This window comes from Papaver somniferum, unplaced genomic scaffold (genome assembly GCF_003573695.1).
Source record: "Papaver somniferum cultivar HN1 unplaced genomic scaffold, ASM357369v1 unplaced-scaffold_137, whole genome shotgun sequence".
NCBI classification, from domain to species: Eukaryota; Viridiplantae; Streptophyta; class Magnoliopsida; order Ranunculales; family Papaveraceae; genus Papaver; species Papaver somniferum.
The window spans coordinates 10,775,085-10,847,173 of NW_020622934.1; the positions used below are offsets into that span (position 1 = coordinate 10,775,085).

The 72,089-nt window shown below is 36.1% G+C and overlaps 2 long non-coding RNA genes and 3 other non-coding genes across 10 annotated transcripts; 1 reads left to right on the forward strand and 4 right to left on the reverse strand.

Moving 5' to 3' along the window:
* The first annotated feature begins 3,607 nt into the window (after positions 1-3,607).
* LOC113334350 lies at positions 3,608-5,807 on the forward strand. 3 transcript variants are annotated; one of them, XR_003352720.1, is made up of 4 exons: positions 3,608-4,381; positions 4,492-4,542; positions 4,709-4,790; positions 5,630-5,807. It is a non-coding gene; the product is annotated as an uncharacterized LOC113334350 (long non-coding RNA). The 3 variants fall into 3 exon arrangements; XR_003352719.1 differs by having other exon boundaries at positions 4,492-4,790; XR_003352721.1 differs by lacking the exon at positions 4,492-4,542.
* A 10,479-nt stretch (positions 5,808-16,286) lies between these two features.
* On the reverse strand, positions 16,287-24,932 carry LOC113335015. 4 transcript variants are annotated; one of them, XR_003353099.1, is made up of 8 exons: positions 24,817-24,932; positions 24,647-24,699; positions 20,583-20,657; positions 20,323-20,427; positions 18,418-18,652; positions 18,097-18,144; positions 17,454-17,559; positions 16,287-17,253 (listed from the first exon to the last, which is right to left on the reverse strand). It is a non-coding gene; the product is annotated as an uncharacterized LOC113335015 (long non-coding RNA). The 4 variants fall into 4 exon arrangements; XR_003353097.1 differs by having other exon boundaries at positions 16,287-17,559; XR_003353098.1 differs by lacking the exon at positions 20,323-20,427 and having other exon boundaries at positions 16,287-17,559.
* Positions 21,118-21,187, reverse strand: TRNAP-UGG. Its single transcript has one exon. It is a non-coding gene; the product is annotated as a tRNA-Pro (tRNA).
* Positions 23,156-23,227, reverse strand: TRNAP-UGG. The gene has a single exon. It is a non-coding gene; the product is annotated as a tRNA-Pro (tRNA).
* On the reverse strand, positions 23,838-23,909 carry TRNAP-UGG. The gene has a single exon. It is a non-coding gene; the product is annotated as a tRNA-Pro (tRNA).
* Positions 24,933-72,089: the final 47,157 nt, after the last annotated feature.

A 72,089-nucleotide genomic window follows, 5' to 3' on the forward strand; every position in this document is an offset into this window, starting at 1 on the left:
CACTATATAACTATAACTTGGCCTTCTTTTCTTTCTTCAGATTATATGGATAAATCTTTATTGTGAACCTACAACTACTTCTGTTTAGGTTCCTTACTTGTATTTGGTCGTGGGAACTAATTGTTTATGGGTTTAACAATTATAGATGAAAAAAGCATTATGTTAGTTTTTGGCAGTCTGTTGTTTCTTTGTATCTCCACTTCTTTTTTTTTTTTTTGCTAATAAATGGCACATAATTATACGAAGCCAGATTCTTACACCTTTAACATTATCATTTCCTATTTTAGATGTCAACGTCTGCTGTATATGTGAACTTAGCTGTACGCCTGCTGAATATTAACGGGTATATTATTATACACATGTTGATTGTTATAGTGTACATAGTTGTACACATGCTGAATATCATGTGTACATCGTTGTACACTTTTTTTTATTGTTATCGTGTACATATTTGTACACATTAACGATGTTTGATCTTCTTGCTTTTCTTTTTTTACTACAGAAAGGCATATATAGCTGGTGTTGTTGGAATCAATCATTTTTATATATGCGATAAAGAATACTTTTATAGCAATGCATGGTTTTGCAGAGTTACGCCGGTTCAGCTTGTCAAGGGAATCACCATCATTTTTAAATTTACATCCTTGTGTCTGGTTTAATGAGTTTGACTACATATTTGGATTATCAGTGTAAATTTTATCTGACTCTTTAATATGTTGAATTGCATATGGGAAACATAATTATACATATGGAGACTGTTAATATGTACATAGTTGTACACCTAATGGTTGTGAATGTGTACATGCTAAACTATGATTTTAAGTTCTTGACGGTATTGTACAATGAATTATTCAATAAAACTGAACGAGTGACAAACGATTTATGTAAAGAAGGAGCACCAAATTTCTAGTGTTATTTGATTAAAAAATAATGGCGACTTGGACGTCAAAGATGTTTTGTTGGAAAAAGGAAGAAAATATGATTGACAGAAATAACAACATGAAGGCTTACATTACAAAGATTTATAAATAAAAGATAATGACAGATCACATGGATGCCTGATGCCTCAATTAAAGCAGCCACATTCGGATTTTAGGTAATCTCCTCTCGTGAACATTTTTGCTTTATTATTGTTCAGCCTATCCAAGATGAAATTTTGGGTATGCAATTATCTCATTAGGGATTACGAGTAGTATATATAATGAACTACTAATAGTGGCATGTTTAACACGAATTTCATGAGATTTATGAATGCAGGTCCTGACACTGTTAAAATAAGTTATAGATGTATGAAAATGAAGGTCTAACTTCTCTGAAGTTGCTCATCCATAGAGTGCATTCAAGCCAATTTGAGTTCTGAATCAGGTTTTAGATCTGTATATTTACATTTTCTAAATTGTTCTCGAAACAAATTAAACTTTGAGTGGATGGATGAAGAGGTAGTAGTTTCAAATCATAGTTTTATTGCAAGTAAATTGCTATGCATTCTCTATTTTACAAAAATCTGTTGTTTTCATGTACGTTAGGGTAAGTTAATGGGAGAAACTCTAAACAGTACCCCTGTTGGAAAAATTCCACGAGCATGCACGCAACAGGACCTTGGGAGTGTTAATATTGTTCATGAGCCAGGTACTTTTTAATCTTCTTTTATTGTGCTGGTTCTTTTTTTCCAATAGTGTTTTCTTGACTTTCAGCTTTGGTATGTTTTTGCTTTACTTTTATCAGTTTTCTTGGTATTGTTACCATGAAAATATTATAGCCTGGAACTGTTAAGGCTTTGGAAATCCTAACAGTAACAATCACTTAATGCATTTTATATCGTCGGATGATCCTGACATACTAGTCATGTTTCCACAAATGTAATAAAAATTCTAGGAGTGCCAGTAGCATAGGCCAAAGGCTTAGGAGATAATCATGGAAATTGCGCGTTTCATAATAACTAAAAACAGTGTGCCATACTTACATTAGTAGTATTGGTCTCCACCTCCTATTAATCAGGCTAAATTAAACTTTGATTGTTAATGTGTACATAGTTGTACACTTGTTTATTGTTAATGTGTACTTAGTTGTACACCTGTTGATTGATCTTATGTACGTAATTGTACACCAACTGATTATTAATATGCACATATGTAGCTTGTTAATGTGTACATATTTGTACACCCGTTGGTTGTTCACGAGTATATTTTTGTACACCTGTTTAATATCAATGTGTACATAGTTGTACTCCTGTTGAAATGTATACATAATTTTACACCTGTATACTGTTAATGTGTACATAGTTGTACACATGATGATTATTAATAGTTTTTCTTGTTCAAGTTTAATTTCTCATAAAGTATCGGATTACGTTAATATCGGCATTCGGTAGTAACATGTTGCTTCAATTTCAGAAATAGGGAACCAGGTATGCTTTCAACTGTTAGGACATTTTAACTCATTTTTTTGCGTACACATGGTTTCTTAGTATATGAACAATAATTTGGTCTCTTATATGAACATAAATTACATTTAAAAAGGTGATTGAATTGTTACCGTATCTTGCTTTTTCGTAAGTTTAATTACACCTGTTTCATTTCATCTCCATGTATGTTTGAGCTTGCCTGATAGTAAAATGTTGTAGAACAATTATTCTCAGTTCTTGTTGGTTGTTCTTGCCTGGAAAAGGATTCACTCTTTAACCAACATGTGTAGATAGTTGTACACATGTTTATTATTAATGTGTACATAGTTGTGCACATGTTGATGCTGATCATAGTTTTTGAATTATGAAGCCCTTGACCTGACTTACATTTGAAAATATACAATGAGGGTGACTTACGGGATGACATAACCTGAATCTTGTTTTGTATATGTTTCTTTTCGATGGAATTCACAAAGAACATCTTGACGACATGTATGTGACTGCAGTTTTCCTTTACTATCTGGTTTTTTATTATATGTACAAAGTGGTGCATATTCTTTTGTATTAATATTCGTATTTGGTTGCAGACGCCCAGGTGGTGATAAAATCTACAATGTTTTCAACAATCCACTTCCTACAGCTCTGAAGAAATTGAATTTTAATAAGCAACTCGCGATGGAGGACGTACGGATGATAATTACTGCAGATGGCTACCAATCACATCTTATTCCCCAGAACATATATATCGATGTCTTATTGAATCTTGGTTAATTGCTATTAGAGGTCATGCATAGTAGTTGCTTAACATAGGCAGTGAGAATATAGGCAGTGAAAACACAGTTGTACACACTATTATAAATTAACATTTTTAAAAAATGAAAATTATATAGACATATGGGTATTCTTTTTGTAGATCTTAGAAAGAGCTTTCCGAATATGTAAAGTTTGTGAATTTTGGACGAGTGGTTCGAAAGATAAATTGTTTTTTAATAATTTATATATTATTTAAAATTGCTGACATCATCATGAATCACTCTGGACTAAATTGTAAATATTTGGACTAAACTGTAAATAATAAGGATTATTAGTGTACTTTCCCATATTTTGGACTAATTTGTACCCAGTTGACTCGAGTTGGACTAAACCGTACTTTTGAATTATCTTTGGACTAGATTATTCAACACTACCAAATTTACCCTCCCTACCAATTCTAATACTTCTTCATTTGTAAAAACGAAAATCGACAAACCAAATCTCACAACCACCATCTTCATCGTCGCCATCGCCTCCACTCCAGCACCACCTCTAATTTCTTCACCACCTCCACCAATCCCTCGACCATTTCCATACCTCCTCTTATACTTCCATCAAATCCACCACAAGCAGCAGCACCACCACCTCCTAAACGATCACTTATATCGATTTTTACCTGATTCAACCTCAAAACTCAAATCTAGTGATGAACCAACGAGTAATTAATCTCCGAAACCTAATCCCGGGCTTCAGAAACCTCAGATTTACTTCGATTTTGCAACTGGATTGTACATGATTGCATTTTCAAACCCTAATTTTGGATTCATTTTTCTTCAGGTCGATATTTCATTCATGTAATTGATTATCTTATGCTTCAATTCGTTATTTTTCACTTCCGTTGAATCCTTAAGTTGGTAATAAACTGTTTTGTTTACTTATCTTCATTATGGTGATGTGTGGTGGTGGGACAGTAGCATGTGTGGCGGTGGTGGGTGGATGGTGCTGTGTTTGTGGTAGTGGTAAATGGGTGAGTTGTTTCCATGTTTGATTTTAATTGGTGATGGAGAGGTGGAATGCAGTGGTAGTGGTAACTGGCAGAGTGGGAATACAAAGAGGAGGATATAAAGTTTGGTTGCAGTGGGAAAACAACTGTGATGATTAAATTATGCAGCTAAAGAGGGTAACTCAGAGAAGAGATAGGTCGCCAATATATAGAATATCCTTGTGAGTTGGTGTTTAGTAGTCTCATGCAATAGATGTAACTTGTCTTAATGATAAGAAATTGCTACATTTGATTTACTGAATTTGCGACTCACATTTGCCGTTTTATGTAGGTATCTAATTGTTTAAGGTTTCTAGTTTGGAGTTTTATCATTGGTTTCAAGGTTTCTACTTTGGAGTTTTATCACTTGTTTCGTACGAATTGATGGTGTTTATAGGTTGAGTTGTTAATTAAGTAGTGGCTAAATCGGCCTAGTCGTCATTTTGGTTGTGAATTTGTGCAATGGTATGGCATCTTACTTTTGTTATCTACTGCAAATTTTGAATTAGGAAGCTGATTATGGTTTATGAACGGTCAACGGTGGTTGTGGAGATTTCACCCTGCTGCGCAAAATGAAGGGTATACATTCTGGTAAGTCTTTACATATATGTTTTTAAAGTGTTGGAATAGTTTTCATTTAACTTGATAAGTCTTTACATATTAGTGTTCTTGATACGAATGGAACTTCTAATCAAGCAGATTTTACAGTAATCTTTTCTTTACCACACATATCTACTAGCTTATTAGTATATTAAATTACTTGAAATTGATGTTCCATTTAATTAATTCTCTGAAGCTAGAGTTCTTGAACATGTTACTGTCTTGTTTCAACAAATTGATGGTCGTCAAGTTAGTATAACACACTCGTCAAGTTTATTTGTTACTCTCTGTAACCTTTGTTTGTTTTTTTCTCTTATTTTTCATTTTTGGTTGTAATTATACTTTGTTTGTGTACTAGGATGGACTTCCAGCAGGTTTAATGGTAGTGGTAAGGTATATGAAGTTGGAGTTTATAAAAGTTGTTAGGATGGTTGTCTTAAATATTTCTACCTTGATGTTGAATTTTGTCATGATGTTCTAGGTGGCTGGGTTTATTGGTTGGGATCAACTTTGGTTGTTGGCACTAAATTTTGGGATCAATTTCGGTTGTTGACACTAGATTTTGGGATCAACTTCGGTTGTTGATGCTATATTATTTATTTTTGATGATTTTTTGATTTTTGTTTTGGGGTTCAATTTCGGTTGTTGACACTGGATTTTGGGATCAACTTCGGTTGTTGATGCCATACTATTTTTTTCTTTCTTATTTTATGATTTTTGGTTTGGGGATCAACGTCGGTTGTTGACATCAGATTTTGGGATCAACTTTGGTTGTTGACGTCATATTATTTTTTTCTTTCTTATTTTCTGTTTTTTTTTGATCAACTTAGGTTGTTGACACCACCGCCGGCGGGCGTTGATGGACTGGTGGTGGGTGGCGGCATTAGTGATAATGGTGGCTGGAGATGGTGGACCAGTGGTGGACAACGCCATTAGTGATAATGGTGGCGGGTGGTGGTGGCGGGCGGTGGTGGCTTGGTGGAAGGTGGTGGACTGACGTTGGTGGTGGTGGCGGTGGAAAACTGGTGGTGGACTGGTGGTGGTGGTGGTGGTGTGGTAGTGGAGTATTAGTGGTGGTGGCGGTTGGTAGGTGGTGGTCGTCGAGCAGTGGTTGTGAGGTGGTAGTTGAATGCTGGTGGTGCTAGTGGTGGGGGAATGGTGGTGGTGGAGGCGGCGACAGTAAAGTGGTAGATAAATTTTTTTTGTTGTATTTTGAAATAAAGAAATATATAGTATGAACGAGGGTATTAATGTAATCTATTTTTTAATGGATAAGGTTTTAAAATGATAGGGGTATATTTATTGTTGTATAAGGGTATATTTGTTGGGTGTCAAAACTAAGGGTATTTAATTAATATATACCCACCATTCAATATGAAAAATGTTTTTTTTTTTTTTTTGTAAGTTAAAATGCATAGAAGAAAACTAACTTTGGGAGTTAGAAACCCTTACATCTAAATGAGTAGAGACATCCAATGCTGGGCCGATAGAATCAACCCTAACATTTGATTTATCTACTTCCAAAGCTCTTAATATAATCTGGAATTTGCTTTCTCCATTTAAGGAAAGAGCTAAAGTGTTTGGTCATTAAGTCAGCTACAGTATTAGCTGATCGAGGTACAAAATGAAACCCAAAAAGTTATTACAGGACTTTAATTCATTGACAGCTTCATCTAAAATAGGAATGTTTTTCCATTCTAACAAGGATTCCTTTCCATTAAGGTAATAAAAAAGGTTCTTGCAATCCTAATGCTTCCGCTTCTTCAGGAGTAGCGGCTGTGAGAGCTCCAGCTCTTCCTTGTTCAAGTATTCCTGCATAATTTCTAAGAATTAAAGAGAAACCTGCTGGCAAGTTAGCTGATATCCATGCTGCATCTGTGTTTATTTTCAACTGGGATTTCTCAAGGGGGTGTCCAATTAATATTTTTGTTTCCATTCATCATCACTTGTGTCAGTAGGGGATGGTCTTTGTACCAAAATTCTAAGTGTCGTTTGATATCTGTACTTAATTGAGCATTGGTCTGATGTTTATTCTCAAACACTAAGTTACATCTCTCCTTCCATATGAACCAGGCTTTTGTCAAAGCAAGTTCCACAGGTATTATGGTATTCTGTTTACCTAACCATTCTTTACAGATGTCCAGAAAAGTTACATAACTATTGAACTGAAATTGAATTGGGTGGGGTTCTGAAGCCCATACCTCTTTGGCAAAGGGACAGAAGAATAACATATGTTCAATTGATTCTACATCATTACATTCTAAAGGGCAATTAGGATGAATGTCTTCCATAAATTTTGCTAGTTTCAGGCTGGTTGCCAAAGCATCCTGTAAGCATTTCCAAGCAAAGATCTTTATCCTTTGAGAAACTCTTAAGTTCCACAAAGAATCAGGCTGACCTACATTGTAGTGATTTTTTAGTTTTTTCAGTGAGTTTGTTGTACATTGACTTAACTGTAAATTTCCCTGTTTTTGTAAGTAGCCATCTAAGGGTATCAGATTTGCCTATTGCTATCCTAATATCTTTTATTTTGTTGGCAATAGACAAGGGAAATATAGTCAATGGTAAGGAGTAATTCCACTTTTTAGTAGAGGGATCTATCAGATCCTTCACAAGTGTTAGATTGGAGTTAGTGGTTGTTTTCAGGCTAGTAAGATTGAACTCTAGGTTTGGGATCCAGTTATCATCCCAAATATTTATGGAGTTTCCATCTCCTATTTCCCATATACTGTTTTGTTCCACTAGCAGAATTCCTTTGCTAATGCATTTCCAAATCCAGGAACTGGTATTAGGGATTTTTTCTTTGAAAACAGAGGATTTTCTAAAGTATCTGGGTTTCAACTGTGATACTTAAAGGGCTTTGGGTTCATTTAAGAGTCTTCATGCTAGCTTGACAATCATTGCTAAGTTGAATTTTCTGGCATTTCTAAATCCTAATCCTCCTTTATTTCTGGGTTTACATAGGCAAGAATAGGATATAGGGTAGTAGCCTTTGTAGTTTGTTTCCTTACCCCACCAAAAATCTCTTTGGAGAGCATCAATCTTATTTGTGATTTTCTTAGGCAGAATAAAACAACTCATTTGATAGCTAGCCATACTGGCTAGAGAAGCTTTGTTAAGCACCATTTTACTAGCTTGATTCAAAGTTTTTCCCATCCATCTTTGTATTTTTTGTTCCATCTTTTCCACAATGGAATCAAAGAGCTGGATTTTGACCCTACTTATGTTTAGGGGGGGGGGGGTTCCTAGGTAGGTATCTTTAGGGTCTATTTTCTTTATCTTAAGAAGTTTACATATCATGCTTAGGCTGCACTTTCCTACTAAAGAATACCCCATATTTATCAAAATTTATCAATTTTCCTGAAGCTATACTGAAGGATTCTATAAGTTTTAGAATGTTATGGCTTTCCCTAAGATCAGGCCTAATAAAAAGAAGACAATCATCAACAAAAAACAGGTGAGAAATAAGACTATTTTTTGGGGTAATTTTAACTCCATTAATTATTTTTTCTTCTTCTCCAGAGAGGAGAAGCCTGGAAAAAATTTCCATGCAAATGATGAATAGATAAGGAGAAAGTGGGTCTCCTTGTCTAAGGCCTCTTGTTGGTTTGAAAAAATCCCCAGGACTACCATTCAGTAGGACTGCAATACTAGATGTAGAAATGCATCGATAGATTAAGTTACAAAAGTTGGTGTCAAAACCAAAAGCTTTCATAGCTTTGATAAGGAAATGCCAGACCACTCTATCAAAAGCCTTGGACATATCTATTTGGATCCCCATTCCAACATGTTTCACCTTCTTCTTCTTGAAAGAGTGGATTATTTCTTGAGCTATAATTATATTGTCTGAAATTTGTCTTTTAGAGAGGAAAGCAGCTTGAAATGGGGAAATGAAGCTATTAACGAGGGGTTTGATTCTATTAGCTAGGATCTTTGTTATGATTTTGTATATTTTATTGTAAAGTCCTATGGGTTTAAATCCACTAGGGTCTTTAGGGTGTCACTTTTAGGGATAAGAAACAAAATTTTTTTGTTGAAATCAGGATGTAGGCAACCTGAGGAGAAGAAATGTTGAACAGTGGAAATAACTTGTACTCCTACTGTTTCCCAGTTTTGTCTAAAGAAACTAGCTAGAAAACCATCTGAACCTGGTGATTTATTTGGTTTGATTTGTTTCACAACTGACCAAATTTCATCTCCAGAAGGAATAGAGTTAAGAAGAACATTATCTCCAAGGGAAATACAGGGATGTATACTCTCAAAGAGATCAGTGTTAGACACTGCTAGAGGTGGAGGGGCAGTAAATATATTAGAAAAGTAGTCAGACAGAGTAACTTGAATTTCAGGTGTTTTGGAAGTTACTTCATTGTTGCTCTTTCTAATGCATTCAATGTTATTCCATTTCCTTCTTTTCATAGTTTTGGTATGAAAATATTTAGTGTTTCTTTCTCCTAGGTGAACTATATTATCTCTATATTGTTGTTTGGCTATTGCTTCTTGGGTTGCGTAAAGCTGTTCTAGGAGAGTAAGTTTTTCCTTAATCTTTTATTCCTTTTTATAAACATGCAAGGAGGTATTTAATGTTTCTATTTGTGCTAACACCTTTTTGATTTGCTTAGCAGGCAGACCAAAAATATTTCTCTTCCAATAGTCTAGGTTGTTCTGAAGGGTTGTGAGGTTTTGTGCTAAAGTTTCAGGAGGAGAAACTCTAATAACATGATTCCAGGATTCTTGAATTGTTTGTACACATGAGGATTCCTTATGTCATGTGCCATAATACTTGAAAGTATGAGTTACTTTGACAGCTAATATGTCCAGAGTTAGAGCAATTGGGCAGTGATCAGATCCAGCTGCCACTAAGTGTGTTACTTCATAGTTTGGAAATTGAGCACTCCACTCTGTATTGGTCACTGCTCTATCTAGTCTTTCTTGGATGTTTTCTATTCCAGTTCTATGATTATTCCAAGTATAGTCACATCCTTTGAATCCAATATCTAAAAGACAAGCATTGTTTAAAATGTCTTGAAAATAAGTACTTTCAGACTAGTTGAAAAATAATCCTCCACATTTGTCTTCTTGGATGAATATCATATTAAGGTCCCCTAGTAAGACCCAAGGCATTGGATTCTTATCTACTTGTTCTGCTATATCAATGAGAAAATCCCAAGCAATCTTTCTGTTGTTGGGATAATGGCTTCCATAGAAGCAAGTAAGAAGCCATTTCTTAGAAGCCGAGTTAGTTTGCACTAGAATATTAATCATATTTAAATTCCACTGCACTATTTCAAAGTAGAAACCATAAACCCATGCTAAGGCTAAACCCCCAGCTTGTCCTATTGGATTTATTATGTGAGTATTAGGGAAATCTTTTAGGATTTTCTTCACTAGATGTCTTTGATTTTTAGTTTCGGATAAGAACAAAATTTCAGGTTTTTCTCTAGAGATTAACTGATTAAGATGATTTTGTGTAAATGGATTGCCGCAACCTTGGACATTCCATGCTATAATTTTCATGTTTGGTTCTTAGACTGAGAAATGGCTGCTAATTCTACAATGTCAGAAGGCCTACAGTTCTTGTCAGTTAAATTCAACTAGTACAAAGTAAATCACATCAATAAGTAAACTAGGCAATTAAAAGAATTTATCAAGGCAGGCAAACTAATTAGAGAAATAATGAGCAACGGTAAGATAATTGAGTAGAACGGGGATTTAGGGGTACCTGGGATTCGACCTTTTGCGCTGATGGGGAGTCCAAATTAAAGGGTATTGGTACAATGTTATCTTCATCCTGCTTCTGCTCCTTCAAATTGAAGCCATATTGATCTAAGAGAAGAGGTTCATCCGAATTCGAAACCAAGATATGCAAACCCTCAGAAGAAGATGAGGAAAGGAATTCAGGGATAGCAATATTGAAAGCCGACTTAGGCTGGGTTCTAGGATATGCAATAGATGAATGAGATGAATGCATGACATGATTGGTAAGACTAACATATGATTCTTTAATTGAAATAGAGCCAGACCCCACAGATGCAGGAGAAGTTAGGTTTTCTTGAGCATCCTCGAAGGAAGAAGAATTGAACGATAATATTCTAATGACTAAACCAGGAGCCTGGATAGGACTAGCATGAATTGGAATGTTATGATCTTGTTCTTGGCTAGGAATCGGTTCCAACTCAAAAGGTTCCATATTGCTGATGACACGCCTAGTTTCCGAGTTGCCCAATTCGATCGATCTGGACTGAGAACCATGCAAGGGGATGAAATTTTCAGGGACATTGAAGGGGAAAGTACGTTTTCCTAAAATTGAGGACGATGCAAGAGGCATATATTCATCGTAAATCACTGGTCCTAGTACTTCGTAATCTCTATTGTCTTCCGATGAAGCTACAACTTGAGTTGCATGCATCGTATACTCCTCTCTAAACAACTCAGCAAGTGTTTCCCTATTACCAGGAATTTCCAAGAATTTTACAGATTCCATACTCCCATGGACATCTGTATTCTCAGTAAGGTTCCAAATTTGAATGCTAGTGTTATCTAACCAAAAAAGATTATCATCAGGAGAAGGAGAGTGTTGGGTGACATCATAAATGTATTCTAAGGGACTTTGTTGACGGATAGCGCAGTTGCTAGCCTTATGACCAAGACGAGAGAAGAAAGAACAGAACTTGGATGGGAGATTGTGATACGTGAAGATGAGTTCCCTTACTGGATAATTATCTACCTTAACTAGCAGCTTTAGGACTAAAGGCTTCTTAATGTTAACCCAAACTAACACTCTTGGTAAGCAATCAAAGCTTCCTATATCATTGCGCACTTGACTAACAACCCCTACTCTGCGTGTAATTAACCCTAGACATTCTCCTATCATGTGCTCATGTCTACAATGAGAAATGCTAGCCCACAGAGGAATTTCTTTAACTGCCTCTGTAGTTATTCTCATACCTGGAGTTGCAGTAGTTGCAGAGAGCACATTACCAAAAGGATACAAGGCCCATTCAATGCTATCCATTTCAGGTCTTCCGGTGCACGAAAAGTGATAATGAATAGGTTAGGATCAGTTTCCCTTATCTGAAAACCAATATTCAGTCCCCATAAATGACGAATAACTCCTCGAATATCTTCCACTAAATAGAACTCAGTCGAGAAGATTCTAGCCAAAATAATGTTCTCTTTAATCCCATAGTATCTCATTAATGCAGGAGTAACATGAAGGATACCAACATTAGTATAGTTGGCATATCTCTGAGCAACAAACAATCCACTAAGATGCTTGTATAAATCATAACTACTCATTATGAATGTAGGTGAGTTATGAATGCATGCACTAAAGAAGAAAAAAAGAGCAATCGAAAAGAGAAGGAAAAGAAGAATGTTCTGTTAAGCAGAACAACCCCATAATATAACAATGCAGTTTCTCAATTAATTAACCTTAAAAAAATCGAAAGATATTTTTTAGATAAAAAACCTCGTCCAATAGAAACTCGACAACCAAAAGGGTGTGAGTCAAAAAAGATAGCTAAAGAAAGCAATAAATGTCTAAGAAAGATAAAGGGAGCAGTCCAACAATGTCAGTGATAAGTCTATAAGCAAACTATCAGCCGCAGAAATTTAATGTTAATTACAGGAAGAGAAAAAGCAATGTCGCCAGCAACTAGGCAACAAAATTAATATTAGGCTAGGCTAATAAGATGAATCAGAAAATTAATGAGAAAGGATGGATGAATGAAACTAGACTGGAGGTGGTTAAACCAAAGACTCAAATCCATGATCGAAGATTAAATTCAAAGATATAGATGCTTTAATAATAATTCATGCAATACTGCCAACTTCAAGGACCAATAGACATGCAAAACTGACCATACATTAAACACTAGAAGATTAGACGTCTGAGAGGCTTAAGAAAACGTAAAGGTATTAAGAAAACATTAATGATGAAGGATTCCAAGAGATGAAACCTAGTATAAGAACCCAATTCTCGTACGGCCAAGAATAGAGAAACCAGGAAGGAGAGAAAATCAGAAAAAGGAGAAAGATCATGGCTTGTAATCACTTTAGGATTCCAATTGGTGTTCAAATCTCTTCCAATACGTTGCAATGAGGGCCAGCTTCATCAGATTCAATATTACCGTTGCACTGTATGCAATCGGGAAACATTTATGTATCCTGCTTAAGCAAAGAGGTTGTCTTTATGTAACCTGAGCCCGGAAAAAAAGCAAGATTGTGAGTACCAGCTATTAAGGATTTACACAGTAGACTTTCTACCGGTGTTCCAGTCACTGCTAACTATTTTCTGACTGAATATCCACCGGGAATGGACTATGCGTACGTCCATGAAAGGTCAGCTATTTATCAACAAGAGAGGGCTGGCGGAATAATAGAGATAGAGGACTCAGATGAAGAAGAATAGAAAGACCTAGAGAGAAAGAAGAGATCGAATGATTAGAACATCTCAGAAAGTTGTTGGTTGTTATTTTACTATGTTTGTTGCTATGTTTTAATACAGAATTAAGTCTAATTTATGAATGAATCCATCAATAGTTTCCTATTATTTGCAAGCTAGAATTCATTGAAGAGATAATTTAAATTACTAACAGAGAAGATTCTCAAGAAGGGAGAAAGCTAAGTAAATAACACTCAAATAAAGGTGAAAAAACTTGCATCATATCTAAGAAATTAAGCTTCTAACAAATCCAAAAGTATCCGTCAAAAATCTAAAGAGGGTTAGATATGAACAACTGTAAAATGAAAATGAATCGAATTCTGTATGCCAATGATGCATGATCCCTAATATATGATGCAGTATGCAAGATGAATGAATGCAGCAGATATTATGATTCCTATCCGGTAGGGTCGAGCTCTAAAGGAAGGGGAAAGATCAATCGAAGAAAGGAAGCGGGTGAAGATTCGAAACATTGTTTGTACCCCTTATTTGAACCCCATCTGGCATTGAGTCAAATCCCAGACATGGGAGATTATTCAAGCATCATCGGAGAATAAAGTAATGGAGAATTTTGAAGAACCGAGAGATGGCAGAAAATAGCCATTGAGAGGAGAGGAGAGGAGAGGAGAGAGGATGAGCCTGTGATGAAATGTTCGTAAATTAAAACCATATGAAAAATGTTTATATTATTGTAAATAATCTTCGATTATTTGGAAATTTAAGATAAATGGAGCAATCAAATCTTATTATTACCAAAATTTGTTATTATCCTATTAACAAACTCATATGCCTATCGAAACTTGGACTAACCCGAAGAACATAATTTGGGCGGACTTGGGCAGTACCTTCATGGGTACCACAGGTTCGATGGGAAATCTGGACAAGAGATTCTTAGCTCGGGTCTGCTTCGGTCAAGCCTTCTAACCCGCCCAACCAACCCAAGTCCCACTCCTACTCCTAGTTGAGATCTCCCTCAAGAGCAAAAAGACGTCTCCTAGTTAAGATCATGAAAATTCTATTCTGATGAGCAAGTGATTGGTACATAACATGGGACTTTGCGATGAGCAAGTGATTGGTACATAACATGGGACTTTGCGATTATTATGCAGTCCGAATGAGGCTGTACTATCCTACTAGTACAGAAATTGCACCCATAAGTTCTCCAGACTGGTTCTAGTCCACAACAACAAACACAAGATCAAAATGTAACATGGGACTTTGCGATTATTATGCAGTCCGAATGAGGCTGTACTATCCTACTAGTACAGAAATTGCACCCATAAGTTTTCCAGACTGGTTCTAGTCCACAACAACAAACACAAGATCAAAATGTAGGATATTAGTAAATGAATTCGGAAAAAAAAAAGTGTCTAGGATTCCCAACATATTAAACACCCAAGGGGAAAAAAAGAAGCTTGGGGCATTTCGAGAATCGAACTCGGGACCTCTCGCACCCAAAGCGAGAATCATACCACTGGACAAAATGCCTAGATGACATGATAAACAAAGCTGAAACAATATAAATGGAATTGGAGGCCATCCTGATAATACCCTGTATACCTGGTGAGTTACATGATAACAAGGTCTGTTTGTTTGTTTAAAATAGTGTTCCCAGTTTTTTATATAGTTATTCAAAGCCAAAGTAGCTGATTCTGCAGCTCAAGTGTACAAGAAAACAACACAGATCCATATACCTTAAGAACTGAAAATGATAAACTTGTGGCATTCACATCCTATAGATGAAAGTTCATGTCTTAGCTGATTAGTCATCTAAGGATCATCAGGGAAAACGCCATGGATCACATCCAACATCTTGTATCTGCAGAATTGTCCATAGCTGATAATTTGCTAAACTTCATCTACAACAGTTCATATGTACAGTGGACTCTTTGACGAGTTGAATGACCCTAAAATGGTAGACAAGCTCCAAAACTATTTTGGGATGAGACAAATCATGTTTTATTGTTAATGGCTGCCAAGGCTTAGGGCATTCCTGAAAACGAAATCGAGACATCTTAAACCCACAACGACAATCATACCACTAGATCAAATGGCCACCTGTTATACAGAATAGGATTCTATGCTATAATTAACACCAAATGTCAGCTGATCTTACCATACATAATTAAGTAGGCATTGTTGACGATACCCAAGTCAAGCAAACAATATGTCTAAGTTCGTTGTACTCTCAAGTGTATATAGTATTACACCTTAATATGTTACATTACATGATCATACATTACTACTAAGCAAACACCTCCAACTTTTTATAGGTCTTGCAAAACTATATGGTGAACTAAAAGATTTTGGGCTACAACGTTGGTCATGCATACCGCATGTCTGCATCACATGACCTACTATGCGGCTACAAATTTTAAAAACAGTTAGTAAACACGTAATGCATGTGAAGCTGCAACATGTCCATGGCTACATAGCCCGAACACACTTATTCATTTTACAACAGCCGAAATAAGAAAATCTAATCGCAATCTTGCAAATTCATTGTGACAATACTTACGTTAAGACTAGGAATCCAAGTTGTCTATATAATTTTATGCATGAATCTGAACCAGCTCTCTGATAATTCAAAATGGAATGGAACCAGCTCTCTGATAATTTAGCTAATACAGTGTCACCAGGGATAGAATTCCGTCATGGACTCCTCATAGCCGCTCACATTGTTAGCATCTTGAGAAGGGATACAATTCTGTTCTACTGTTCACAAAGTAGTTGATATTGAGAATGTGAACGATCTATGCCGTTGGCGGTCTTTCAGTTACAATGAAAATGCAGATGGTGTTAAAGGTGGTGCAAGAGTGACGATACCCAAGTCAAGCAAACAATATGTCTAAGTTCATTGTACTCTCAAGTGTATATAGTATTACACCTTAATATGTTTCATTACATGATCTTACATTACTACTAAGAAAAACATATCAACATGTCTGCAAACACCTCCAACTTTTGATAGGTCTTGCAAAACTATATGGTGAACTAAATGATTTTAAGCTATAATGTTAGTCATGTATACTGCATCACCTGACCTACTATGCAGCTACAAATTTGAAAAACAGTTAGTAAACACTTAATGCATGTGAAGCTGCAACATATCCATGGCTGCATAACCCGAACACACTTATTCATTTTACAACATCCAAATAAGAAAATCTAATCGCAATGTCACAAATTCATTTTGACAATACTTAAGACTAGGAATCCAATTTGTCTATATATTTTATGCATGAATCTGAACCAGCTCTCTGATAATTCAAAATGGAATGCACCCCAGCTTCTTCCGTTTTTGTTGTCCTACTAGGATATGACCCGTGCCGTAATAAGTGGATAGATGAACTTTCTATCACCGAAAAGAATAACTTAGATTTTATATTTTTTGTTGTTGACATACGGTGCTTGCTTAGAAGGGCATGCTCTTACAAAAGTAAAACCTACCCTACCAATAAGTTTCGAATTCTCTCTTTCTGCCCGGACATCAATTTTATCACGTCATCCAATTTTTATTCATTGGATGATTTGCATGTACCTCCACTGACATGAACAAACAAATCCAACAAACGGGAAATGTATTCCCTCGCTAACTTAAACAGTCATACTGGAGTTTGTGACTTAATCTAGAATAGCAACACTTTGTATGCATGTACTTTAGCCTTATTAACACGCATGGCTAGAATGAACTTGATGTCCTGAAACAAATTTTTTTAAGCCTCTTTTGGTTGAGCCCATCCAGCTAACCATCACATATGACCCTTAATGACAAATGAAAAAAATCCATCTCCATAACTCAACTAATAACCAACTTAATCATACCATAGTCCACATAGAAACCACAAAGTGAGTCTCAATCCGCGGAGAGCCAGCTTGATATTTCGTTTAGATCTCGATAAAAAGAAAATGATTTTTCCTCACCAAGCTTTGACTTAGATTTCTTAGCTTTGATCAGGAGAGAAGTGACAGTACAGATTGAAACTCGCATAAATTCACCTCCTTCTCTACCTGACATAATAGGATTAACATGATTTATCAACACACAACTCTTGAAAAGCCTCTGCGAGAAAAATTTTATACAGTTCTTCAAAACAGGAGAAACTCCAAAACGTTCTTCTTATTCATGTGATCATAAGATTGCATAGAGAGAAGGAAATCATCTCTTTGTAAACGGTTAAACATGGCACCCATGAATGAATATCCATCACCTGCGGAATGATGAACCTTGAACACAGTTGTCGCAGCTCAATTACTTGTAGGGTACTAAATTTTTTTAATTCATCCCATAATGGTGTACTCCTTTTCAGTTCCGACCTGCGAAATAATTTGCAGCTGTAAGTTGAGTTTTTCATTGGATTTCGGTACGTCATAAAAAAAAAGAAATAGAAATACAGGTAAAAGGTCTTCATTACGTGACAAAGCCATCCTCAGTTTATGGATGTGTTTAATGTAAAAATCTGTTCTCACAATGTTAAAGCTTAACTGTATGTATGTTATACTTTTTTTTCTTGCCAAAACAATATGGGAAATTTTACTACAGTTATTTCATCGAGCAAATTGTGGATGAATTAGTGGTACACTATATCATGAAAGCCCCATAATAACTTCTCTCTATCACTTCTATCTGATCTCAGAATATAAACTATATAGATCACAACAGAATCCATTAAATGAATCCCTTCCCTAAATTGCATGGGTTTGTTTGAGGATTTCAAGAAATCAATATCATTGGTGCTAATACGTTTGTAGCGTCCGATATCATTGGTGCATTAGCCCCCTAGCTACAAATTTCAGGGAGAGTTACCGAATCCACAAAAGAAAAAACAAACAAAGTATCAGCTGATATAATACCTTTCTATAATGTCCTGATTCAGTTAAGGCATGAATTTGATTTCCAGCCTGCAATACAATGATTTAAGGCAGGCGAAGAAAAATAAATTTGAAAAACAAAATGAGAAAATTATGATCATCGTAAAGCCGCACCTGTGACTTTCAACAACATCTCATTTTTTTTGTATTTTCATCCAATAGGTTCAGTCTTAATTTATTTAGCGATGACTATTACCCCCTGGTAGCAGTCAAATTTTTGTTATAATTTTTTTTGTTCTACTAACTATTCTTCTTTCATTATCTTCTTTAGTAAATTGAATTAAGCTAAAATAGCGCGCGTACCTCCTTTGCAAGATGATCCGTAATTGAGTTGATGTCCTCTTTTTGTGCTGCAGGCGAAGCTTGTAAAGAAATCTATCAGCTGCTTTAGATAATTCAATCAATATTGCAATGTATTCTCATCCAGTGTCCACTCCCTTTGATGATGTCAATCACATGTGATAGATCCCATGTGGTACAGAGAGTGAAGCTAAGCTCTCAACAATTGTTGGTGTCTTTGCTACTCGTTAGGGTGAACCTGCTCCGAGGAAAGCCACTGTAAAATCAGTGGATATGCACCCAATCCCAGTAGGAATATAAAAATGAGTAAAGGCAGTATCAAAATGAATAAAGTTAAGCTCCCATTGTGGTATAGCATGATCAATCAAGGGAAAATATAAGTTAATAAAGGAGGCATATCGTACCCTTACATATTACTTTCTATGAACACTATTTAGAGTTATGCCAATATCAAGTTCTGGTGGTCATATGCTTAGCCTATCTAATGGATTCGGTACTTGCTAATATCGAAGGAAAAAAGCATGTTAGTTTGAATTGATTATAAAATAGAATTTGGCCATGTAGCAGTTTAGTTTCCTATAAGCCTCTAATCCAAAAATTGTTTTACTTCAGATAACAGTTGCAAAACAACTAAACAAAAAAAAATCACTTGTAGTATCTTAATTAATTTTATGCAAATAACACTTAGATTTAAAGAGAAATCACTAAGTACACTGCAAACAGCCTGCTACTCTGACTTCCACTTTTATAAAATTTGGAAAATGAGTTTATGCCTAATCGCATAATGTCATTGTCATCCCTTCGCCTACCAAGACATCCCTTTGCACAATGTCATCCTTCGGCTTTTTATCATCCATCCCTTTGCTGTTTTCCTTTTTTTTTCTTCTAATTCTCTCTCATGTTTCTGCAAAATCTGATTCAGGCACATCCCTACCGAGACTCCTTCCATTAGTACCAAAATCCTTAACTTCCTCAGCAGTCAACAACTTTCTATAAAATCACAGTTACCAGTTCTAGCATCTAAGTTTGTCCTAGTTGCAATTGTACCAAGAACAGATTTGTCAAAAGCACGGGATCCAGCATTTTGGTTTTAGTACCAAGAACAGATTTTTTCAATTCTAGCATTTTATATTTCTTAGACTGCATTTTCATTACCAATCACAGTTTCCATTCTTTTGAAATTAGTACCAAGAATATTTCTTTACAACAACAAAATAGTTTAATCAAAAGCATGACGGAATCATAAAACAATCGAAATATAAAAAGTCCATTTCAATAATAAACCAACTGTTTGATCAAGGAAGATGTGAACTCATTAGAATTTATGCTAAATATAATTCTGGTAAGGCAAAAGTTCCTACTCTTAGCTGCAACTTTCTTTGGTTATCCATGTTGTTGGATTTCCTTCTATATGTGATGTAATATTAAAACAATTACTACTTTCGCTTAAAATTCCTAGCAAGAGTGGAATATCCAAAACAAAAGTTCTCGTTAATCGTATAGGAAAGCTTACTTTTCTCCTAAATCTTAAGAACAGTAACATACATGGTTGCCTTGATTCTGCTAGAATGTTAAATATAGCGGTACTGTAAACCTGTGCTACTTCAAGATCTTGATAACCTAATGCAGCACATAATACTTCTTAACTAAGTCGAGCTGCTAGCTAATTTTCCCTTTGGAGTATGCTAACTGGACCACAAAAGGATCACATGCTCTAAGGAACCACAGCCAAAGAAAGAGTCAATTGCTAACTCATATGCCTGTTAAGCCTATGAGCAGCCCTCAACTAAAGAGTGGATGAAGTTTCCTCAACAAAATATATATAATGTGCTAAGTGAGCTTGTAGAACCTAAAAAAACTCATATATATATACATTAACACTTGATTAGTGTGCCGCACGATTTTCACCTTTTTATCTTTGAACCCGTGAGAGGGACATGAAGATTGTCCACTTTTTTCTTCTTTTTTTAGTTTGGAGGAATAAAGATGAGCAATTTCAGTTCTGCAGTGAACCTGTTTAAGTGCCGGCAGTGTTTGTATGAACAACTTATGGTTAAGACTTGCAAAATTTAACAATGAAGAAAACAATGTGTATTCTGAAAAACACTTCATTATTGCACTCATAAACTAAGAAAATCAGACAATATTGGTGAGATAATTAGGTTTACCTTGAGCTACTATAGAAGCCCCCCCGATGAACAACATCAGTAGACAACTTGGATTGTACTTTAAGTGAATCCCATCTGCCAGAAACAATGTTATCGGTTTACCCTAACGAAATATCTCAAAAGATGAGCTTTGAATCCAAAATATAACACATTTCAATCAAAGATAGTTCCAATAAAAAATACCAATCAAATACAAAATCAAAGTAAAATTAATCCAGTCTAAGACAGTATTTACCTAATTTTCTTTGGAGAGCACGCTGAAGAAAGAAATGGAGAAACCTAGGAAGATAATAAACCATCTAGAGGTTTATATAGTCAGAACATTTCAAGGTAACGCAAGAAATTGATTATTGGGATGTGAATCGAAGGGATTGAATGTTGCAAATAATGGTTTTTGTAACTTGCTTTTTGTAACTTGCTATCTTAGGCAGCATCATTGTTGACTATTTAAAGCTTTCTGATACGAAAAATGCATCACTCAGATACTTGGCACCTTGTAGCAAGCACCGAGAATCGAACTCGGGACACCTTGTAGCAAGCACCGAGAATCGAACTCGGGACCTCTCGCACCCAAAGCGAGAATCATACCACTAGACCAAATGCCCAATTGATATATAAAACAGAACTAAGTTCTTATCACAAACTGAACAGGTAAACTTGATCATGCCTAAAATCACTGCTAACTGATAAGGCATTCCAACTAAATTCTTATATTGTAGGTATTCCCACACAGGGTAGATAGTGACAACATCGATAGTAATAATATCGATGATGACCTTGATACAGAGCTGCTAAAAATTTCTGGATAGTTTAAGGTAGACCTATAAAAATATTGTTGACCAGTTATTCATTTGTCCATGCCAATCGGAAAATGAGAAGCAACAGAACTATTCTTGGTTAGGTTAGGTGACTAAGATATCAGCATAAGAATTTCAGGTTTTAGGGACACTCCTAGAATCGAACCCGGGGCCTCTCGCACACAAGCAAAAATCATAGCACTAGGCCAAATGCCCTATTGGTATACAAACAGATGTAATTTACTATCATTAGAATTAGAAGTTAACCTAATCACAGCAAAAGTCATTGTAAAAGCTTAGTTGATAGGCAATCCCATAATGTCAATTTGTCTGTGTGAAACACACATAAAATACTTCTAGCAAACACCTAAAAATATAAACTAACAAGAACACTTCAGCAATCAGATATGCAGGACACTTGTGAATATTGTAAATCTTCAATTACAAATAACGCTCTATTTGTTCTAAGGCATTATTTGTAATTGCAGATTTGCAATATAAAACTATACACACTCCGAACAATATAACAAAATACAAATCTCATACTCTGCCTACTTCAAATCTCATACTCTCATACAGGTGAAAAAGGTTGGGGGTATTCTCGAACTTGGGACCCCTCGCACCCGAAGCGAGAATCGTACCGCTAGACACCACATCAATATCATCAGAATTAGAGCTTAGCCTGGCCACAGTTAGAGCCAATGAGTATCATCCAGCAATACTTGTTTTAAAATCAGTTTGCCCAAGTAGAAAATACATTCTTCAGATTTATAGGAAACCTAATGCTACAAAACCGAGGGCGCTAATGAATAGAGTAAAAAGATCCATCAAGAGAAAGTATGCCTCACATGCACAGTTCGGCACTTTGGCTTGCTATAATGATAAGTTCACTTAATATGAATTGATTGACTACAGCATTCAAAGACAGGATGAAAATAGCATCTTTTTTTGGAGTCAAATTCAAAAAGAAAATCACTGACCACTCTTGCACATTCTGTAGTCTACGGGCCAGATAAAAGAATTGGATTGGTTCTAAACTTCTAATTGATCGAAACCAGACCGCAGTATTTTCTGACCATCTTCATAGATGAAAAAGGTTACAGTTAATGCGAAAATCGAACTTGGGACTTCTTTCACCGAAAGCGAGAATCATACCACCGACCAAATGTCCAGTTGGTATACAATACAGACCTAATTCACTAAGATCAGAATTAAAGGTTAACCAGCTTGTACCATTAGCTGGGAAAATAAAATGTCACCAAGTTATCTTATCGAGAAAAGACCTAATTCACTAAGATCGGAATTAGAGGTTAACCAGCTTGTACCATTAGCCAGGCAAACAAAACGTCACCAAGTTATCTTATCGAGATCCCAAAAAGTATCTCATAGATAAAATATGTCATAGTTCTATGTCAAACATGGTTACCTGAAACTACAACGGTATGACGAATCGCACCTAGACAAACTAATATCACTGAATCGCAAAGACAGGAAAATAGATACCGAGTCCTGACTCCTAGTCTATGTAATCAAAATTAGTGTTGGTTTCACTGAGTTGTAACAACACAACCATGACATCAATTAACCAAGTAAGAATTTGCTTGTAGCACCTTTAACAGACGGGAAGACAAAATAATCAAAAGAGTAAGGGGCATTCTGAGAATTGTGTTGGTTTCACCGAGTTGTAACAACACAACCATGACATCAATTAACCAAGTAAGAATTTGCTTGTAGCACCTTTAACAGACGGGAAGACAAAATAATCAAAAGAGTAAGGGGGTATTCCGAGAATCGAACTCGGGACCTCTCGCACCCAAAGCGAGAATCATACCACTAGACCAAATGCCCGATTGGTAATGAATATACAACTAATATACTATCATTAGAATTAGACAACATCCTGACCAGACCAACAGTATTTAATTTGATACATACCAACTTATGATCAAGTAAAGAACGCAATCTTTATGTTCCTAGAAGGCTGATGTATTTAATTTGATACATACCAACTTATGATCAAGTAAAGAACGCAATCTTTATGTTCCTAGAAGGCTGATGATTGCTAACCAAGGTGTTGATAATTTAAAGCAAGGCAGCCTATCTTTCAGGAGGTCACATCAAATGTACAGTTCAACTTGTTACTCTAAATTAACTTTTACTGAAACTGATTACTTTTCAACGTCCGAGGACAAATAACTCCGTACTATTTATACTTTGTTGGACTAGGCTATTACAATCTAAGATGCAATGGAAAACCACTGACAAATCTATTAGTGGTCTATGAAGCATAGATCATAAAAACAAAATAAATAAATCTATTAATGGAAAAATAAATGCAAAAATAAATAAGCATTTACTTATAATAAGCATAGATCATAAAAATAAATCTATTAATGGAAAACGCTTGGGGAATTCCGAGGCCTTCTTCGCAGACCTACCTAATAGATGAAAAACACTTGGGGCATTCCGAGAATCGAACTCGGGACCTCTCGCACCCAAAGCGAGAATCATACCACTAGACCAAATGCCCTATTGTTATACAAAACACAACTATTATGTTATCACCCAAATTAGAGGTCAATCTGAGCACAGCTATCAGGCATCACCAAAAGATACATTATGTTATCACCCAAATTAGAGGTCAACCTGAGCACAGCTATCAGGCATCACCAAAAGATACAGGGACAGTTGATCCACTAAGTATCCCCAACGTTATCTAAACTCTAAACATAAATGTACTAAACTACACAAAGTCAAATAAATTTCCAAGAAGCAGCGTTTTAAAAGGCAATACTAAATTACTAAGGTTCCATTCGAGAAAGGATCAAGAATTCAGTGTACCAATATGATCCAGATGACCGTGGCATAGCAGGATTAGATGATAATAGATAGGTGTAATAAACTATGCATATCTATATACACAGACACGCAATGTTAAAAGGCATGACTAATGTTATATTGAGATCTCAACACAGATTTCATTCAAAAGAAGAACCATATATTCAATTCCAGCATGTGAATTTGCTAACAGCCTTGGTATAAAAGAAATGTAAATAGACAACTAAGTGCAGTGAAGTCAAATGCAATAAAACAACTACTATATTAACATTTTATTTTAATTTTTGCTTGTTTTCTGTTAAGTTATAATCGTGCACTTTTCAATAATAAATGTTGTACAACAGTTTTCCCCAAATTTGATTATAAAAAACTGACAAAAATAAACAAACCCCACGATTTATCTAAGGGATGTTGTGTTAAATTAATTACCAGTGTACGAAATATCTGCACAGTATCCCTTCTTCACTAACTCCATTACTCCACTGAAAACCAGAGAAATGAAAAGAGTCGGAGAGATTTCAGATTCAATAAAGAAATCCAACTAGAGAGAATTAAAGAAAACTAGGGGTTTATGTTGTTCTAGGGTTAGATTTCATTACCTCCTCGTAAAATTGAAGCAGGGGTCACCTTTGGTCGCCAACACTGGTAATTTTCTAGGGTTTCGTTTCTTTTTTGTTGCCAGTGGAGACTTGAAAGTTGAGGGGAAATGGGAATACTACCTCGGTCAATAGTGGTCGTCTTATGTTATGGTGGGTTTGCCTGTCTACGACTCCCATCGAAAAATCTCCGAGGAGTAATCTGACGGTCTCTCTTATGTGGGGTCCGCATTTTTGTTTCAGTCGGTGATTGGCTAGGGAAAATGTGGTTTAGCCCAGAATCCAATCTAAATAGACGGTTTAGTTTTAACTCATTCAACGTACAAATTAGTCCTTTAAATATTCAAAACAAGGGCAGAACTACAGTCAAGCATGGGCTGGCTTAAGCCACCCCCAAACAAAATTGTTTTCGTTAAAATGCATATGAATTCGAAACTTGTACTGAATTTTTTTGAAGCATACTAAGTAATGTCAAAATAGGGTCACTAAATAAAAAATACCTACACCCCTTATCTACTCTTTTTGATAATGACATAACTACCTATATTTAATTAGTGTTAATAATGTATGATTAATCAATAATATTAATGATTGACTAAGTTAAGTTGTGAGTGCTATACTAATTGAAAAAATCTGATTTTTGAGTGAAAAATGGGGTTTTGGAGAGAGGAAGAAGAAGTGAAAGAAAAAAAAAACAATTAGGGTTTTTGAGATTTGGGAGATTTTTGTGATTCAAAATGGATGATCCGGGAGAATATTCGTCTCGTAAAGACGATGTAATACACATCAACTACAACAATGGTCCGGATTTGGCCATTTTTTTTGATTATGAGAATGATTTATTTTAACTTTAACTCAACCTCAACCTAAAACTCAAGATGATGGTTTTTATGAGCCAAATCTAAAGAACGAATACATTGATGAAGAACCTTCTCCTAATAATACACATGTAGACTCGTATACGACATCTAATCTCTTTTTTTTTCGCTTCAATTCTCCAAAAAATTGAATTTTTACAAACTTTTTCGAAGTTCAGTATTGGGTTCGGCTGACATATAAGAGTCGAACTTTGCAACAGGGAAGAACGGTTCTCCTTGTTCGATCTCTTTCATTAGATAACCGAACCTATCGTTGTTTTTTTCCGAGTTACAGTGTAATGTTCGGCTCAAATTATGTCAGCCGAACATTACAGTGCAACTTCAATTTCTACCTAAGTCCAAAGTTCGGCTCTAACTGTACAACCATCGAATTAGCCGAACTTCCGAAAGCTTAAGGTTTGTCTTTGGTACAATTGTCATGAGTTTGGCCGAAAATCCACTAGAGTCGAGTCAGACGAACCTAACACAGTGCAATGTTCGGCTCAAAATATAGGAGTACTAAAATCGGTCGAACATCATGAAATTTATGTGCCTACTAAACTCGTGTGTTCGGTCGAAAATCCACCAAAGACGAATCAGCCGAACCTAATACAGATATGATGTTCGGCTCAAAATTATATTTACAAAATCAGATGAACTGATCTTCTAAATCCTAGGTTCGTCTGATAATTTTGGCCCGAAACTACATATGTAACCCTAATTTCATCTTCTAAATCATATTCAATCGATTAAACATATTCGAATCTATCACAAACAAGATGAGTTTGTTATAAATACTTTCTAATATACATCTAACTGTAACCGGCGTTCGGATTTTGCACTTCTCAAAAGGAGAAGAAGAAAGATTAGAAAAGAAAGAATGTTGATTGTTTTTGTTTTGATTTGTTTTAGTTGAGGTTTTAATTTAGTCAAAGGGTATTTAAGTAATCTAATTAGTTTTAGTTTAAGTTTTTAATTAAACTGAAAGGCAATTAAGTAATCTAATCTAATTAAAGGATAACCTAGTAATTTTGGTATGGTTTAGACACCCCTTATAAAGATACCCTAGATGGTACCATCATTTAGTATGCCTCGAAAAATATGAGTATGCATCGAAACAGGTTTCGTGAATTTTAGCCGGTTTTAACTCAATCCCAGTTAAATTTATGGTGAAGCCAGCCCATATATTTTTAAGTATGCATTTTGTTTTTTTTTGAAGCCCTTCCTAGATTCAAATCCCAGCTCCGCCACTAATTTAAAATTGGAAAATATATTAATAGCCTTCCTGATTCGACCATACATTAATAACCTTCTTGATTCGACCATACTTATCTTTCGAATCGTTAGTCTAAAAATCGTAAACTTTATATATTTTGATTTATACAAAAATACAATATGACTAGATAATTTTTATTTAAAAAAAAAAAATTCGCTTCATTGTTATCTCATGCGTAAAAAAAGTACACATGCACGCACAAAAAAAATCATAAGATTATTCAATTATTTTCTCACATGTGCACCACTTTGTATACACCGATAGATTATGATCATTCATAATCATACACAAACCTATATTTTCATGAAAAATACCTTGGTACATCAATATGTACACATCTAAAAAACCTTGAACAAACCTATCATTCATACACGCAAAAAAAATATGGGAATTACACTGGTGTATAACCATGTATACATCTACAAATATCCTGAAAATCCAACATCCATACCTTGCAAGTATCATATATTACCAAAAAAATAACAAATCTTAGTAACATAAGGAGTGTGAGTTTTGATGTTACCGTTTTGTGGATCAACTTGCATTGGAACTCGATGAGTTTTCTTATTATTATTATCTTTGTCCAACGCAGTTGCTTTCTTGACATTAGAGGAGGTGCTTTCTTTGATAGCCGCACTTGAAGAATTTGGTCGAGCATGATTCTTAGGCTTGACATGCTTTACTTATTTACAAGAAATAGGATCATCTTTGACATCAGTGGATGCCTCTGGTTTAGAAGAATTTGTAGCTTCGGCAAATTTTACCTCTTTGTATTTGAAGCATTTATTCCCTTACAGCCAAATCCTCGTGTATCACGATGATTTTTAGTTGCTTCTAATATTGAAGTTAATTTTCATTATTGAATTTTCTCAAATTCAACTTTTCTTCTTCTAACGTCTTGATTTTATCAAGAGCACCAGTAAGATCAGCCTTAATGTGTTTTTCTCGTGAGAGATATGCACCTTCTTTCTCTTCAAAACTCTTTTGTTGAGAGTTAATCCTTGCTTCAGATTCAGCAAGTTTCTATTCCAGCAAACGGACTTTTTCAAGAGAAACATCACGCTCTTTCTCTAACAATTGTGTTTGAGAGAGACTAACACTTTCTTTGTCTTTAAGGCCCTGTATTTGTTGAAAAGCATCTTCCCTAAACTTTTCGTGATCTTGACGAAGCTTTTTACATTCAGTAGTTATTGGTTTCAAATCATCATGAAGTTTATATATTAGCTCGTTAGACATATTTAGGCTATTTTTTAAGTAAGCAATTTCCCACAGACTGATTCTCAGAGTGGTTCAATAACCTCTTGCGATACGTTAACTGAGTCTTTCTTTAATTTTCGCATTCGCTTATTCCTACTTTGACTCATGTCTTATAGTTGGACCACGTCAAACACAGATTGTTAGATCTTTTCATGTTTTCCTGCTATGATACCAATTGAAAATACGAGGGTACCTAAATACACCACAACCTTTCAAATACCAACTTATAAGTCCGGTATCTTAAGTGATCGTCTATGGACAAAGTCGAGATACTACAAATTAAGTCATATACCTTGTGTGATTGTTTATGGACGAGGTTGAAACAATACGACAACAAGATATTTACTTGACAATAGTTACGGTAATAACCGATTGACTATTAAGATTAATATCAAGTAATTAAGATTAGCGTACGTGTGTAATTTACTTAATTATAATAAAAATTATAATGTGGAAAACAAAGTAAATTACACAACAAGATTTTGTTGACAAGGAAACTGCAAATGCAGAAAAATTCAGGGACCTGGTCCAGTTTTGAATACTCTCAAAATTAAGTTGCTATACAAAATCTAATACCAACTTCGTATAGTTGAGACCAAGTAGACTACCCCTTGCTACTTAGTTTCCTCAGTATCCCTGTGCCTTCTAGAGTCACGCACGTGAATCACCAATCCTTTTGATCTTATTCCAAACAATAAGGCTCTTCTGTTTAAACTAATAAACTCCTTTGACTGGTTAGATCAACCTAAACTTTGATTACCAAAATAACCAAATTCTAGATTTGCAATCAATCAATATAGATCTCAAAGAGAAACTATAAGGTGATACCGATCTCACACAACTAGCCAATCAAGTCTATCAAAGATAAACACGATTCTAGTTGGATCCCAGACGATCAAGGTTTGTGCATACAATCCACAAGATACGAAAACTAATAAGAAAAAACTTCGTCGTCTCAAAATATTTGTTTGTCTTCAATAATAACCTGCACAACACAACTTAAATCCTCTTGTGATCAATCACACACAAAACAGAGTTTGTTAACAATGGATTATCACAAGATGTCTTTAGATCGGAAATGTTTCTAAAGATACCGTCGATACTTTGATCTAGTTTGAGTGAGCCTTATATCAGAATATAAGGTTCTCAAGAATAAAAAAACTAGGTGCAATCAAAGTTTCAACAACCGTTAATCAATCAAATCAATAATCGAAAACTAGAATAACAATGCAATTATCTAGTTTCCCATCAACGGTACTCGTAGAGCTTCTTGATCCCACGAAAGTATTTAAACGAGTAGTCGTAAGAGATTTCACCTAATTAGGGTACTTTCCTCTCGGATAGATGACTCCACCAGAAATAACTAGAATGAGGTTTGCCTAGCTCTTAGGATAATTGAAAACAAATGCAAACTCAAGTATTTATAAAATAAGGTTGTTTGGACAACAAGGAAATTCCAAAACCGAAAATATTCTCAAGATATTCACATTAAAGTACATAATTTCTTTTTTCCTATTTCGACTTAAATGCCAAACCATATTTCCGAAAACTCTCATAGAAAACTTATATTATTAGTCTAGCACATTAACTAATAATATTTTACAGAGGATATGCTTTAATTGCTGGTAATCAAAACATATATTATGAAAATCATAATTAAATGTTTTTCAACTTTCCGGTATGTGATCACCTTGAGTATCAAGAAATATCTTTGAACAATTAATAATAAGAGTTATGTACATGTTCAAATAATGTCGACATCTAGAAGTTTCCTAGGAAACCCTAATTCCAAGCTTCACACAAAACATAAAGAGACATGTGAATATTGGAAACCCGATTTTTCTCCTTGGGATCGGTTATACCAGGACTCACAATGTAAGTTGTGATCGGTTATACCATGCTTCCCAAACTAGGTTGTGACTGGTTACACCTTGCTTCCCAGAGGTAGCTTGTGACTGGTTACACCTTATTTCCCGAGTTAGCTTGGATCGGTTACACCTTGGTTCCCTAAGTAACTTGTGACCGGTTATAACTAACTTCCAAATTTAGCTTGTGATCAGTTACACCTTGATTTCAAAAGGTAGCTTGTGACCGATTACAACTAACTTCCAAATATAGCTTGTGACCCCATTACACCATGCTCTACAAAGCAGCTTGTGACCGATTACAACATGCTACACAGTAAAGGTTGTAACCGGTTATACCTCCAATCTCAACAAGTTAAGATAGGTTCTACCTTGTCATCTTATATTGGTCATTCAAATGATATTCAATAAAGAACCTGATCAATCATGATTTCCTTTCGATTATGAAACAAGTTCATATATGTACTTCCTTTAAATAAATGTTATAAAACATTGTTTCCTAGGGTGAAATCATACCTATATCTTACACATAATCGAGTAACTAAATACAGAGATTATGTTGATGTCGTATTTACAAAGTTCCAAAATATAAGCATTTATACTTCGTAATTCAATAAGTTCCTAGACACTTTGATCATAATGATATGACCAAGTCTAACCATTAGAGTATTATATATAAATACAGCTTTGCATGTTATGTTTTCAATATAATTTGACTTGAAATATACGTTAGGAATGGAAACAAGAACAAGTCAATATTACTAACCTCAAGTGAAAGGATGATATCGTCGTTGTAGTCGTTACTTCTTCACATTCTTCAGGTCTTCGGAGTAATAATTGTACGTCTCAACATTCATAGACTTTCTAGTCTAACCTAAATGAAGTTGAATCTAGTATTTAATCAAGTGACTCTATATGAGTTTTCATACTAAAATATGACAACCAAACTTGACGTACTAACGCTTGGTGGGTTCAACCGATCTATGCTCTAACATATATTCATATCTATATTTTTTGGGAAGGTTTTAAACATCAAAGAGACAAATTCAGAACTACTGTAATTTGGACTCTGGGTAGGTTTGTGAAGCATCTCCCAAACCATAGATATCTGAGTTTCTGAAATACATGAAGGTTGGCGAACTAGTTCGCAAATCATAAGTTCATAAAGGGACAGTTCACCACTGTACATAATTTTAAGACAAACTTCTCACATGCTTACTTGAAACGCTAATCATAGTTTCATATAAACAGAGAAAGTGTTTGCTTGAATCTCAAGTTATATTAGCTTGAATTCTAAGCAACCCTCAATCTTGAACATCGATAAATAGATAAACTCATTGAACTTGAAAATCTAATCCATGACACTTTGTCTCCCATTTGATTGTTAGAGTCGTCCTCTATTGACCTAAGTTTCCTCTGAGAAACATAATTAGGTCTGTGACTTAAAAAATTCACTTAGGGATTCGTGAAGCCAGGTCTATCTATATTTACCTTGATAGTTCGTGTATCCTGATCTTGTTTTTCTGTTATCGAGGTTCTCGTAATCTCTTTCAGTAAAGTCAGATACAAATCACAAAGTTTTCTTGTGATTCCTCAAGATAGATATCTGAAAACTATTCTTAATTGAATAGTTCACGATTGTTCCTGAGAGGTGGTTAAGAATCCAGGCTTCTCAGTTAACTGAGTGTAAGTGAGGTTTGTAAGGCATATTTTTATGAGAATTGATAGCTTTGTCTATTGCAAACAAATATTCAAGCCTTGATCTTTGATCAAAAGGGAAATCAGATAGGCTTATTTGTTAGAGGCAGATTGGTATCAAATTTAGGTTGAAGAAAATCTTTGGCTATAAAGGACGTCAGCTAAGAGAATCAACTGCATAGATCCTTGCGAGGTTCAAGAGATGTAAGGAGCACGACTGTAACTGAATCGTTTGTAGGGAGAATTCATTCTCTACTATATTCCAGTCTGGAGTCTGATAGTAGGCTGGTATCTGTAGCAGCTTAATACAGTTTGGTGTTCAAATCTGGACGAGGTCCCGGTGTTTTTATGTTATTGCGGTTTCCTCGTTAACAAAATTCTTGTGCGTGTGTGCTTTTTAATTTTCCATATATTTTGATTGTTAAAAGTCATACGCATGTTCATACTCCTATAAAAAGTTGGTGGTGTACTTGGTACCCTCTCATTTTTACATGGTAACAGAGCAGGTTCGTGTACTAAAAACATCATAATCGACATTACGATCTCTTGCTTTGATAGGAGCAATCAACTTACAGATTCCTAGTGTGTTCTAAAAACCATCGATGATGATTTAAATAAAGTCATCAATAGTCTTTGTCATGAATTGATGGACTTCATTGTGAACTTTATATCAAGAATTGTGATTTTCGAGAAGGACATGAAAGGGAAAAGGTTCTTTAAAAATAATTGGATGATCAAATCCGTATTAACAATGATACTATTTCCATGTTAGCTGAATCAAAGGATACCTTAGCGAAATTTCTTGAGGATTTGAAATCTGAAAAATAAAAATCTAACTTCTCGAAGGATCCAAGCCATTCATCTCTTGATTCTTGTTTAACGAATTGCCAACGATCAGGAGATAAGTGAGGCCTTGGCTTTCCCGGTTTGATTCATATTCATCGAAAGGACTTTATGATTTAACTAAAGTTTTTGTTGGTTCTTGTATGTTTTGTGGTTCTTGTAATTATTTCCAACAAACATGTAAGCTCTTTCACAAAAGAGTTGAAAAACTTCTGTCGAATATTAAAAGACTTACAAATGAAAGTTCTGACGAGATATCCTAATCCAAACTTCCAGGAGTACCTAAGATTCATCATACTGTTTGAAAAAGCGGGGGTCCAACAACCACACCCAATATTTAGTTCGGCAATCTGAATAGACAAACTCCAATATACTTTCAAGAGAATAAACTAGACGGTCGGAATCAATCTAGAGAAAATTATATCAAAGAGTTTATATCTCAATGTCTCAATTCAATCCGCAATCAGCAAATAGGGATTTGCGAGCCCGATTGAATAAGAGAAATAACTTGAACGGTACCAAAGACCAATGTTCAAGTGTCAATCAATTTATATCAACAACCAAAGGTTGGATTATCTAATTGATATATCTTAACGCACAACCTGTGATATTTCAATTATATAACAAAATACAATGCGGAAAAGAAATAACTCATACACCAGAATTTTGTTAACGAGGAAAACCGCAAATGCAGAAAAACCATGGGACCTAGTCCAGCTTTGAACACCACACTATATTAAGCCGCTATAGACACTAGCCTACTATCAATGAACTTCGGACTGGAATGTAGTTGACCCTAATCAATCTCACACTGATCAAGGTACAGTTGCGTTCCTTACGTCTCTGAACCCCAGCAGAATTCTACGCACTTGATTCCCTTAGATGATGATGGACACATTTATGTGTCTATTTGTTCTCAATTCTATGTTTTTATAGTGCTCCATTTTGTACTTATTATGGGTTTTTATATCTTTGTAGGTTTTTTTGGAGAAAAAACCTTTTTGCAGAGAAATTGGCTCGAAAAATGGCATTTGAACCCTTGGGAGAAAGTACCATAAACACCCCGGAGAAGTGTTATTGGCACCCACGAAGAATTCATAAAGGTACCCCGAAGTTACTATTTACACCCACGTTTTACTATGTGCACCCAAAGGGAATGTGCTAAAGGGACACTGTTTCAGATAGGGGGTTCCCTTCTTCATTTCAAAAGACAAAAGTGGCGGGAAATATTCATACTCTTCTGCGTATTTTCCAGGGAGGATTTGCAGCGAGATTTAGTCCGAGATTTTGTTGGAATTAGATTTGGAATGGCATGTTACATCGAAACAGGCTTGGTAGGTGTTTAAATTCGAAGAAAGAGGGGGCCTTACACGAAGATTTCCTAAAACAGAGAAGAAGGAAAGTATCAGGATTATTTATTTGGTTTTATTCTATTTGTAAGTTACGTATGGATGAGGGAAAGATATTCCATAGGATTTTCTCTATCAGGAAGTTTTAGATAAATTAAGTAATTATAGACGCGTAAATCAGAATCCCAAAGAGAATAAATTCCGTGACTTGGGCGTGAAGAAGAGAAAACAAATATTGGAAGATTTTGGGAGATTAAATCGACCTGTGGGTGTATAAAAAGGGTTTTGAGAGTACCAGAAAGGAGAGTCGACAGTTTGCGGTCGATACAGAGGCTTAGGGAGACTGCAGAGGGGGAGAAGTCAGGGTTACAGGAAAGTACACTGCTGCCACTAAAGAAGAAGGAGACGAAGAACATTGACGCACACAGACAGTCGCAGTTCTGCTACACCAGAAAACTATCTTTCATCTACAGTATCTGTTGCAAATCCGCTGTAATATTATTTTCTTCAATAAAACACCTTTTGGAGTCATGATTCAATCTTTTGAGTGTGTTTTTGATATGAGGAGATAAACCCCAACACTGGGACGACGGAGGAAGCCATATTTCATGCATGTGGTAATTATATTTAATTCTTTTATGACTACTTGCACTATTATCAATTTTTTTTTTATAATTTTTCTTAATTTATTGTGATGTAGTATAATGGTGTATGCTTGGTCTAAGTGCTTTTGATACGTCATGCTAGTGATTTAAAGTCAATATTCTAAAAATCTACCTTGGCAAATAATTAGAGTCAATATTATTTGAGCTATAATTGTTTGGAATAAATACATATGAATCGTATGAATGAGTTTACGGTGGAATCCCGAGTCTCAGTACCTTTCGAAATTGTGACAATCTTATACGTATATTTTCTATTATTAAGCCTGAAATCAAAGCTCTACAAGTCTTTGAACGAACTTTATTTACCACTTGAAAAACTACATCAATTTTTGGTGCCGCCAACGCGAACTTGTATTTAGGTTTTAGATTTATTTTTGTTTTTAGTTTTATGTTTATTTTTATTTTAGATATTTTTTGTTCTCTTTTACGCCTTTGGTATTTTTGATTCTTTTTCAGATTTGAAGGGAAACTAAGAGGAAAGAAAAAGTGCTATAAAAGGAAAGCATCGCCAAATTAGGAAAGAGAAGAGGAGTCCAAAAGGAATGAAGAAGATTTTTATTTTGTTTTTATTTTTATTTTTTTAGATTTTTATTTTTAGAAAACTCTATTAGGGTTTGTTGTATTTTTAATAATTTTTCTTTTTATTTTTTGGACTGTTTAGACTTTATTTTTGGACTTTGAACATTATTTTTAAAACCCTAAGGAAGGGTTGAGATTAAATATAAGATGTTCGCAGGGAAGGACGACAGTTACGATACTGTCTCGGTCCCTCGGGTTCGTACACTGGCATCGGAGTCGGTGGCTTGAGTCGACTTCAACGGTTCATCGCCCGTCTGGTACGGGAGGTAAGAATCTATCCACCCACGAATCCCCTGTCAGTGGGTTTTATTTTGTGTGACAAATCACACTGGGTTTTATTTTTTGTGACAACTCACACCCGTGCATAAAAGAATGTCAAACTGGTATTACAATAGCCAATACAACGAATATCCGACAGATTATCAAAATGGACATTACTTTACTCAAGATTTAATCTCTGATAGGCAAGATAAAAAGTAGTCACAAACATCTTCGTCTCATCGTTTGTGATTCCATATATCTTGTTTCTCTACCATACGATTGAAATTATTGTGAAGTGATTGATATTTTTGGGCTGTTCTCCTGGAATATAAGTCAGGTATATCAATTGGTTCTTTTTCACCTTGATTTATCAAAATACGTAACAAAACTCATAGGTTTATTTATGGGAGACATATTTATCCATTCAATAGAACTTTCTGTGTGAGACAGATTGGTTTATCAAGTCTTCGACTTTGGGTCGTAGAAACTTTTAGTTGTGAGTGAGATCAGCTAAGGGAATCAAGTGTGCAGAATCCGACGTGGTTCTAGAGGCGTAAGGAACGCGACTGTACCTTGATCAGTGTGAGATTGGTTAGGGCTCAACTATATTCCAGTCCGAAGTTAACTTGGAGTAGGCTAGTGAAAAAGTGGGGGTCTAACAACACCACCCAATATTTCGCTTAGCAATTGTATGGACTAACTCCGAATTACTTTCTAAAGAATCAACTAGACATTCAGACTCAATCTAGGTAAAAGTATCTCAAGGAGTTAATATCTCTCTCTTGTTTTGATTTGCTCGAGCTAATAGAAATCAGCGAGTCTTTAATCAAACACAAGGAATAACTTGGATGGTACCAAAGACCAATATCCAAGGATCAATCAATTTAAATCAACTAAAAGAAATCAGCGAGTCTTTCCGAAAGAGACATTTCATGACTAAAAGAAAAAAATACATACCAACTAATTTAGATGCAATCATAAAGCCGAAGCTAAATGCATTCATCAAGGATTTTAAAGATACAAGATAACCCCTCTAAAATTCCACAGCCGCACACCCTCAAGATATGACCATTAAGCACAAGTTCAAAAGAACTCTCCCCCATTTGATGTCATTCCCGAAAGAACAACAAGAGCGACCTTAATTGCAAAAGAAAAGAAGGATTCTTATTGGACACCAAAAACCATAAGAATGATTTTCTATATCCAAAAACTCAATCAAATTAATCACAAGTAAACCTATGATTAATTTAATCGGAATACACAATAAAATAAACACAAGAGGTGATCAATTCAATTGATTGTGATCAACATAAGAGAACTTATGGAGACACGAAAATACTCAACTAGATTAATTACAAGAGAACCCATAATTAATCTAATTGGAATACACAACCAAACTAATCACAAAAGTAATCAATTTAATTGTCATTTGTTTTGCTCGACATAAGAAAAACTTACGGAGCAATAACTAAATAACCAAATAAGATGATTAATTTAGTTGAATATGCTCGACATAACATATCTCACGGAACACCAACTAAGCTAATAAATCAACTTGGTTGTATAGTGCTCAACATAAGATACATTACGGAGCCTCACATTAATATGGATCAGGGATGATCAATACTGCGGAATACACAAGGATTCATTCTATCTTCAATCACTATTTGCATAACGACAATAATAGACATAATCCTTGAAAACAAAAGATTTTAACCTATCTTCCATCAAATAATTGACAATATAGGCTTAACTTATGTATTTGTTGCAAGAGTTCATCGATATTGTATCAATATTTGCGTATCGACAGGTGAAAGAGTTAACATTAGATAATATATGGGCATTTTATGTAGCAAGTTTTAATTTGAAAGATAGACATTCAAAAGCTAAACATAAGAGTTATTCCAGCCCATAGAGTATTAAGATAAGTTCAAACCATCAAGAGAAGAAAAAACAGTAACAACATAATAAGTTCAGGTACTAATCACTCAAACCATAGTGATCTCTTTCAATCTCATAGAATTTTTCCAAGAGTTCTAGAAAAGCATCTCCAGCATATTCAACTTTCTCCCAGGGAACATCATTTTCTTCTCTTGCTTGGGCAAGTTCTTCTTGGAGACGAGCAATTTCGTCAGCAGCTGAGACATATGGATTTCTTGGGACGTTTCTGACAGTAGAAGGCCTCATCTTTTCAATACTAGACATCTTCAGCACAGCTGGTCCTCCAAGATTGGACCCAATCATCTGAATATTGGAGTTAGCAAAAATCCTTGAAATGAGACAAGGTAATCCAGGTTTCCTACCACTGTGTCTAACACCAATCATAGAGTTAATAATAATTTTACAAAAATCAAGTTTTCTTCTTTCAACAATAAGATAAATGAACTCAGTAAGATCCCTGGTCCAACGATTGCTGTCACAGGTACTTGGCATCATATTTTCCACAGTGAGTTTTGCAGCAATTTTGAGATGTAGGCTGGCTCCTATTATATAAACCTTACCATCATTTCGAACAAGGTTTTTATCAAACAACATGTTGGACAGATTTTCTAACGACAACCTCCCATACTCAGGTGGAGGGAACCTAGCACCTCCAATAGGTACATTAAGAAAGTATGATATGGTTGACATGTTCACAGTAATAAAAGTACTTCCTACCATGATTTTGAAGGAGTAGTCATCAGTATTTTCCCCGTGAATGTTTGCATAAAACTGAGCGACTGTTTTAGAGTGAATAGTACCTAAGGGTCTCTTGATGATTCCCCAATGGTGATGATTGAACAAATTGCTCAGCTCAGGAACACTAATTTTTGAAGGGTCAAAAAACCATTCACGAATGGGTGTTTTGTTCATGAATTCTAAATACAGTTCACGAGCCGTAGGGTTAACAAAACTAGCACCAATGCTTGGGTCGAAAAAAGATTTGTCTCTAGGTTGTTGGCTAGATCTACCTACACGTCTATTTCTTCTATGTTCCATGGAAGTAGAACTTCAAGAGAAAGTAAAGGTACTTACTTGGTTTGCGAACTTGTACTAATGGTGAAATACAAACATGAACTTAGATGAACAAACCGTTTTTGACCTAAGAAGCAATGTCTTCTTCTGATTCCAATGGTACAATGTTTTGGCAAGAAGATTGAGAGGAGGAATCGACAGGGGAAGAAGCATGTGAACTGTTGGTTTTTATCTTTGATTTCTCGTACTGGAGAAGAGGGTGAAGAGAACGAGAAAGAAGAAGAAGAGAGAGAAAAAACTTTTAAGATATCAAGCAAACAGTTTGACACGTTCGGGTACTAGACTCGTACATGGGACGGTTCCTGAACCAAGGCGTGCGAACTGCTTGTGTCAACTAAGGACGTGTTTGGTACAACAAGGACCATTAGTCTAAAATGTTTGCATATCATAACACCATGAGAGAGCTTCTTTCCAACAGTTCTTACACCTTGAAGTACTGAGACCATCCCAGAACATAATTATTATAGATCTATCAAAGAGTATTATTAATTTGACGATCTGATTTCTCTTTTTCCATCCTATCAAAAATTGTTCTTGACAGTAGTTTTTTCTGAAACTATCTTCAAAACAATTATCAGGAATTGGGTAATGACAAAATTTATTCGTAACGAGGCATTCATGTGACTGAGATTTAAACTCCTCTTGAACCAGGACTTGCAGGTTATTGCTAGAAGATCCCAGAAGAGGAGCACGGCTCTCATTGATAATTGAATCAATGTCAACCTCTACATAAATATTATTTGTCATAGCTTGGTTTAGCCTTTCAAGAGATTCTTGCTCATTCTGGAGAAACAAATCAACATCAGAAGACAGGCTTTCAAGTTTCTTTTTCAATTTCAGAAAAGATTTCAAGGGATTTTGTACCTGGTGGAGGTTTCTACAGATTTTAATAAATCGTTCATGGAAGAGAATTCTGAAATCCCTGGATCTGGTGGTGCATTCATTGAGATAGAATTATTGTCCATAGAGTCAGATCGCTATAAACACAGACTTGTAAGGTCTTGAACGTGTTTGCCTGCTCTGATACGAATTGAAAAAGTGGGGGTCTAACAACACCACCCAATATTTCTCTTAGCAATCTGTATGGACTAACTCTGAATTACTTTATAGAGAATCAACTAGACAGTCATAATCAATCTAGGTAAAAGTATCTCAAGGAGTTAATATCTCTCTCTTGTTTTGATTTACTTGAGCTAATAGAAATCAGCGAGTCTTTAATAAAACACGAGGAATAACTTGGATGGTACCAAAGACCAATATACAAGGATCAATCAATTTAAATCAACAACCAAAGGTTGGATATTCTAATTGATAATCTACAACGCACAACCTGTATTATTTCAATTATAAATATAAACAATATTATGCGGAAATAGAAATAACACAGACACCAGAATTTTGTTAACGAGGAAATCGCAAATGCAGAAAAACCCCGGGACCTAGTCCAGATTGAACACACACTGTATTAAGCCGCTACAGACACTAGCCTACTCCAAGCTAACTTTGGATTGGACTGTAGTTGAACCCCAATCAATCTTCCACTGATCCAAGGTACAGTTATGCTCCTATGCCTCTGATCCTAGCAGGATATTGCGCACTTGATTCCCTTAGATGATCTCACCCACAACTAAGAGTTTCTACGACCCAAAATCGCAGGCTTTGAAAATAAAAAAATCTGTCTTCCACAGACAAGTCTATTAAAGGATCAACCTGTCTCCCACAGATAAACCCTAAAGGTTTTGTTCCGTCTTTTGATAATAATCAAGGTGAAAAGGAACCAATCGATTATCCGGTCTTATATTCCCGGAGAACAACCTAGAGTTACCAATCACCTCACAACAATCTTAATCGTATGGTAGCGAAACAAGATGTTGCAGAATCATAAACACTGAGACGAAAATGTTTGTGATTACTTTTTATATCTTGCCCATCGGATATATCAATCTCAAGCGAATCAATATGATTGTACTCGTACGACAGAAGATGCAAGATCAGATCACACAGCCACGATAAAAGTAGTATCGATCTGGCTTCACAATCCCAATGAAGTCTTTAAGTTGTTAACCTGGTTTTAGAAGAAGAAAAACAAAGGTTAAAGGAGAATCAACTCTAGTATGCAAACTAGTATCACACGTGAGGTGTGGGGATTAGTTTTGCACAATACTAGATGTCTCCTTTATACGGTCTTGCAAATCAGGGTTTGCAATAAATGTTAGCTTAGTAACAAAGCATTCAATATTCACCGTGAGATGAAAACCTGATTTAGATTCAAGCTAATATTTCACAACCGTTAGATCGAAAACTTAGCTTGTTATACACACTTGACAATGCACGCTTCTAGGTTTGTTAACCGTACCCAAACGTATGCACTTGTTGGTCCAACAATAGTTAACCAAAAGGTTAGCCATATGAGAATTTCATATCAACCATGTTCTTCTTCACCATAACTAGTTCAAATGACTTCAAATGAACTAGTTAGATAGTTGTTCAATTGCAAGGAAATCTCATGTACTATACAAGACACAATTGAAGCAAAGATGATTTGATTCACTTGAATCGGTTCATGAAATTTTATAGCCACGGTTTGCAAACTGCATTCCTTAGACTTTTTAAGTTTAAGTTCAGAAATCATCTTCAGATATATAACCTTCTCAAGTTCGCAAACTAGGTTCGCGGACTTAAGTTACCGGGCAGAGTTTACAAACTCCAGCAGAAATTCTTGGGTTTGAGAACTTCGCCGGTTCGCGGACTTAGCTTCACGCATGTAGTTTGTCAACTCCAGCAGAAATTTGAGAACTTCGGCAGTTCGCGGACTGAGTTCGCGGACTTGGCTCACGCCATTCTTCCGGTTCTCTCGATCAACAAAGTTCGTAAACTTTGGTTCAAGGAATAGGACTTATACATAAATGTGTTTCCACAACAATGCTTATGTCCACCATTGGTTATGTAATCTAAACTCTCATTTCAATCATTGAAACATTCTTAGAGGACGTTACATAGTTGTTACACTTTTTCTCGTCAAAGCAATTTTCAAAGTGATTGAAACATATCATGACTTTCGTCACTATGTAAAGATAAACTTGATCGAAGCGAAAAGCTTACCAACACATATTTCGAGATATAGATAGGCGAGGTATACTCGGCTCGAAATACCAAATGTGAATAATTCAAGTCTATATATATATAGCATAAGACTTCTTGTCTCAAAGAGTAGGAGATAGAGTAGATTGACTTTTGAGTGACAGATAAGTTCAAGTCTTCACATACCTTTATTCGAGAAGTTCCACCGGTTCCTTGAGTAGTTCTTCTTCTTGTATGATGAATCGCGATGAAGTCCTTGAGCTCAACTACACTTTCTATCCTAGTCCGAGACTTAGCTATAATAGACTAGAAATCAAGACTTATAGTTTTGATCACTAACATTGACAAACATGCTTGAGATAGCAACGCATGCGAGTTCGACCGAGCAATGCTCTAATAGCTAGTATCGGTGGCGGCTTAATACAATGTGGTGTTCAAATCTGGACTAGATCCCGGGTTTTTTCTGCATTTTCGGTTTCCTCGTTAACAAAACTTATGGTGTCTGTGTTATTTCTTTTCCGCATTATATTTGTTTATACAATTGAAATATCCCAGGTTGTGCGTAAGTTCAACCAATTTTGCATCCAACCTTGTGGTTGTTGATTAAATTGATTGACACTTGGATATTTGTAATACTCCGATATTCGGCAATGGTTGGTCGAATGAAATATAAGTAATGATTTGTCCTTTCCTAACACCGAGGCATTTTCAGCACAATTGGCTCCATAGTTGGCAGAAAACTCTGCAGTTAAGCATGCTCGGACAGGAGCAATCCAGGGATGGGTGACCATCAGGGAAGTTACTGCTAGATTACCGCAGCGATGCCCGTTGAAAACCCCACACTGTCAGATAACCGAACTGGATAAGTGGGGACAATACCGGTGGAGGGACGGGTTGTTACAAATGGTATCAGAGCCGACGACGGGTCACCTGCCAAGGGTGGGAAGGTACGCTGGACGGGGTTGGTCCAGGTGCTTCTCATGAGGGGCAGGGAACGTCGGAAATCTGGGCTTGCGAATATATTCTGGAGCCGAGGACGACTCCAATTTAAGGTGGTGGTATTGTAATACCCCGATATTCGGCAGTGGTTGGACGAATGGAATATAAGTAATGATTTGTCATTTCCTAACACCGAAGCCTTTTCAGCATAATTGGCTCCAGAGTTGCCAGAAAACTCTGCATTTAAGCGTGCTCGGGCGGGAGCAATCCAGGGATGGGTGACCATCCGGGAAGTTACTGCTGGATTATCGCAGCGATGCCCGTTGAAAACCCCACACTGCCGGATAACCGCAGTGGCTAAGTGGGGACAATATCTGTGGAAGGACTGGAGGGACGGGTCATTACAATATTGGTATTTGATACCGTCCAAGTTATTTCTTAGAAATAGATATATAACTCTTTGATATACTTTTTTTAAGACTGAGTCTGACTGTCTAGTTGATTCTCTTGAAAGTATATTAGAGTTAGTCCATACATATTGCTAAGCGAAATATTGGGTGTGGTTGTTAGACCCCCATTTTTTCAACAATCCATAAGGAATTTCGGTGTACTTCCTGAAACAAATATGTTCCCCTATGTCTTCCAAATAACATACCAAAAGACAGCTCAAACGGAAAAAGGATCTAGGAGATGTGGTTCCAACACCGAAGTAAGTGCAATCTGAAAAACTCCTGAAATTTTTATACGAGATTTCTGAAGTCAAAAGTATACACGGATTTGATTGACCAAAAGAACTCGGAATCAAGTGATCCTTTTTGTATTATAAATATTATCCTCTTGCCTTTCAAAGTTGCGGTCGGGGACTCAAATCAGAGTTTGTATGAAAAATTTACATCCATTCTCCCTAAGTGTCTCAAATCTGAAGTTTTCCGACGAACACTTAAACGAAGTGAATCCAAATACGACTACTTATATTCATTCAATGGTCGAAAGCAAAAAATCGGGGGTCTAACAACCACACCCAACATTTCGTTTAGGCAATCTGTATGGCCTAACTTCAATATATCTCCAAGAGAATCAACTATACAGTCAGACTCAATCAAGGAAAATACATCCAAGAATTATATCACAGTTTCTCAAATCAATCTGCAATCGAACAGATAGAAATTTGTGAGCCGGATTAATATGAAAAATAACTTGGATGGTACTTAAGACCAATATCCAAGTGTCAATCAATTTATATCAACAACTAAAGGTTGGATTATCTAATTCATTGAACTAGATACGACCTGTGATATTTCATTTATATAAAAATACAATGCGGAAAAGAAATAACACAGACACCAGAAATTTTATTAACGAGGAAACTGCAAATGCAGAAAAACCTCTGGACCTAGTCCAGATTTGAACACCACACTGTATTAAGCCTCTACATACTCTAGCCTACTACCAATTAACTTCGGACTGGAATGTAGTTGATCTCTAACCAATATCACACTGATTAAAGTATAGTCGCGTTCCTTACGCCTCTTGAACCATGCCAGATTCTGCGCACTTGATTCCTTTAGATGATCGCACCCACAAATAAGAGTTGCTACAACCTAAAGTCTAAAACTTGATAAACAAATCTGTCTCACACAGAAAAGTCTATTGAATAGATAAATATGTCTCCCACAGAAATACCTACGAGTTTTTGTTCCGTCTTTTGATAAACTAAGGTGAACATGAACCAATTGATACACCAGACTTATATTCCCGAAGAACATCTTTCTCACACAAACTATTAGATTCAAAGAAATTTTTAAGTGATCAATATATCAATACGAAACATTCCGAGTCTACATCAAATGACTGTCTCACACAAGTCATGTAAGATGTTACCGGGCGATTTTCACATGATCATCTTTTGACTTTCGTCAAGAATAAAGATGAACTTGGTAAAATCGAAAGCTTACCTATACTTATTTCGAGAAATATGTAAGCGAGTTAAAATCATCTCGAAATTTCAAATGTGTATAATGTGAAGTCTATATAGGTATACGACTTTTGTCTCAATAGGAGATAAAAATAAAAATAAACTTCTGAGTGATAGATGAGTTCAAGTCTCCACATACCTTTTGTTGATGAAGTTCCCCAAGCTCCCATTAGTAGTTCTTCGTCTTCAATCGATGAACTCCGTGAAGTCTAATGCTCAAATACACATTCTATCCTAATCCGAGACATAGCTATAACTAGACCAGAAATCAAGACTTATAATTTTGGCAACTAAACTTGACAACAAGCTTGAGGTAGCAACACCTGCGAGTTCGACCGAGCAGTGCTCTAACAAAAGGAATATGAATATGAATATGATCAAGGATAAAGATCGAAACTTACCGAAGATGACTCAATAGGGAACGAAGGATGGGTATCTACATCAACAAACTCAAGATGGTAAATACTTCTGTTAACTTGTATGTCATCAGTTTGACGATTAGTATCGTTTTGAAAGAAAAACAAGGTTACAATCTATGCAAAAGGAAGATGCTATCACTCAGCATGCTATGATCAAGAACTCAATTCAATTACACCAAGCGTTAAAATTTGGTTCGCGAATTTCCTTCAGAGTGCAATATAAACCCTACTTCAAATAGAAGGATGAATCTCACTTGAACAAGGAAACCAACTTCCAAAAAGAGTCCAGGACGTGTTCTACTTGTTTATATCCTTACCCAGTAAATCACAAGTCATGCCAAACTTTCTCCACCTCCTTGAACGCAGACTTATCAAGGGAAAGGGCAAAAGTAAACACATAAGTGCCTTAGTTCGATATTTTGGCTATTTTTGAAGAAATAGGGGATTTGGCTAAGAGAGGTGATCAAGTTCTTATCTGCTCATGGAAACAAACCCATATACACGGTTTTCAAGCTACCTCAACCTCCAATGCATCCAACTAGGGTTCAATCCAAGCAAGGAAATGAGTTTTAGGATAAGGCAAAGGAATTCAACTCAAACAAGGAATTCTACAGTGAATAAAATTCGTGGAACATACTGGACCGGTTTCTAAAACTAGTACATGTCCAAAAAACTTGTCTTTTTAGTTTTGTTTCAAAAGGGAAGCTCTCAAAGAAAAAGGAAAAGTAATTAGAGTCAAAAGAGAAAATTAAAGGGATTTGGCTCAAATAAGGAAACATAGGGTTTCCCTTCTTCCAAAACCTCTCCAAGTTGTGGAAAAGCCCTTCCTATGTGTGAGAATGGTTTCCTAGGCAAGTGGGACGTCACTTATTCTCTCGGATTTTTTTTGGAGGCACCAAAGTCGAAGAGAATTAGGGTTTTGACGAAAATAACCCTAATTTCAAGGGTTTGACATAGAAAGAGATTTTTCCAAAAGAGAGATGAACCAAGGATCCCTCACTTACATGACTGGATCCCATGAATGCCTCTTAACCCTTATCTCTCATCACCTTTCAACAAAAACAAGTTCATAAGGGATTTTGACCAAAATGCCCTTAGTTCACATTTTTGAGTGTTTGCAAAGAGGGATTCCCTAATGTAACCAGGAACTGACCAAGTGATAGACGCATTTATGTGTCTATTTTGTTCTCAATTTTCTGTATTATTAGACTCGATTAAGTACTTATTGTGTTATTTTGTGTTCTTGTAGGAAATTTTAGAGAAATAAGCCCTTGCGGCGAAATGGGCTCAAAAAGCAGTGTTTTACACCCCGGAGAAATGTACCGTAGGCACCCCAGAAATGCACCGGAAGCGTCCCAGAAATGTCCCGGAGGAACCCAGAAAAATTACTATTTCCACCCCAATTGATATTCGCACCCCAGCACTCTGGATAAGGGGGCACCTTCTTCAACAATTTGAATTTGTGTTTTTGGCGGGAAATGAAGTTTTCAACTGGCAGAATTTTGATTGTCAAAATGAATGGGTTAGAGTGCGATTCAATCGCTGAAAATTGGCAGAAAGATGTGATTTGGCATAAGGAACAAAGTTTGGGTGGTGGTTTCGATCATATTTGGCTGGAATACGTGTTTTGACTCTCGAGTTCAAAACAGGGGAAGCATGCACTGGAGGATGATAATCACGCGTGATGGAGAGTTATGGACGTGTTCTGATGATGTGGAATGGCTCGAGCATAACTTTGGGTCGTGAAGAATCGATTTGGAGCGTGGATGGAGGAAGTTTACGCAAGAAATTCCAAGTTTGGTAAGAAAATATTGTTATTCACTTCCCGCATAATGAAGAATTATATTGGAGTTATTGGCGAGATTTGGAGCTGTTGTTGGGTATAAATAGGCTCTTTGGGTCTACTAGAGGCGGTGTCGAGAGTCTGGGGGCTGAGGAGAGCCAGAGAAGAAGAAATTCGAGTTTTCCCAAACTCGGTTTCTGCTGCTGCTGCTGAAGAACATGAAGAACACGAAGAACGGATCTGCACCAGCAGTCGTTTTTCTACAGAAATAACGACTCACACATGTGGGTCGTAATGAGGCAGACTTATTTGCTACAGCGTTTGCGACACAGCTGCAGCAGTCTTATTTTGTCACTGAGGGTCGTAGTTCTCTGGTTTGTAACAAATATAATTGTTACAAACCCGATTTTATTGTATTTCTCATATTCTCATCATTTGTAAACCATTTTTGAGCATCAATGAAATATTTTGAGAGGTTTTCCAACATGATGAGCGGCTAATTCCCTCGTAACCAAGGCAATGGAGGAAGCTATTCACGCAACATAAATGGGTAACTATTTCATTTAATTATATAATTCACCTAATCGCTGCTTTTTCAGAGTTTTAAATTATTTGAATGATTGTCTTAATTATTTGTTATTCAGTTTGATAGGTTATGCTTGGTTTAATCTCTTGATAATCTATGCTTAAGGTTTACAAATAATGTTTGAGAATCTGTATGATTGATAGTGAATTAAAGATAAAACAGGACTTAAGAATTGAATAGAGTTTTGAAATATTTATCATTCAATTTTGCATAATAGTGGAATCTAGTGTCTTGGTTACCTCTCGCACCCATTGTTAATAATTTTGTATATAATTTTATTAAACCTTTAAATTTAATCTTCACAAGTCCGAGAGTTTGAACCTCATTACTACAACCTCATGAAAAATCATTAATCATTTTGGCGCCGCCGACGCGGATTTGTGCTTAGGTAGAATTTTTAGGTTTTTATTATTTTTTTTACTATTATTTGTTCCTTTTTACGTTTCTTTTTGTGTCTTTGATTTACAGGTTCGAAGTGGAATACTAAGGACTTGGGAACAAAAAGCTTAAAGCTAAAAGCTAAAAGAGAAGGAAAAAAAAAGACATAAACTTTTTTTAGGATTTGTAAATAGGCTTTATTTTTCATAATTTTTGTAATTTTTGGACTTTTTATTTAGACTTTATTCTGGACAATTGGACTTTATTTTTATTTTATATTTTAACCCTACGGAAGGGTATTATTATTAAAAAAAATTATATAAACTGTGTGCAGGGAAGGACGACGATTACTATATCGTCTCGGCCCCTCGGGTTCGTACATGACATAGGATTCGTGGCCCGAGTTGACTTCAACGGTTCATCCCCCGTCTGGTACGGGAGGTAAGTCCATCGAAACACTTGCAAATCTCCTGTCAGCGGGTTTACTGTATTCCTTAAGGTGATTCATTGATTGAGGACGAATTTGGACTGTTTTTAAATTCCTAGTAAAGGGCAAGGCCTGGCCAATATAAGATAAGGGTTCGGATTTCATCACCGCTCCATTCTTGCCCGCCTTAGGAAAACGAAACCTAACGCGAACCCAAGCTTTAAAATTTGGAATAGAACGAGACCGATAGGGTAACGAGCTTAATAGGAAACTCGTTCGAAAAATATTGGTTGCTCTTTAAGCACACTTCAAAGTTCATGATGGTTTCTGTGAGTTGAATGCGTGACTGCGCCGCCTTCTAATGCGGTGAGGCCTTGGGTATCAAAGCTCTACTAACCTCGCCTCGATTCAACTTGCATTAGCTCGGATTGATTCCAGAGGGGTGTGCTCAAATTGTAACGAATTCCTTTTCGAAGGAATAGAAGCTGGTCTAGAAAACAATCTAAGTGAAGCCATCATGCTTTTTGTTTGCTAGAAATCTTTAGGTTTGTTTTGGTGGAGTCGAGTCGGCCTTGTTTTTGGTTGTGTAGAATTCCCTTGCAATTAAGAATGTCGAACTGGTATGATAGAAGCCAATACAATGAGTATCGACCTGAATTTGAATATGGACATCATTAGTTTTATGACCATGGTGGGAATAGTAGTTGGGAACGCCAACCTTTTCAAGGTTATGGTTCATACCATAGTGAGCCCAATTACTATCCACACACGAATTGGTCTGACGAGCAAGAAAATCAGGAATGTTATAGTACTAGTCATGCGTTTTTGGAAAATTACTTAAAAACTAGTCCTGATTATGACATTTCTAAACCTGTTCAATCTCTAGAAGAAACCTACCAACAAGTTCGAAGGGAGTATGAACGTGCAGTTAGTTCAAGAGAAGAGAGTACACAACGGTCTAAGATATTCAATAAGACTTGTGAACGTATAAGTGTTACGCTCAGTGAAATTCAAGCACGTTTAGAGGCAGAAAATGAACAGTTAGCTAATGATGCTCGAAATAATCTAAATTTCCATAATAGTGTTTCCAATTCTACCCTTGATATCAATAGTGAATATTTTCCCAATCTAGAGGACGAGGTTAGAATAAAAGACACTACTTTATATGTGGTTCATAATGATTATGATAAAGATAATATTGATGAAGAATCATACATTTGTAGGCATAGTGATCCGGAACTAGTTACTCCATTTGAGCTTCATAATGATAATATTACTTCTGGTTCAGATCCCAATAATTTTAATGATTATTCACCTATTCAAAAGGATGTGGATCTGACTAGAGATACCACCGTTTTAGACGATGTAGTTCATGATCCTTTAGCCTACATAGTATTGGACAATCCATTATTTGATGAACTTATTAATGGATCGGAGGAAGTAACTTTGATTAACACCTTAGTTAATGAGCCTTTATATGAAACTTTCTCTGATAATCCTTTATATGATTGTGATGATGGTTTAGAGGAAAGAGTCTACCCTGAGAATATTGTTTTAGAATCTAGCGATTTAGAAATACTAGTCTTAGAAGATGATAAACTCGTAGAAATGAGTGAGGATGAACCCAACTTAGAAGAATCTATTGACCATTTCCAGGAATCTGATGACCTAGAAATTAGGGAAGTTGTGACTAGTCTTTCTAGAGACATAGAAAACTCTAAGTTTGGGGGTGATTATCATTCTTCGTGTGCTTTAACTCTTAAGTACCCTCCTGTAGGACTTGACATTTATGCCTCAACCATCTTACAAGATTATCTTCATACACGTTTTCCCGAACCTAATGATGTCCATAAAGAAGCTCAGTTGTTAGAAACCCATCCTCTGGTTGATGTGGTTAACCCAGGCTATGATACCAAGATTGACTTTGTTTTCCCACCAAAAAATTTTCAACCAATTGTGGGAACTTTTGATTTTAAGATGTGTCGGTTATTAAGTTTTGAGACTAAACCTAATCACTTTAGGATATTAGGGTCGACACATTTTCTTAAGGAAGACCACCTCTTTCACTGTGGTCAACTATGTAAGTCATATCTGATTGACTTAGAGGATCCGCAATTATTTAGGTTATTACTTCGTGATTCTAAGTTCGTATTTGAGTTTTTACAGACTCTAATACCTAGTGATTCGGATCCCATCTATGAAGAAACGCAGCCAATGAAAATATTCTATTTAGACCCTTTCATAGAACCTGAACCTGAACCGCAATTAGCGATAGTTTTCAGGAAACTAGGTAAGGGCATGCTTTTCTTGTCCATTTTCTTGGTTCACTGCAGTTTCCTATGGTCAGCTCTATTTGGTTTTGAAGACCCACAGTTATTTCGACTGTTACTTTATGGTTCGAGTTGACCAATCCTTTTCTAAGTCTGGCTGAAGACTTTAAACTTAGCACTTCTTGGGAGGTAACCCAATCTCATGCAACACGGTAATATCCTTCCTTAACTCTTTTGCTTCAAATAGTAACCGTTTCTCCTTGTTCATGCTTTTAGTTTAATCTTTAGATCATTGAGGACAATGTTAGATTTAAGTTTGGGGGTATGGGAGAAACTTTTTAGTTGAAATTAGTAAACTCCAGAGCCTAGAAATTTATGCCTATTAAGGTTTGCACTAACCAATCTAAGTGGATGGGAAAATCTTGGTTATAGGATTTGAGGAACCAATCTGATTAGATAGAAACATCGAAAGAGTCTATTCATAAAAGCACAGAGCTCAGGTGTTAGAAATAACATGATAATTGCACCATATCTCGTTGAGTCCTTTTCATTTCTGTTTTATTTTTTCATTTTAAACTATGTTTCTCTAAGTGATTAGATGGGGCACACGATTCAAGTTGTTACCACTGCTAGGGTGAATTAGAGTGACTGAGTTACTAAAAAAAAAAAGACCGGACCAGTTAGACCAATCGGAATAAGTATTAACACTTGGATAGAAATATGCGTGTGTTCTCCCTGTTTCCGTCGCCTAAGCAAGCGTGGAATGCAGGACCCGTGGGAAATATCGTGTAATCTGCTGACAAGAAGCATGCGCTTGGATCAAAAAGATCTATTCATGCCGTTAAGTTAAAAAAAATGGTTATTGTTCTGTGTAGTCAACTGCTGGTTCCCTTGTATTTGCCAGTTTGTTGATCTAGATTTAAGTTATTGACCACTGGTTCCCTTGTATATGCCAGTTGTGTTGATATTAGTCAGACCGGTATCTCAGTCCATTAGGATAGGTTCATTTTGGCAGTGGACTTCAGACAGATATGTGAAACATCGATCATTTGGTTAACATCAAAACCATCTACATTTTTCTATTTCCATCTCATTTTTCTATCCATATGATTAGTTTGACTCCGAATATGATGTCCATAGTGCAACTATCTGAGTAGAGCTCTGTCACTTTATACGAATTTTAGTATGCTTGAGTGTAAACTCGTGTACAACAATTGGAATTTCGCATCAGGGTACTTCCTCCTGTAGTCAGTGATTGTAAGCCAACCAAGGAGATTCTTTAGTGTCTTCCAAGGTTCTGCGTAGATAGCTAGGGTCTGGAGTAAAGGTTTTGTGGGTACACCTCTGGTAAACCCTCCGGAGACAACACTCCGCCACTAGGGCCACCTAGGGTTCAAATGATTTTCCTTTCTATAATAAATTTGCTCGAGGACTAGCAAATAATAAGTTTAGGGGTGTTTGATAGACGCATTTATGTGTCTATTTTGTTCTCAATTTTATGTATTATTAGACTCGATTAAGTACTTATTGTGTTATTTTGTGTTCTTGTAGGAAATTTTAGAGAAATAAGCCCTTGCGGCGAAATGGGCTCAAAAAGCAGTGTTTTACACCCCGGAGAAATGTACCGTAGGCACCCCAGAAATGCACCGGAAGCGTCCCAGAAATGTCCCGGAGGAACCCAGAAAAATTACTATTTCCACCCCAATTGATATTCGCACCCCAGCACTCTGGATAAGGGGGCACCTTCTTCAACAATTTGAATTTGTGTTTTTGGCGGGAAATGAAGTTTTCAACTGGCAGAATTTTGATTGTCAAAATGAATGGGTTAGAGTGCGATTCAATCGCTGAAAATTGGCAGAAAGATGTGATTTGGCATAAGGAACAAAGTTTGGGTGGTGGTTTCGATCAAATTTGGATGGAATACGTGTTTTGATTCTCGAGTTCAAAACAGGGCAAGCATGCACTGGAGGATGATAATCACGCGTCATGGAGAGTTATGGACGTGTTCTGATGATGTGGAATGGCTCGAGCATCACTTTGGGTCGTGAAGAATCGATTTGGAGCGTGGAGGGAGGAAGTTTACGCAAGAAATTTCAAGTTTGGTAAGAAAATATTCGGAAAATATTATTATTCATTGCCCGCATAATGAAGAATTACATTGGAGTTATTGGCGAGATTTGGAGCTGTTGTTGGGTATAAATAGGCTCTTTGGGTCTACTAGAGGCGGTGTCGAGAGTCTGGGGGGCTGAGGAGAGCCAGAGAAGAAGAAATTCGAGTTTTCCCAAACTCGGTTTCTGCTGCTGCTGCTGCTGAAGAACATGAAGAACACGAAGAACGGACATGCACCAGCAGTCGTTTTTCTATAGAAATAACGACTCACACATGTGGGTCGTACATAAGGCAGACTTATTTGCTACAACGTTTGCGACACAGCTGCAGCAGTCTTATTTTGTCACTGAGGGTCGTAGTTCTCTGGTTTGTAACAAATATAATTGTTACAAACCCGGTTTTATTGTATTTCTCATATTCTCATCATTTGTAAACCATTTTTGAGCATCAATGAAATATTTTGAGAGGTTTTCCAACATGATGAGCGGCTAATTCCCTCGTAACCAAGGCAATGGAGGAAGCTATTCACGCAACATAAATGGGTAATTATTTCATTTAATTATATAATTCACCTAATCGCTGCTTTTGCAGAGTTTTAAATTATTTGAATGATTGTCTTAATTATTTGTTATTCAGTTTGATAGGTTATGCTTGGTTTAATCTCTTGATAATCTATGCTTAAGGTTTACAAATAATGTTTGAGAATCTGTATGATTTATAGTGAATTAAAGATAAAAGAGGACTTAAGAATTGAATAGAGTTTCGAAATATTTATGATTCAATTTTGCATAACAGTGGAATCTAGTGTCTTGGTTACCTCTCGCACCAATTGTTAATAATTTTGTATATAATTTTATTAAACCTTTAAATTTAATCTTCACAAGTCCGAGAGTTTGAACCTCATTACTACAACCTCATGAAAAATCATTAATCACCAAGCGTATCTCTAATCATCACCAGGGCCTCGTAGACATGAATATTAAGTTCTATAAGTGTTCAAAGAAGAAAGAGACTGAAACAGAACCTAGAAAAGCATAATTTCAGAGAAAATAAAGGAAATTTAGCTCAAACAAGGAAGTTCGAGTTCATAATTTCCAAAAGCAGGACCATACACGTGCCTCTCTCCCTATATAAATCCGTGACCATTCCTAGGGAGTCTCATGGTCGCTCTCATGCCAAATAATATCAACCCATAATGATTTTTGACGAAAATACCCTTAAATTTCAAAAGTAAGTATTTTCTCTAAAAAAAGGCGTCTGATTGATAAAAGGAATTAAACATGCTCTCATCACACAAGGTGTCGAATCTACAAGATAGATGCACACCTTCCAAGCCTCTCCAGAGTGTCTGAAGAAGTCAAAAGAGAAATTAGGTTTTAGGTGCAGTACAAGCCTGAATTCATAATTTACATGGGATTAAGACTCCGTAAATTTAAAAGTAAGTGAATATTTATTATCATAACATTCCTCCAACCCCAAGGCCATACATAAATCATCCATAACCCTTTCTTCTCCACATATTCTCCTGTACAAACTCAGAAGCTCAAGGATGCACAAAGAGATAAAATTAGGGTTTTGGCCAAGTACACCCTAATTAATAATTCCATTCGATCGAGACGTGAAGTTTGTCTCATCAACGCTCCATTATCATTCCCTTAACGTCTCCCAACATAGAATCCCAGGAGGTTCCCATTTATAGAGTTGAATCCAAGATCAGAGTCATAACAATCGAAGGACAAACATTAATTCGGGGACTCCGCAAGTCTAAAAGAACGAGGGGATTGTAATTTCGTATCTGAATGATTTGTCACCATCTATTTATCTATCATAACAATCAAGGTTCTACTCTGAGTAAGGGACATAATATAGATGGTGAAATTTGGATAAGGGGAAAAGTGTCAATTCAAGACCGTAGACAAAACTCAACTCTCACGGGAGAGATCAATCCCTTGGTCCTCAAGGAACCCATATCCACGATTTCTAGTGTATGTCCCCGAGAGACACTTCTGGTCGTGATGTCATGACTCCTAGCGCACATCCTCGATGAGATATTGCTGGTCGCATAGGTTCTGTAGAGCGTAAAACGTCCCCTGCAGACTTAATTATAAACCAGAACAACCACAATTCCGGCATGTCCTCGCGAGACGTAGCTGATTGTGATGCCATGATTCATAGTATACATCCTCGACGAGATACTTCTGGTCATGTAGGCTCTGTAGATGCGTAAAAATATCTCAGGCATACTTAAGACCCAGAGCAGTGACATAATGTCTCCTGTAAGCACGACTTACCCTATTTGATCAAGTACTGATTCCTACTACATCATCGCGAGATACACTGGTCATGTCTACTCTAGGCTTTAACTTGAATTACTGAGGCTTATGAATAATTCCTAAGACATCCCCGAGAGATATATTAGAACATCCTTCTGAGATACACTGGTCATATCGGCCCCACAAATACGGACATAATTGAATCCTAGCACATCTCTGCAAGATACGATGGTCAAAGACAAGTGAGTTGAAGTCTCTTAGGGACATTATCATGCATGCAATCCTTCTTTTCTCTCCCAAACATGTCCCAACTGACTTCGAGGAGATTCCATCGCATTGGCTAAGTCTCGAACAAACTCTATCGCGTCAGCCAACTCTCAGAAGGTTCCAGACGCGTCAGCCAAATCTCATACAACTCTAAACACGCCGGACAAATCTCAGACGGCTCCAGACGCGTCGACCAAATCTCAGACATCTCTAGACGCGTCGTCCAAATCTCAGAAATCCCCAGCCGCATCACCCAAATCTCAGATGGCCTCATCCGAGCTGATCCATCTCGTCTAAAGATCCTTATGCAAGTATAAGACTCAGGCACAAGCCTCATCTAGGCCTCAAGTCTCTTTCTCAGCGTCTCTAACATACTCACGGCTAGTAAATTGGGCCTGAACTATACACGTGTATCCAAAAACGTGGATAACTTCTGTTGAGCTCTGCATGCTCAAAAAAAGGACCCACAAGCAATAATACGATCTCTACGTGACTGGCCATGGAGAGAGGGAGCTCAACCTCATCTTCCCTCACACTCTACACATGATTTCTGAGGCATTCCATGCATTTTCACGTGACTCATCCTAGTCATTCTCACAAATCAGAGAATATCTTTCTTTCTTGGCCAACTCGGCTAAAGATAATATTTCTCTCTCTCAACACATCATCACAAAGGATGACTCATCTTCACACAAATGGGGGGATAACAATTAGGGTTTTGGTATGGCGGTCTATGACACGTGTTTCTCACCGCAGAAGAGAGTAAACACGGTGGAATAATGAGATAAACTCAACCTAGTTTATCTCTATCTATTCCTAAAGAGAGGGAGAAGTGCTCCGCACGACACGACAAGCAATCCCTATCTTCACCGACCTGAGATTAGAGAATTCATCTATACATAGGTCCTCTATTTCTACAAGCTAACACACAACTTTCTCATAAACTCTCAGAGCATTTCTTCTTCAAACTCTAGTATTCTCTGATCTCTCTCTTCATCTGCTTCCCTCCCTAAGACCAGCCCTAACCTCTTCTGTGGCTGAATCAGCATTTGAACGGCCACTGTGCGTGGTTTAGGCGAAGAATGTTCATGCTCAACCTCTCGTAACTCACTTTTAGAAACCATAGAATCCCACTTTAGCCTCTCACCGATTTTAGGTAACTACACTAAGTTGCCTTCTATGAGGACGACTGAGAAAGTCAAAAAAGCACCAACATCAGTAGAAGTTGTTCTAACTGTTACTGATCTTGATGTGATTAGTGACAAGGAGAATATCCCTAACAAGGGTGTCCCAATCGAACATACCCCTGCTCGAAATTTATGGGTTCATAGGAATCATGATACCAACAATATCATTGGGGGAACCGACTCTACATCTAAGAAGCGAGGTCAGCTCAAAAATATATTCAACTTTTCATGCTACATGTGTCACGTTGAACCTAAGAATGTTGATGAAGCTCTAAATGATCCTGCTTAGGTCAGTGATATGTATGATGAGCTAAATCAATTCAAGCGACATGAGGTATGGATTCTTGTTCCTTGTCCATCCAATGTAAATATTGTAGGTACCAAATGGATATATAAGAACAAGTCAGATGAATTTAGAACGGTGGTTCGAAATAAAGCAAGACTTGTCTCTCAAGGCTACTCACAGATTGAATGAATAGATTTTGATGAAATCTTCGCTCTTGTTGCACGTCTTGAGTCCATAAATTTGATATTATCTCATGCTTGTTTTTAAGATTAGATATATCAAATGGACGTGAAATCTGCATTCTTAAATGAGTGTTTTAAATAAGAGGTTTACATCGCCAACCTAAAGGATTTGAAAGTCCAAAAAATCTTGATTATGTCTTTAAGCTCAATAACACATCACATGGATTAAAACAAGCACCACGAGCATGGTATAGCTAACAACTTCTATTCTTAGAAAAGGTTTTCCTAAAGGATGAGATGATAAAAATCTTTTTATCAAACATAGTATAAAGGATGTCTTAATAGCTCTGATTTATGTAGATGATATCATATATGGATCAACATCCAGGAAACTCTCTGAAGAATTTCAAACCTCCTTGGGAAAGGATTTTGAAATGAGGAATGTTGGTGAATTGAAATACTTCTCGCAGTTGAAAATTTAATAATATAAGGATGGAATTAACATTTCCCAAGAAAAATATGCTAAGGAACTTGTTAAGATTGTCCTTGAACTTGTTAATAAAAGGAACTTGCGACTTGAAATCTTCTTTATGTCTTTCTTAAAAAGAATGAGACAAGAAAGTTAAAAGAAAGAAATACCAACAAGCACAAACTTGATAATAAGAACTCTCTAGGATAATGTGGCTAGAAATTTGGATTTCCGCGACTGAATTCTAGAAGTAATCTTAGAAATCAAAACTTGAGATTCTAAATAGGAAAGCCTGGTAGACAAGGCATCCAAAGATATTGATGGACAAGGTATCTCTAGCATAATCCAAAGTACTCACAATCTTATTTAGAAAGTTTCCATCAACAATTGAAGAGAATAGAGAAGTACAAGAACTGAATTGATCAGTGCAGTATTTTAAAGTAGCTGAAGCAACACGAGAACCTTTAAAAAACACCAACACATTATCTGCAAAATTAAGATGAGTGAGCTCAGTAGATTTCCACTTAATTAAGATGAAGCCCAAACTTTTCTTTAGCAACTTGCTGGTGAAAAATAATGATCATCATCTCCATTACCATCACAAATTGATAAGAAAAAAGAGAAAATATCTGCCTCAACCCTCTACTAGCTCCAAAGTATCTACAAGGAGATCCATTCACAGGGACAAAATACTCAGAAGTAGTAATACGATTCTTTATCTGACAAACAAATTCCCCGAGAAACCTCATCTTCCTCAAAGTGACAAAAACAACATATCAACTAACTGTATCATACGTCTTTTAATTAAGGTCGAGATTTAGAGTACATCTAGGAGAGCCTATAATTCTGTTATAATTCCTCACAATCACGTGATTACCAATATATGTCCTGAATTGATCTACCATAAATGAAGGAAGATCGACTAGGTGAATAAGAATTCCCAAAATCCTCTTCATTTTAATAGTAATAATATTAGTTATGCACTTATACACCACATTACAACAAGCAATTGGTCTATAATTGATCACCCCACTAGGGTTATCCTTTTTAGCAACTAGAATAGAAAAAGTATTGTTGATCACTCTAATAAGATTTGTCTTAGAAAATAAGTTCTACATAGTAACTATAAAATCATCACCAATAACAACACAACACACTTAAAAGAAGTGACTTGAGAACCCATCTGGCTCAGAAGCCTTACCAGAACCAATAGAAGCAACAACCACCACAACTTCATTTCTGACATAAGTTTAATCAAATATGTTATGGAGCAATCATCAACCAAATTCCCAAACTGCAACTTCTCAGGAAGCCCCCCATTAGTCACATTATTGTCATCCTCAGCATACATATCAGGAAAAAGATCAACATACTCTTCGAAAATTTCTTTAGCATCCACAAGCTCCAGACTAGAAGTGGAAGTAAGACTAAGAATATTATTTCTGGATTTTCTTTCCTTGATAAAAATGTGAAAGAAATAAGTAATAAAGTCTCAAAAAAAAAGGCACCGCACTCTAGACCTTTGTGTTTTCATAGAATTTTAACATCCGGCCACTTTAGCGTATTGTTGGACAACTTGTTTCTCCTTCATAGATACAAGAGGACACCATGGAGCACTTTGTACCTGTTGTTGAAAACTCTGCACCCTTTTATTAGATTTTAACACTTTCTCAGACAGATTTATAAATCTTTCCAGGCAATAATCTAAGTCTTAGCCATCTTCAACTTAGAGACCAGGATGAACATATGATTTCCCTTAATATTCACAGACCAAACAACTCTAACTAACTCAAGAAAAGTGTGGTTCTTCAGTCAAGAAATTAAAGAACTTGAAATAAGAAGGCTCATGCTTCCTTCGCTCAAAATACTAGCCACTCTGGGAGAGTAATTAAAAATAGCATGATTGAGAATCAGCCTTTGAATAGACAAACTGATCAATCCATTCCACATTCACCATGATTCTTTCAATTTTAAAACCAATTATAACTTGTTAGAGCATAGCTCGGTTGAACCCACCAAGTGTTGGTATGTCAAGTTTGGTTGTCATATTTTAGTGAATCAAAACTCAATCAAAGAGTCGCTTGATTATGTACTAGAGACAACTTCGTATAGGTTAGGCTAGAAATATTAGGATTATGAGACATACAAGTATTACTCGAACACTTGAATAATGTGAAGAAGTAAAGAGCTACATCAACAACATCATCCTTCCTCTTGAGGTTAGTAATATTGTGACTTGAACTGTTTCATTCCTAACTATCTTTCAAGTCGTGCTATATTGAAAAAATAACTGCGAAGCTGTGAATGGTTATACTCTAGTAGTAGGACATGACCATATGATCATAGTGTTAAGGAATAAGATATGAAATATAACGCTTATCTTTTGAACTTCGTATATAAGACATCGACATAATCGTATGAATGCTATTATGATTATGTTTATGGGTAAATGTGAAGATTTCATCCTAGGAAACAATGTTTACATTTGTTTAAAGGAAGTACATTCATAAACTTGTTTTGTGAATCGAAAGGGAAATACCTAGGCTTATTGTTATTGTTATTCATTGCACATCCAATATGTCTGAGTTAGTGGAAACGATCATAACTTCTTATGTATCTTGGTAAAACTTGTCACAGTGCCTTACTTATGTATTGGTATGACTTTTATTAGTGTAACTGATCCTAAGTAATCACCTGAGATGGTATGATCAATATTTGTAATTGGTGTGACCTATCCTAGTAATTGGTGTGACCGATCACAAAAGTATTGTTTAATCGACCTTTGTAATTGGCGTAACCGATCACTAGTTGTGGTAAAGAACAATATGGTTGATATGGAAGTGCTCATATGGCTAACCATTTGGTTAACTACTGTTGAACCAACTAGATGTACATGTTTGAGTATGGTTACACAAACCTAGATAAACGTGCATTTAATTTTTGTTTAACAAAGCTAAGTTTTGATCTAACGTTTGAAATATATAGCTTGAATCTAATCAGGTTTTCATCTAACGGTGAATATCGAATGCTTTGTTACTAAGCTAACATTGATTGCAAACCTTGATTTGAAAGACTATATAAGGGAAAACTCTAGCAACTTGGAAACCTAATCCCCACACCTCCTGTGTGATACTAGTTGTATTATCTAGAGTCGATTCTTCTTTAACCTTAGGTTTCTACCGAGACCCTGTAGGTTAACGACTTGAAGACTTCATTGGGATTGTGAAGCCAGACCGATACTACTTTCTCGTAGTTGTGTGATCTGATCTTGTTGTTTCTATCGTACTAAGTACAATAGTAAGGATTGACTTGAGATTGATTTCTCTGATAGGAAAGATATAAAAGTAGTCACAAACATCTTTATCTCATCGTTTGTGATTCCATAATATCTAGTTTCGCCATCATACGATTTAGATTATTGTGAGGTGATTGTTAATAGTGAGCTGTTCTTCGGGAATATAAGTCTGGTTTATCAATTGGTTCATGTTCACCTTGATTTATCAAAAGACGGAACAAAAACTCGTAGGTATTTCTGTGGAGACAAATTTATCTATTATCGTAGACTTTTCTGTGTGATACAGATTTGTTTATTAAAGTCTTCGATTTTGGGTCGTAGCAACTCTTAGTTGTAGGTGAGATCAGCTAAGGGAATCAAGTGCGTAGTATCCTGCTGGGATCAGAGACGTATAAGCGTAACTGTACCTTGGATCATTGTGATATTTATTGGGGTTCAACTACAGTCCAGATAGAAGTTAGTTTGTAGTAGGCTAGTGTTTGTAGTGGCTTAATACAGTGCGTGTTCAATATGGACTAGGTCCCGGGGTTTTTCTGCATTTGCGGTTTCCTCGTTAACAAAAATTCTGGTGTTTGTGTTATTTCTTTTCCGCATTATATTTTTTTATATAATTGAAATATCACAGGTTGTGCGTTTCAATCAATCAATTGGGAAATCCATCTTTTGGTTGTTGATTGAAATTGATTGATACTTGAACATTGGTCTTTGGTACCGTTTAAGTGATTTCTCTTGTATTCAGTTAGACTCGCAGATTTCTATTTGCTTGAGTAAGTATTGAATCGAGAAAGAGAGATATAACTCTTTGATATACTTTTATTAAGATTGAGTCTGACTGTCTAGTTGATTCTCTTAAAAGTATATTGGAGTTAGTCCATATAAATTGCTAACCTAAATATTGGGTGTGGTTGTTAGACCCCCTCTTTTTCACATAGTCAATCACACAAGTTATCTTGTTGTCGTATTGTCTCGATCTCGTATCCATAGACGATCACACGAAGTGTAAAACGATTCGTTGTATTGTCTCGACTCCGTCCATAGACAATCACTTTCGGTAGAGGACCTATAAGTGGATAAATAAAAGATTGTGGTGTATTTGGGTACCCTCGTCTTTTTATAACTTCCCTTTGTTAATTAAACCAAGCATACAAACAACCAAACAATTAGAGATCCATTAATATAGCATCCTGCACATACTTACATACATAAAATAAGTCACAAAAACTATCTTCAAAGATAACTTACACAAACACTACTTGTGAGAAATAATGAATAACATAAATACTAACAACTGCGAGATGCCACCCAATAATACATTTTCTACTAGAAACACTATGATTATAATTAGTAATGAAATGGTAAGAAGACATAATTTTATTTTTAACTTTATTTGCATTGTTACATTGAACATGGGTTTCAATAACATCAATCACTGACATGTCTTTATTCATAATAATAGATCCTACTTCTATTCTAAATTGTAATTTAAAACATTAAGAACAATGGTAAGATTGCCTTCTTACCATTTGTTAGAGCACTGCTCGGTCGAACTCGCATGCGTTGCTATCTCAAGCATGTTTGTCAATGTTAGTGATCAAAACTATATGTCTTGATTTCTAGCCTATTTATAGATGTCTCGGACTAGGACATAGATAGTGTAGTTGAGCTTAGATCTCTCAGGGTTCATCATTTGAAGACGAAGAACTACTAAGGGGAGCTTGTGGAACTTCATCAACAAAAGATATGTGCAGACTTAAACTCATGTATCACTTGGAAAGTATATTTCTTCTCTATCTCCTATATTGAGACATAAGTCGCGTTACGATATAATTTTCTATTATACACATTTGAGATTTCGGGCTGAGTTTATCTCGCTTATATATTTCTCGAAATATGTGTTGGCAATCTTTCGCTTTAGCCATGTTCATCTTACATTCGTGATGAAAGTCTGAATAAGATCATATGAAAATTTCCGAGTTATATCTAACATGGTTTGTGTGATACAATAATTTGATGTTGCCTTGGAATGTTTCATTATGATAATTTCAATAACTTGAAAATCGCTTTGAAGAAAAATAGTTTGTGAACAATAACTATATAACGTCCTCTAAGAAAGTTTCAATGATTGAATTAAGAGTTGATGAGATAACCATCTTTGGATATAAGAATATATAGTGTGTTCGCACATTAGTGTATAAATCCATAAACCGGGAACCAAGTGTATGCATATGTGTGTATACAAAATTGGTTAAGAAGACAGCATAAGTATGCATACCCGTACGCATACTGGTAGAGGTTTTCGAACCGAAAATATCTGCCGTGTTTAGGAATTACAAACTCCTAAACTAGTCACCTTAAGTATGTGTACCTGTACGCATACTAGCGGAAGTTTTCGAACCGAGAATTTCTGCTGAGTTTGGAAACTTAACAAACTCAAATCCGGTTTCTTAATTACGCATACTTAAGCTGGTTATTTTATCAAATCGGTCTGTTCATGAACTTAAACATTTAAATCTTAAGGAATGCAATCTTTGCAAATCGTGTCTATAATGTTCATGGTTGATTCAAGTGAATCAAACCGATTTGGTTTCAATTATGTTCTTCTATACAATTGAACAACTCTTTAACTATTTTCATTTGAGTCATTTGAACTAGTTATGGATAAGATGAATAAGGTTAATATGAGAGTAAACATATGGCTAACTTCAGTTAACTAATTGTTGAGCCAACATGAGTGTACACGTTTGGGTACGGTTACATAAACCTAAATGAGGGTACATTTTATTTGTGTGTAACAAGCTAAGTTCGATCTAACGGCTGAAAGATGTTAGCTTGGTTGAATCAGGTTTTTCATCTAACGGTGATTATTGAATACTTTGGTACCAAGGTAACTTGGATTGCAAACTATGATTTGAAAACTATATAAAGGAGAACTCTAACAACCGGGAAACCTAATCCCCACACCTACTGTGTGATACTAGTTGTATAGCTAGAGTCGATTCTCCTTTAACCTTAGGTTTCTTCTCGAGACCCTGTAGGTTAACGACTTGAAGACTTCATTGGGATTGTGAAACCAGACCGATACTACTTCTCTTGTAGTTGTGTGATCTGATTTTACTGTTTATATCCTACGAGTACAATTGTAAAATTGGCTTGAGATTTATTTCTCCGATAGGCAAGATAGAAAAGTAATCACAAACATCTTCGTCTCATCGTTTGTGATTCGACAAAATCTTGTTTCCCTAGTCGATTAAGACTATTGTGAGGTGATTGATAATACTGAGCTGTTCTTCGGGAATATAAGTCTGGTTTATCAATTGGTTCCTGTTCACCTTGATTTATCAAAAGACGGAACAAAAACTCTTAGGTATTTCTGTGGGAGACGGATTTATTCAATCCTACAGACTTTTCTGTGTGAGACAGATTTGTTTATCAAGTCTTCGAATTTGGGTCGTAGCAAATCTTGGTTGTGGGTGAGATCAACTAAGGGAATCAAGTGCGTGGTATCCTGCTGGGATCAGAGACGTAAGGAGCGCAGCTATACCTTGAATCAGTTTGAGATTGATTAGGGTTCAACTACAGTCCAGTCCGAAGTTAATTGGTAGTAGGCTAGTGTCTGTAGCGACTTAATACAGTGTGGTGTTCCAACTGGACTAGGTTCCGGGGGTTTTCTGCATTTTCGGTTTCCTCGTTAACAAAATTCTAGTGTCTGTGTTATTTCTTTTCCGCATTATATTTTGTTATATAATTGAAATATCACATGTTGTGCGTTTGAATCAATCAATTGGGAAATCCGTCTTTTGGTTGTTGATTGAAATTGATTGATACTTGAACATTGGTATTTGGTACCGTTCAAGTGATTTCTCTTGTATTCAATTAGACTTTCAGATTTCTATTTTCTTGAGTAAGAATTAAATCGAGAGATCGAGATATTACACGCTTTGATATACTTTATTCTAGATTGAGTCTGACTGTTTAGTTGATTCTCTAGAAAGTATATTGGAGTAATTTCTTTCAAATTTCCAAACGAACTGTTGGGTGTGGTTGTTAGACCCCCGCATTTTCAATTGGTATTAGAGCAGGCAAACACGTTAAAGACCTCATAAGTCTGTGTTTGTAGCAATCTGATTTCTGTGGACTTGAGTATCTCTTATTTAAGAACATATAGAGATGTCCTCCAAATCTTCTGATTACACCAAAAATCTTAGGTTTTCCTCAAAGGATAACTCCTTAGAAGATTCTTCCGAATCTCGAGGGAAGATGGTGTCTGAATCAGAAATGGAGCTCACCAGATCGTTAAAAAAATCTGTTGATATCATTGAACTTCAAGCCTCTAAAATCAAGACACTTGAAGAAAATAATGATCAGATTATTGATGAATTTGAGAAATCTCTTGAAAGGGAACTGAACTCCACAGTTTCATTGAATCTCTCTCTAACAGTATCGAAAAACTGGTTCAAGAAACTACTCTACAACGTGAAAAGATTAGTATGATAGAAAATATTGTTAAAGAAGAATCATCTAGAGAAAAACGTCTAGTCAAGGCTCATTCATCAGAAGTAAACAGTTTTCGTGTCGAAAAAGAGAAACTTGTTGCATCCATGCAATATGCTTGAGAACAGTGGAACACCTTGAAAAAAGAAAACTCTGTTTTAATGAGTATGTCATCTTTTACATCTTCTTTTGCTGCTCACAAGGCTTTACCCAGTGTGAAGAATGGTTCTTCTAAAGAACTACCCATTGTGAATCACTTGCAAAATTTGCATGTGACAGAAGAAGTTATGGATCAAGGAAAGCAGATCTCTAATCCACGATGTTGTTCCTTCTGTGGGAAAAATAATCACTATGCTCTTCATTGCTTTGCTAGAAAGAAACAAATCTCACATCTTCGTAAGTTACTTCTCTCTACTATCAATGGAGTAAGTCGTCATACATTATCGTTAGTGAAATTCTTTATACAGAAAACCAGAATTCTTATAAGGATGATCGTTATTCTAGAAATCATAACAGGATGCACGTTCCTATGTATGGTATAAACTCTTGTGCCACTAATGAACATAGTTCCCGCACTTATAAGAATGTGTCTGGTAAGTCTAAGTCTAGGAGACTAAAATCCTTTCTCTCTTCTCCTCTGAAACTTATTTTTAGAGGGCCCAGACTTAGCGCTCAGAAAAATCCTTCTGATGGATATTTAAAAGGGTTTATGACAAATTCCCTATGGAATAAGTTATAATAAATGGAAAGAAGGGAATACACACTTTAAACGCTCTAAAGACATGCACAAATCTTTTCCCATGATTCATAGTGGGATTACGTCTCACTTCTTTACCTGATTTGAGGTAATCTCATTCTTGAATCTATCTTGAGAGATACAAGGATGATGATTGTGGGAATCTCTAGATTAGTTGTATGTTCTTTATGTGTTTTCTGTGTTTTTGATTTTGATATTGATCTCAAGCTCTAATTTGAAGTTTTTCACTTTAAATTATTGAGAAATCTTTGTGTTTTCCTCTTATTGGATTTTCCTTAATCCATCTTACCTTGCAACCGGTCCACGAACGTCCATGTCCCTCCATTTGTTTCACGAGTTCATAGGGTTTCCTTATCAATAAGCCTCTTCTTGTTTACATATATATGTACATATATATTGTTTTGTTCCATCCCTTCAAAAATTATATGGAGAACTCAACAAAATCTCAAGATATTGTATGTATTGACATGGAGGAGGACACTCAAGGACGTGATTCTGTTCAAGACCTGGTTCTGATGAATATGCTTGCAAGAAAAGAGCACAACTCCTAGATTGATGAATCTGTTAAGGATTTAACTCGTTTTCAGGACGACTCCAAAGTCGAGTTTGCAAACCTTTAACTGCAAATAAACCAACTCTTAGATGGTCAGGACAGAATTCTTGCTAATCAGAACATTCTGATACGGAATCAGAAGACGCTCATCATGGACTGTGTCAAAGCTAGACAACTTGCTCGGGTTGTTGATCGTAAAGTTTGTGTCCTAAATCACGAACATGGAGTATCCACAGTCAATAGAATCAAGGAAATCAGTGATACCTTCTATGATGGTTTCATTGAAAGGTATGAGGTTCTCAAAGATCTTTAAGTTTGTCTAGTAAATCTTCTTATGAGAATTTTTATTCTTGTTTTTGTTTAGAAGAATAACTAGGGTTTGGAATAGCCATTATTGTGATTAAACATAGCTAGTTCCAAACGTTTTTCATCTTCATGTTTTTAGATTTTAAATTCTAAAGCTGATTTGGAAGATGATTTGCAGTATTAATCTTTATGATTTCATATATTGCAATGTGTTATGGGGTATGTTGTTTACGTCCGTGAACCTGTGACTGTCCCATAATTGTTCAAAAGTTAACTCTATTATGTCGTACGAATGTACTGATCGAATATAGAATGAACTTTTGACATTACAAAAGTTAAAGCCTTTTATGTCATTAGTTTGATAAGAGAAAGGATAGAACTTTTGTTCACAAGGATTAAGTCCATCATATGTCATTATGCGAATAGTGATGGAAGATAGAATGAATCCTTGTATATTCCTCAGTATTGTTCGATCTCCGATCCACATTTTTGTGCATATACTATGTTGCTCCGTAAGGTTTCTTATGTTTGAGCATGACCAACTAAATTGATCATTTTTTTGTGGTTATTTTAGTTGTTGCTCCGTAAATTCTCTTACGTCGAGAATGACCAACTAAATTGATCATTTTCTTGTGGTCATTTTAGTTGTTGCTCCGTAAGTTCTCTTATGTCGAGCATGACCAATTGAATCGATCATGTTGTGATTAATTTGGTTGTGTAATTCCGATTGAATTAATCAAGGGTTTTCTTGTGGTTAATTTAATTGTGCATTTCGATTGGATTAATCATGAACTCCTTTGTGGATAATTCAATTGAATACTTTTGATTCAAACTCATGGTTTCATGTGATTTGATTATGTCCAAAGAAATCCTTCTTTTCTTGTGAAAGTAAGGTCGCCTTTGTTGTTCTTTTGGGAATGACATTATATGGGGGAGAGTTCTTTTCAACTTGTGCTTAATTGCTATATCTTTGTGGGGAGTGTGGCTGTGGAATATTTTAGGGGTTATCTTGTATCTTTATAAACTCCTCGATGAATGTATTTAGCTTCGGCTTTATGATTGCATTTAAATTTGTTGGTATGTTAATACACCTTTGGTCATGAAGTATCTCTGTGTAAATCCATTAGGATCCCACTAATTTTCATACCTTTGCCAATTTTATTGACAAAAGGGGGGAATTAATGTGTAGTTCATACTACAAATAAATATGGTTTACAAATCATTATGTAAGGGGGAGTGGATTTCATGTTGAGATAAAATATTGACTAAGGGGGAGTGATACATATCACCATAGTATTGTTGTCAAAGTTGTGATTGTTAGAGCATTGCTCGGTCGAACTCGCACACGTTGCTATCTCAAGCATGTTTGTCAATGTTAGTGATCAAAACTATAAGTCTTGATTTCTAGTATATTATAGCTAAGTCTCGGACTAGGATAGAAAGTGTAGTTGAGCTCAAAGACTTCATGGCGATTCATCATAAAAGTAGAAGAACTACTCAAGGAACCGGTGGAACTTCTCGACAAAAAGGTACGTGAAGACTTGAACTTATCTATCACTCAAAAGTCTATCTACTATATCTCCTACTCTTTGAGACAAGAAGTCGTATTCTATATATATATAATTAGATTATACACATTTGGTATCTCGAGCCGAATATACCTCGCCTATCTATATCTCGAAATATGTGTTGGTAAGATTTTCGATTCGATCAAGTTTATCTTTACCATGTGATGAAAGTCATGATATGTTTCAATCATCTTGAAAATTTCCTTGACGAGAAATGGTGTAACAACTACATAACGTCCTCTAAGAATGTTTCAGTGATTGAAATGAGAGTTTAGATTATATAACCAATGGTGGACATAAGCATTGTTGTGGAAACACATTTATGTATAAGTCATATTCCTTGAACCAAAGTTTGCGAACTTTATTGATCAAGAGAACCGGAAGAATGGCGTGAGCCAAGTCCGCGAACTCAGTCTGCAAACTTCCGAAGATCTCAAACCCGGGAATTTCTGCTGGAGTTGACAAACTACTTTCGTGAAGCTAAGTCCGCGAACCTAGTCCGCGAACCGGCAAAGTTTTCATACCCGAGAATTTCTGCTGGAGTTTGGAAACTCTGCCCGGTACTTAAGTCCGCGAATCTAGTCTGCGAACTTGAGAAGGTTATATATCTGAAGATGATTTCTGAACTTAAACTTAAAAAGACTAAGGAATGCAGTTTGCAAACCGTGGCTATAAAAGTTCATGAACCGATTGAAGTGAATCATCATCTTTGCTTTAATTGTGTCTTGTGTAGTACATAAGATTTCCTTGCAGTTGAACAACTCTCTAACTAGTTCATTTGAACTAGTTACGGTGAAGAAGAACATGGTTGATATGAAATGCTCATATAGCTAACCTTTTGGTTAACTACTTTTGAACCAACAAGTGCATACGTTTGGATACGGTTAACAAACCTAGAAGCGTGCATTTTCAAGTGTGTGTAACAAGCTAAGTTTTCAATCTAACGGTTGAGAAATATTAGCTTGAATCTAAATCAGGTTTTCATCTAACGGTGAATATTGAATGCTTTGTTACTAAGGTAACATTGATTGCAAAACCTGACTTTAAAGACTATATAAAGGAGACATCTAGTATTGTGCAAAACTAATCCCCACACCTTACGTGCGATACTAGTTTGCGTGCTAGAGTCGATTCTCCTTTAACCTTTGGTTTTCGTCTTCTAAAAACAGGTTAACGACTTAAAGACTTCATTGGGATTGTGAAGCTATACCGATACTACTTTCATCGTAGTTGTGTGATCTGATCTTGCATATTCTATCGTACGAGTACAATCAGATTGATTGGCTTGAGATTGATATCTCTGATAGGCAAGATATAAAAAGTAATCACAAACATCTTGTGATTCTGCAACATCTTGTTTCGCTACCATACAATTAAGATTGTTGTGAGGTGATTGATAACTCTAGGCTGTTCTTCGGGAATATAAGACTGGATTATCAATTGGTTCCTGTTCACCTTGATTATTATCAAAAGATGGAACAAAACCTTTAGGGTTTATCTGTGGGAGACAGATTGATCCTTTGATAGACTTGTCTGTGTGAGACAGATTTGTTTATTGTCAAAGCCTGCGATTTTGGGTCATAGCAACTCTTAGTTATGGGTCAGATCAGCTAAGGGAATGAAGTGCGCAGTATCCTGCTGGGATCATAAGCGTATGAGCATAACTGTACTTTAGATCAGTGGAAGATTGATTTGGGTTCAACCACAGTCCAGTCCGAAGTTAGCTTGGAGTAGGCTAGTGTCTGTAGCGGCTTAATACAACGTGTTTTCAATCTGGACTAGGTCCCGGGGTTTTTCTGCATTTGCGGTTTCCTTGTTAACAAAATTTCTGGTGTCTGTGTTATTTCAATTTCCGCATTATATTGTTTTATCTTTATAATTGAAATAATACAGGTTGTGCTTTAGATCATCAATTAGAGTAATCCAACCTTCGATTGTTGATTGTCGTTGATTGATCCTTGGATATTGGTCTTTGGTACCATCCAAGTTATTCCTTGCATTTGATTAGAACTCGCAGTTCCTGCTTGAGTAAATAAAATCAAGAGAGAGATAAAAACTCGTTGATATACTTTTAATTGATTGAATCTTGTTGATTCTCTCAAAAGTATATTTGAGTTTGTCCATACAGATTTCTAAGCGAAATATTGGGTGGTGTTGTTAGACCCCCGCTTTTTCAATTGGTATCAGAGCAGGCAAACACGTTTAAGACCTTAGAAATTTGTGTTTATAGCGATCTGAATCTATGGACAAGAGTACTATCTCTGATAAACGCGTCGCCAGTAATAAAAGTTTTATCTCATCAAATTCTATTATAGAAAAAGTTTCTTCAACCTCGAATATAGACAAACCTTGTGTTCTGACGAGACAGACTAACATCGACATGTGTGATCCCGATTACCCTTCAAAAGGTAGCTTCTCTGGCAATGAACGGGATTCAGATGAAGAGATTGAATTGATTCTAATTCTTGTTAGAATTCAAGCTGATAGATTTAATCGGTTGAAACACCATGTCAATACTCTTCTTGGTGTAGTAAGTGATTACAACACACCTTAGATTTAATTCTTAAAGGTGTAACTGACATTCGTATGACTAAACCAATTATTTTTCGTACCTACCCTGTGTATGTTACCAGGAAAGTCAGTTCAATGAGTTCTTCGAACACTCAAGAACAAAACAGACGTTTTAATAAACATCGCCTAAAGGAAGATCGTGTCATGGTCTCTGGAAATAACGCTGGCCCTGATGAGAAAGGAAGTTCATAAGAAAGAAGAAAAATTGATGAAATGAGAAATAATGTGAAAGAGATAATTAAAGGGTATAAAGATTTCGTCAACAGGTTGTCTTCCTCCTCAAACCAAGATTCTTCTGGTAAGTACTCAAACTATGTCTCGTATTTTGATGACAGTAAGTTTTATGATAATTTCTCACATAAAAAGGGATCCCTCTCTAGATTAAGGAGGAAAAAGAGACTTGACCATAAACACAAATCTCTTATTGAGCTCGTGGATCATACTTGTGCTAATTAATCACAAGGTTTGAAGAGCTTACTCAAAAAAACCCTGTTGAGTAAGATGTGTTGATAATCAGGTATACTTTTGGCATCTGCGTATGTTGAGTTGATCTCTCTTCTTATCGTCCATAGCTAAACTTTTTGATGTGCTAAAAGTATTGTTGTGTCTAAATTTGCTTCTCTTTTTCTTTAGGAAGTCCTCGTTTGAGTCTTGTTTCTTGCTACAACTATGCTCAAAATTGCTTTCCTGAGTTATGGAATTTTTTGAGTCTTTTGTTGCAAAAGTCCCTTTTGGGCTTTATTTTTTTGGGGGGTCATGTTGTACTCGAACGAATACTCGTGTTCTGGGACGAGTCAAATGTTTAAGAAAACCCTAGAATCCCTTCCCTAAGAGACCCTTAAATATCAACCTATTGGGTTACGAAAGTCACGTACGCATACTCTAGGTTGGCTTCTAGGTTGTCAAGAATGTCTTCTTATTCATCTTTCTATGGTGGTTTTGCAAGAGGATTCCTTGATAAAGGTTGTGATGTCGAGTCCAAGAAGAAAATAACCCTCGTAGATGAAGATCATCCTAATGCTTCATGTTATTTTTCCTATTTCATGAGGATGATGAAAAGGATGATATGATCTCTTCTGAAGTTGTTCATGACTTTCTTAAGTACTTTGGGGAAGAAAAACAAGAGCTCATTGTTACTCTGAAAAATCTTGATGCGTTGAAAACTGAGTTGAAAAAGGTTACTGCTGACCTTGGTCTCATATGTCGTACATCAATGATCTTCGCAAAGAGAATCACCTATCTGATGTTGCAATGAATGTTTTTGATCACAAGCTAAAAGACCCTTTGTCTCGTGAGGATTTTGAACCGTCCATATGATCTTAGTTCGTCTTCGGGATAGCACTGGAGTCTGTTTTTAGCTTGATTTATTTACTGTTGCCTAGTATGTCTTCTTTTTGATTTAGTTGGAAGAATAACTAGTGCTTTGAATAGCAATGATT